Source organism: Podarcis pityusensis (genome assembly GCF_964106645.2).
Source record: "Podarcis pityusensis genome assembly, chromosome: 13".
NCBI classification, from domain to species: domain Eukaryota; kingdom Metazoa; phylum Chordata; class Lepidosauria; order Squamata; family Lacertidae; genus Podarcis; species Podarcis pityusensis.
The window spans coordinates 10,471,307-10,535,566 of record NC_138038.1 but is presented as its reverse complement, the minus strand read 5'-3'; the positions used below and the strand labels follow the sequence as shown (position 1 = coordinate 10,535,566).

Sequence of the window (64,260 nt, the reverse complement as noted above, 5' to 3'; positions counted from 1 at the left end):
AATATTTTTTTTCTTGTTTTCCTCCTCCAAAAACTAGGTGCGTCTTGTGGTCTGGTGCGTCTTATAGAGCGAAAAATACGGTAATTTGCACAATGGTATATTTTCTCCACAGTTTTGCCACTGTTGCCTACTATTGTGAGAGAACCTGTGGTAAACCTTGGCAGAGAGGAAAACAAACAAAAAAAACAACAACCCATGTTTTCAGTGTGAAAGGGTCTTCTTACTGCTTATGCTGGTCACCAGTCCCTGAGACAAGTTTGGGTCTTTAAAAATAGGTTCGGAAGGGAGAACGTGGGACAGTAATTTTCTGCTCCATGCTTGTCTGACTGGAGGATAGAGAAGGGAACATAGGTGCTGGAAATGCAAAGAGGTTGAGGGCACATTCTTTCATATGTGGTGGTCTTGTAAAACGGGGAAAGAGTATTGGGAAATGATACATAATGAATCAGGAAAATGTTCAAAAGTACTCCCCCCCCCCCCAAAAAAAACCCCTGAGTCCTTTCTGTTGGGGATAATCCAGACTGAAATTTCCAGGTGTCAAAAAAGGTTATTTATGTATGCCACTACTGTGGCTCATGTTTTGTTAACCCAAAAAGGGAAATGAGCGAGGTCCCAACCATAGAAGAATGGCAACTTAAGTTGACAGAATATGCGCAGCTTGCGGACTTAACATATAAAATAAGAGAACAAGAAGAACATACTTTTAGAGAAGATTGGAAAACGTTTGTTGAATATATGGGAAATAACTGTGTACAACTGAAAACGCTGGCAGCATTAAGATAAATTCAACAGTGTAAATAAGTTTTGAAGGATGTAATAATGGAATACTGAATGGTATAGTTTTTGTAAAATGTGCAGGGATTTATGATATGCAAAATGAACCATAAAAAGAAGAAGAAGAGAAGTTATTCTACATGTTAAGGATGTGAAAAAATGAGTACTATAAATTGTAAAACAGAAAATTTAATAGAAATTATATATATATATAAAAGAGGAGGGAACATAGGAGCTAACTCCTAGGGGCCGATACTTCAAACATGAAATATTTGAAGGGCCCAACACCCCTCCCAAAAAAGTTAATGGGCAGTGCCATTCAGTTGGTATGTGTGTGCCGTGTCATGTGATTGATTGAGAGGGGCGGGGCTTATCTGCCCCCCATATTTTATTCAAGTTGGCACCCCTGGAAGGGAATGTGTGTAGAAACTAGCCTACAGCAGAAATGCAAAATTTGCATTTATTGCTCCACCCACTTTCCTCTCTGGCTCCACCCACCGCTGGCATGCATCCCTTGGAAAGTTGCTCCGAATCTGAGAGCCCAGGTGGGGTGTCTCCAATAGAGCCTCTCTGCTTCCTCACCGCCACCCCCACCCCTCCAGGGAAAGCTTTGATGGCTACAGTTTTAAACCTTAGATTAGGGATTTCTGGCAGCCCTAAGGAGGAAGAGAGTTAAATCAAGGAGTCAAAGTGACTGATTCCTGTAGCAGGGCTTGCATGCTAATCTACGTTGCAGAAGCACGGGCAGGGCTGCTGCTCTGTAGGTAGGGGAAAATCCCTTTTCCTTGGGTCAGATAATGGCCAGGATTCTGGGAGTGTTCACGCCTCCAAAACTAACAGAGCCACAAGAAATTGCTTTGCTACTTTGAGTAACATACGATGCTACATTGCATAGTACAGTGGTACCTCGGGTTACATACACTTCAGCTTACATATGCTTCAGGTTACAGACTCCACTAACCCAGAAATAGTACCTCGGGTTAAGAACTTTCCTTCAGGATGAGAACAGAAATCGTGCAGTGGCGGCAGCGGGAGGCCCTGTTAGCTAAAGTGGTGCTTCAGGTTAAGAACAGTTTCAGGTTAAGAACGGACCTCCGGAATGAATTAAGTACTTAACCTGAGGTACCACTGTATGAGCATCTTGCTCAGGGGTCAGCAAACTTTTTCATCAGGGGGCCGGTCCACTGTCCCTCAGACCTTGTGGTGGGCCGGACTATATTTTGAAGAGAGAAAGAAATGAACGATTTTCGCCCACCCACAAAGAGGCCTGAAGATGCTTCGCTTTACCTGTCCCAGTTGTCGTCCCAATTGCCGCGGTTGGGCTTCTCCAGTCAGCCAGGCGCTGTGACGGGGTAGGTGATTGCGTTGGCTGGCGAAGACAGAAGCAGCAGCCCCGGCGGAGGACCCACGGAGGGAGGGAGGGGAACCGGGGGGGTCAACAGAGCTTTTACCCACCACCTGCTGCTGCTGCTGCTTCCCGTGAGGCACCGCAGAGAAGAAGACAGAGTATTAAGAAACCAGAGGCCTTTCTTCTTGGAATAATAGGTTTGGAATTGCCCCCCCCAAAATGTTAGATTGTTTTTGTGTGCCACAACTGCAGCTAGAATTTTGTTAGCTAAGAATTGGAAATCACAAGAAGTCCAAACAGTGGAGGAATGGCAGATGAAGATGATGGACTTTTTGGAGCTAGCCGACTTGACTGGAAGAGTCCGTGACCAGAAGGAGGAGGAGGACTACCAGGAGGAATGGATGAAATTCAAAGAATACCGTATTTTTCGCTCTATAAGACGCACCAAACCACAAGACGCACCCAGTTTTTGGAGGAGGAAAACAAGAAAAAAAATATTCTGAATCTCAGAAGCCAGAACAGCAAGAGGGATCGCTGTGCAGTAAAAGCAGCAATCCCTCTTGCTGTTCTGGCTTCTGGGATAGCTGCGCAACCTGCATTCGCTTCATAAGACGCGCACACATTTCCCCTTACTTTTTAGGAGGGAAAAAGTGAGTCTTATAAAGCAAAAATTACGGTATTTACTTAAATATGCTAAGATAACTTAACTGGAAAAACTTGCAAATACCAGATTGGCTTAGGATTTAATTATGTGATGTTAGAGAATAATTTTTTTTTTAAATGATATTTATTAAAATTTCAAAGAATACAAGAATTACACAAAAACAAAAAATAAAAATACAAGAAAATACAAAATACAGAAAAAAGAATAACAAAACCCTTATTAAGGTATAACAAAGAAATGAAAAATAAAAAGAAACATACAAAATGAAAACAGTTAAAAACACATTAATTTTCCATAGCATATCTTCCATACACTTATTTCCCCGGACCTCCTCGTACCTCCCTTTTTTGTATTCCAGTTCAGTTTGTTAGTTCAGCAAATCCTTACCATTAAGCTTTTACCCATTTGTGAACCTTTTTTCGTATCTCTTAAAGCATTACAGCTGGAAACCACTTAGTTTCTATCCAACATCCTTCTAAGATTCATTAATTTTACAATATTTACAATATTTCTGTAAATAGTCTTTAAATTTCTTCCAGTCTTCTTTCACCGACTCTTCTCCCTGGTCTCGGATTCTGCCAGTCATTTCCGTTAATGTGAATAATATGTTTAAAGTCAAAATGAAAACAAAGTAAGATGTTAAGTGATTAAGTTAATTTTATGAGAAAAATGGTTTTGGAAAACTGTTACAATGATATACACTGAAATTCAGCCAGGGGGATTTGAGGAAGTCACTTAAGAATGTTACTAAAACTGGATCAAGTACAGTTAAGATGTATGTTTGTTTGTTTAAAATTTTGGAAAACCAATAATGTTTTTTGAAAAAAAGAGAGAAGACAGAGCCCCCTGCCAACCCGCAAGCCACCACAACAAGCTGCCTGAACGCCATGGGAGGAAGGAAGGAGGCAGGTGGGCGATCTGACTCCCGGCGTCGATGGCACCTGCCGTGGGACAAGATTGCTCCATCCCTGAGGAGCAAAGTGCCGCCGTGTGAGGGAGAGGGAAAGAGCATGCGCGCTGGCGATCCACACGGCGATTCCTGGACCGTTCGCGGGCCAGATCTAGAAGGCAATTGGGCCTGATCCACCCCGCGGACCTTAGTTTGCCGACCCATTATCTTACTGGTGGCAAGTTAGAGGTACTAAATAGCATAGCCTTGGCTACTTGGTGAACACCTAGCTTCATGCTGGGTTGGGGAAAGTTAAGGAATTGCCTTGAAAGGCAACGAGAAGCATGGGTACCGTTAGGGATGGTGGGGTATGTTGATGCCGAGCCTCAGCTAGATGTGAAGCTACAGAGAACCAAGCAGAGGGCCTTCTCGGTAGTGGCGCCCTCCCTGTGGAACGCCCTCCCATCAGATGTCAAGGAGATGAGAAACTAACTTTTAGGAGACATCTGAAGGCAGTCCTGTATATGGAAGCTTTTTAAGGTCTAATGCAGGGGTTAGCAACCTTTTTCAGCCGTGGGTCGGTCCACCGTCCCTCACACCATGTGGTAGGCCGGACTATATTGGGGAGGGGGAGGGGTGAACGAATTCCTGTGCCCCACAAATAACCCAGAGATACATTTTAAATAAAAGCACACATTCTACTCATGTAAAAACACGCTGATTCCCGGACTGTCCATGGGCCGGATTGAGAAGGCAATTGGGCCGCACCCGGCCCCCGGGCCTTAGGTTGCCTACCCCTGGTCTAATGTTTTATGTTTTTATACATTCAGGAAGACGCCCAGAGTAGCTGGGGTGACCGAGTCAGATGCTTAGTAGGATTCCTTCTGCATCTAGATCCAAAAAAATAACGAATGGTTATGTTGTTTGCACGTCTTTCTTGCCAAAGGTCCATCAGAGCCACAACGCCAGCTCCCCTCACCTTAAAAAACCAGTGCCAGGAACCATTTCTGACAAATGTGAAGCAATGATAACAAAGACAGCTTCTGACTATGCCCTTGGACGGTGTAGACAACCCCCCCCCCAAAAAAAATCATGAGATCTATAGCTTACCCCCTCACAGAGCTACAGTTCACAGCACCCTTAACAAACGACAATTCCCAATATTCCTTGGGTGAAAAATGTGATTTACATGTATGATGTGTGTGCAGTCAGTGTCATCTCCCAGCTGCTTTTCCGCTTGGGAACGCTGTTTTCAAATATTTGAGCCGAAGGGCGGAGATTTCAGCCCTAGGCAATATGCCTGGCAGGCAGACTTGAGTCTCAGCACGTTTCTTCTTAGACATTAAGCCCTGGGAAGCAGGGACTGCCTCTACTGAGTGTATGAATTGTCTCACAAACCAGGATCACATTCTAGGGAAAGCCGAATTCCCAGATGGAGCCCTCGCTGCTCATTCTTCTGGGAAGGATGTATTATTCATTATTTTTATTTTATTTTATTAACTGGATTTATGTAGCCACCCCACAGCATAAGCTCTGTGGGCGGCTCACAAAACAAACGCATCAATTAAAATGCAATATAAAACAGTAAACGAATTAAAAGCTGAAAGCACAGGATTGTGTTTGCTTACCCAGGAATGCTCAGAAGCCACAGTAAAAGCCTGCCCGTAAATGTTACGGTCAGGTAGCTGGGGGATAAAGTGGTTGTGCAATTCAGCTGGTAAATTAAATGGCCTCTGGGTTCTTCCAATTCATTTTTCTAGCATTACAGTTTTGAATGTAAAGATCTGTTAATTTGCAAAGCTTTAGTGGAGGAGGAATGGAGCTCCAGGACTTTCTCTCTCTCTCTCTCTCTCTTTTTAAGAGCAGGGGGTAATTGACAGAACCTCCCTGCTCTGGCAAGTAAATGAAGTGATGCTAATGAAGTTTTCAAATTTGTTTGTGACAGATTAGAACAGAGGAAGGCGGAGAATGTGGAACATCGTCTGAGCAAAGTCTCTTTTCCTTTCCTTTGATGGGGCTTCTAATTCTTGATGGTGTGAATAGTAACACATCTTTGCAAGATGGTTAGCATTTCCAATTAAAAGTTAAAGGATGCATTTCAGGCTGCCGTAGATTCATTTGTTAAAAGTTCTCCGCGTTTCACAAGTTGAACCCTTTTAGTCGAAAGTCAGCAGAACGGGATTCAATGATGCTTGCTCCTAGGAAACCATTTAGCGGGTTGCAATCAGGCTGATCCTAATAAATTGGGCATTATGCTGTATATAGCTGCTGTGTGTGCTTGTCAACTCTCCTTGGGGGCATGGCTGTGGGTGTTGTTCCTGATAGCTACTGTCAGGCTACTAGCCGCAATGGATATTGTTGCATGCGCTGTGGTCTAAATCACTGAGGCTCTTGGGCCTACCAATCGGAAGGTTGGCGGTTCGAATCCCCACAACGGAGTGAGCTCCCGTCGCTCCATCCCAGGTCCTGCCAACCTAGCAGTTCGAAAGCACGCCAGTGCAAGTAGATAAATAGGTACCACTGTGGCGGAAAGGTAAACGGTGTTTCCATGCGTTCTGGCTTCCATCTCGGTGTCCCATTGTGCCAGAAGCGGTTTAGTCATGCTGGCCACAAGATCCAAAAAGCTGTCTGTGGACAAACGCCGGCTCCCTCGGCCTGAAAGCGAGATGAGCACCGCAACCCCATAGTTGCCTTTGACTGGACTTAACCACCCAGGGGTCCTTTACCTTTACCACCTCAGTCTCTGAGTGGGGCAAGATTGCAGGGGTTCCAGCTGTGAGATGGGCACCTCAGGCAGTAGACATTGAGGGGCACAGAGCAGTAATTTCTGCCCCCTAAGCTAATCTCAGGTGCTGTGGAGGATACTGCCTCATCATCCATGTTGAAATAAGATTTAACTACTAGTCTGGATAAGGAAATGGAGTCTATGCAGCTCCTTACATACATGGTTTCCCATACATTCAAGCTATACACAATAAGGAACTAGGAAGGTTAAAAACACACACACACAACTACAAATAAACTAAAGTTAATAAAAGGTAAAGGACCCCTGGACGGTTAAGTCCAGTCAAAGGCAACTATGGGATTCCAGCACTCATCTCACTTTCAGGCCGAGGGAGCTGGCATTTGTCCACAGACAGCTTTCCAGGTCATGTGGCCAGCAGGACCGCTTATGGCGCAACGGGACACTGTGATGGAAGGACAGAGCACAGAAACGGCGTTTACCTCCCCGCCACAGCAGTACCTATTTATATACTTGCAATGGCGTGCCTTCGAACTGCTAGGCTGTCAGGAGCTGGGACAGAGCAATGGGAGCTCACCCTGTTGCGGGGATTTGAACTGACAACCTTCTGATCAGCAAGCCCAAGAAGCTCAGTGGTTTAGGTCACAGCTCCACCCACATCTAGGAACTAGGAATAAAGGATGAGTAACCAACTCCTGGGGACGCGGGTGGCACTGTGGGTTAAACCACAGAGCCTACGGCTTGCTGATCAGAATGTTGGCGGTTCAAATCCCCGCGACGGGGTGAGCTCCGGTTGTTCGGTCCTGGCTCCAGCCAACCTAGCAGTTTGAAAGCACGAAGTGCAAGTAGATAAATAGGTACCACTTTGGCAGGAAGGTAAATGGCGTTTCCATGCGCTGCTCTGGTTCGCCAGAAGCAGCTTATTCATGCTGACCACATGACCCGGAAGCTGTACACCGGCTGCCTTGGCCAGTAAAGCGAGATGAACGCCACAACCCCAGAGTTGTCTGTGAATGGACCTAACAGTCAGGGGTCCCTTTACCTTTACCTTTAACCAACTCCTGCCTTATCCTCAAAAGTCATTTGCCAGGAGTGGCAGAAGGGTGTAAAAATAGCTCTACAAAACAGCTTCTAGATTTCCTCTCCACCCCCAACACATGGATAGGTAAGCTGCCTTCTGTCACATTGGGGCTGGCTTTGGTGGCCCACCCAGCCTCTGGGCACTCAGCGTCAGCCAGAGTGCGTGCACCAGACTAGCAGCAAGTAATGAAACAGTCCCATCTCTCCGTGAGTGACAGCCACCTGGGCATCCTGCCCCAGCAGCATGTGCCACGAATAGGGGGTGCGTGGGCAGAAGTGCTCAAGGGGGTACAGATGTACCAGGCTTCCAGCCAGCAGAGGTGGGGCAGAAAGTCTCGAGAATTAGGGAGGGAGGGTGTGTCTGCCCTTCAGCAACTCTCCTTGATTACCCCCCTTTTTTTGCCAACCTGTCAACATGTTTTGTTGGACCAACTTACATTTATCTAAGGGTGGAAGCTTTTGAGTTTTAAAGAACTCTTTATTGCGCAGAGTTCTGTGAAACCTGATGGCATACTCCTTAAACTGGTCTGTTAACAAGACTCCTTTGCATTCCCTGTCACTTCGGTCCAGTACAGTGGTACCTCTGGTTAAGTACTTACCGTATTTTTTGCTCTATAAGACTCACTTTTTCCCTCCTAAAAAGTAAGGGGAAATGGGTGTGCGTCTTATGGAGCGAATGCAGGCTGCGCAGCTATCCCAGAAGCCAGAACAGCAAGAGGGATTGCTGCTTTCACTGCGCAGCGATCCCTCTTGCTGTTCTGGCTTCTGAGATTCAGAATATTTTTTTTCTTGTTTTCCTCCTCCAAAAACTAGGTGCGTCTTGTGGTCTGGTGCGCCTTATAGAGCGCAAAATACGGTAATTCATTCTGGAGGTCCGTTCTTAACCTGAGGTACCACTTTAGCTAATGGGGCCTCCCGCTGCTGCTGCTGCTGCGCCGCCGCACGATTTCTGTTTTCATCCTGAAGCAAAGTTCTTAATCTTAGGTACTATTTCTGGGTTAGCGGAGTCTGTAACCTGAAACGTATGTAACCTGAAGCATAAGTAACCCGGGGTATCACTGTAATAGGTATGGCTGTTACTGGGGACGAGGGTGGCGCTGTGGTCTAAACCACTGAGCCTCTTGGGCTTGCCGATTGGAAGGTCAGCGGTTCGAATCCCCGCAATGGAGTGAGCTCCCATTGCTCTGTCCCAGCTCCTGCCAACCTAGCAGTTCGAAAGTAGATCAATGTGGTGGGAAGGTAAACAGTGTTTCCATGCGCTCTGGTTTCTGTCACCGTGTCCTGTTGCACCAGAAGCGGTTTAGTCATGCTGGCCACATGACTCAGACGGTAACGTTTTGATGGCAAGGTTGTTTGCATTTCTAATCAAAAGTTTAAAGGTTGCATTTTAGCTGGTTGAAGGTGTTTTTGTTGAAGCTCAATGTGTTTTGCAAGCTGGGTCTGAGCGTTTTAACGAAGGTAGGAATTCAGGCCTCCCCAGCCAAACTGCAACATGCAACTGCTACACCACCCATTGGAGATCATATGGGCAGAACTGTCAAGTTCCACTCAGAATCTGCCCAAACTTCTGCATTTGACTCTGAGTATGGTAAGGTTCTGGGATGCGGGTGGCGCTGCGGTCTAAACCACAGAGCCTAGGACTTGCCGGACAGAAGGTCGGTGGTTCGAAGGTCGGTGAGCTCCCGTTTCTCGGTCCCTGCTCCTACCAACCTAGCAGTTCGAAAGCACGTCAAAGTGCAAGTAGATAAGTAGGTACCGCTCCGGCGGGAAGGTAAACGGCGTTTCCGTGCGCTGCTCTGGTTCGCCAGAAGCAGCTTAGTCATGCTGGCCACATGACCCGGAAGCTGTACACCGTCTCCCTTGGCCAATAAAGCGAGATGAGCGCCACAACCCCAGAGCCGGCTGTGACTGGACCTAATGGTCAGGGGTCCCTTTACCTTCACCTTTATGGTAAGGTTCTAGAAAGGCTGTTCTCTTCTCCACAACTCATCTGGGCTTTGCTACGTACACATGGAGCTGTCCATGAATGTTGTGACCGATCCATGCAAGTACTGTGAAATTGTATATATACATTGGAGGAGAATTACGGTAAGTACAATGGTACCTCGGGTTACAATACGCTTCAGGTTACAGACTCCGCTAACCCAGAAATAGTACCTTGGGTTAAGAACTTTGCTTCAGGATGAGAACAGAAATTGTGCTCCAGCGGCGCAGCAGCAGCAGCAGGAGGCCCCATTAGCTAAAGTGGTGCTTCAGGTTAAGAACAGTTTCAGGTTAAGAACGGACCTCCGGAACGAATTAAGTACTTAACCTGAGGTACCACTGTTTTAGCATTATTTTTTCTTGTTAAGAACAGAGGTGCACGTCCCTGCCGCCCCAGGTCCTCACCCAACCCTTTGCTGAGTTGGCCAATGTTTTTTGACTCTCCACTCCTGAGAGCCGGCATGTGCCAGAAGCATGCAATCTCTAACGGACGGTTGCTGTGCCACGGAACGAGCACATTTCCCCTCCTAGGGTGAGTCCGCCTCTGTTTTGGGCCCTCTGGCATTTGGCAGAGCAGCCCATCACAGTGCTGTGTTAAGCAAGCTAAGGAGCAGCTGGCCCTGGGTGAGGTAGTAAGCGACTGGTGTATTAGCCCAGTGGCATGTTAAAAAGAGATGCTTCCTAGCAACTCGGCTGCTCGTTGCTTTTCATGGAAGAACTTCCTTGCACAACAGGAAGAAATCAACAACTGAAGCCTTTGCCACCGCGATATCTCACTGCCTGGGAGCAAGGGGGAGGATGGATGTTCACCTGCTGACACCTGTCTGTACTACTGCTGTTCAAAGTACAGAGCTGCAGCCCTTAAAAATAAGGGCAAGTGACCATTAGAGCTACTTACCCTTAAGTAAAGGTAAAGGACCCCCTGTCTGTTAGGTCCAGTCGTGACCGACTCTGGGGTTGCGGTGCTCATCTCGCTTTATTGGCTGAGGGAGCCGGCGTACAGCTTCCGGGTCATGTGGCCAGCATGACTAAGCCACTTCTGGCAAACCAGAGCAGAACACAGAAACATCGTTTACCTTCCTGCCGGAGTGGTACCTATTTATCTACTTGCACTTTGACATGCTTTTGAACTGCTAGGTTGGCAGGAGCAGGGACCAAGCAACGGGAGCTCACCCCGTTGCGGGGATTCGAACCGCCGGCCATCTGATCGGCAAGTCCTAGGCTCTGTAGTTTAACCCACAGCGCCACCCGTGTCCCACTTACCCTTATTGGAGTCCAGTATCAAGGGTAGGTAGGCACAGGCACCCCAGCCCACATGTTCAGTGTGTCAGATATGATGGGAATTGAGATGTAGTCTAACAACATCTGGACAGCGCCATGTTGGCTATCCCTGATATAAATCAACAGTACCTGGAATCCCACAGCTTTTCCATCCCTGCTCTAGCCCAATTGAAGTTGGCTTTCCAGGGCCTCGTGTTTTGAAGGGTCTGCCCCTGCTTCTCCTTCTAGCCAGAGATGCCAAGGATTGGCACCTTCTGCATCATAGCTGTCAATGTTTTCCTTTTTTTAAGGGAAATTCCCTTATTCTGAAAGGATTCCTCGCAAGAAAAGGGAAAAGTTGACAGCTATTTTCTGCATGTAAGTTGTGTCCTGTGTGTCGTAAGCTATGCCCTGCTTGGGCAGTGTGCTTGAGTGGGCTGTGGCCTGTCAACTCTAGTCACTCTTGAATAAGACTGATTATCTGGACCCACTGCAAGAGAGGTCCAGACGATGGTTTGGCACCAAGACCATTTGGGCCGGCTAGATGGATTATCCGTGAGATAAGAGAAGAACATGGAGAGTGTGGCCCTGTTCATTCTCCTGAGCTTCTATACAGTTTTGGATGCTATCAACCTAAGTAGCTAGATGGGCTGAGTGGCTGTTTTCACCCATATGGTGAAACTATAGTTCAGTATAGTATGGAAATGTTCATAGTATAGAAACTCACGGCTATATTATGGTGGTTCGCAGGGCTGTTTTGTCACCCATGCTATTCAACATATGCATGAAACTGCAGAGGGAGGCTATTCAAGGAGATGAGATGATGTGTAATCAATATGCTGATGGCATCTAGTTCAACTCCTTTTCTTCACATTTAGGTGGCGTGTTGAATGCTTATCTGTGATCAGGGCAGGAGATGATTGGATGAGGGCCCTGAGACTGAAGCTCAGTTCAGACAAGGCAGTTGATGAGTGGTCCATCCACGTTCACTGTCCGGGGCAGTGGCATCCTCATAGATGTGGGTGCCCAACTGGCTTCTGTGGCATTAAGTATTGTTACGAGTTAGCAGGTACCAGACTCCCCTTTGTTATGAGTTTCTGGGTGCCAGACACTGAACCCCTTGATTCAGTTAAAATTTAAGATAGGCCAGTTTCCAGAGGAGGAAATTGCCTGGGTGATGGGCCATTAGGAGAACAAAAGGTAGGTGACAGGCCATTAGGAAAACCAAAGAGATGGGGCTCTGTGCTAGATAAGGGGCCCCTCTCTCAACCCAGAGTTACTTAGAAGACAAAGGCGGAGTTTGAAGGAGAGTTTTAGACCAGGAGTGATGTGAAATGGGGGGAAAAATGGTGGTAGGCTGTTAAAGCCTGCAATCTGGAGAGAGGGTCAGAGCATGATGGTTGATTTCTGTTTGAATCCAAGGCTGCAGCTATGGGAGAAACAAAACCTGCTTGGGATGTTGATGCTGTGAACCCCTCCATCGCAGGTTCAGGTTATATATGTGTGTAAATAAACCATGTATCATAAAGACACCACAGTCTCCATTGTGCCTTGTTTTCAAAAGAAAAAAAGAACCCTCTGCAATCCCACACTGCTCAGAGATCGGGGTGGCATGCAACAGTATATTTCACCAGGTGAGGCTGGTGCATTAAATCCCATCCCTCCTGGACAGGTAGTCTGGTAACACCTTGATTCGATGACATGGGTCTGCCTTTGAAGACTGCTTGCAAGCTTCCGTTTAAAATACAGTGATGACACAAAAGCTAACATCAAGCCAGGGAACCAGGGGCAGAGGGAAGACTGCACCCACTGCCTCCCAGGAAGACCATTACAGCCAGTAGGAGACCACAACCAGAGATGCTTTCCCCTTCCGCTCCTTGCCAGAAAGTACACTCTGTTCCAGATGCCTGTTCTTCCAGGTCTGCAGAACCAAGACGAAGAAAGGACACTCCAGCCCTATCTATCAGTTAGTGAGTGCTGGTTCAAGCAAGAACATTAGCAAAGGAAGGCGATCAGCCCAGCCTGTACTGGATAGCCATCCTTGTAGCTCTCCACTTTGTCCTGGTTGCTCTCCTCTGCCTCTTCCCCACTCCTTGTGTCTCTCTTGTTTTTTTGGTTTGCAAGGACGTGTCTCTGCCTCCCTCAATTGATGTGAGATGCTCTGGGAGCCAATCATGGTCTAGAAAGCAGGATGAAAACACAGCAAGCAAGCAAATATATAAATCCATAGGCTCCCTGAATTGGGGAATTGTTTGGAGTTTATTTTTTATTTCTATTTCTCAAGAGTTCCAGCCTACCCATGCGTCCTCGCTAGTGCTCTGCACGGCATTTTGCACCCAAAGCCATTCCCAGCTTGCGCTTCTGAGGATCTGAAAAGAATGCCTTCTTCATATGCGAAGGCATATTTTGCAGAAGGCATATTTTGTAGGGGGATCCTCCTGCCAGTACGTAGCAGGAAAGCCACGCTGAAGATCAAACACTGGACTAGGCAGGTAATTCAGTAAGGCTCGAGCCCCGGGAAGTCTTGGTCTGTTAAACAAGCACCGAGGCAATTGTCATAATGGTAAAGAGGTTAGATGGAACACCTTGCAGCAGGCTGCGCTCAGAAATGGCTAAGCAGAGTATTCTGCAACGTGCGATGGAGATAGAAGCAATACATTGCGTGGAAATAGCTCAGTGTGTCTTAAGCAGCTGTTGCTGCAGCCGCCGTGCTGTTCCTGCTCTCTCAGCCACAGCTGCTAATGAACTCCGTGCACTAAATAAATGCTCTCGTGCGCACCCTCCCTGGGAAATGTTGGGCTTGCAGCAGTGAAGGTTAGGAAAACGGTGCAATGCAGGCGGCCGTCAGATGCAGGGCCTGGTTATCTGCACTTGTTCCACATTACGTCACCCTTTATACGGCAGCAGAAACCGGCTGAGCGTTTGGGTGGCAAGGCTGTGTGAGGATTTGGGGCCCAACAACGGCAGGATAGACGGGGTGGGTTGCATGAATTGTGTTTCACCCGTGTCATTATGCCAGCCAAACAAATCTGTCACTCGCTTTTACCTCTTGTTCTGTTCTTGCGTCTGTGTTTGTGAGAGAGCTCATCTCTCGGGAGCTTCATCATCAATCAATGGCTTTTATTCATGGCAAGACCACAGAAGTGCTGCGATGCGAGACAGCTGCACCTGTTGAACTTTGTGCTGTCGTGCAGCTGCTGAGCAGCGAGGAGCCTTGCACCAAGGGGGTGGTAAAGGTAAAGGTAAAGGGATCCTTTAAAGGTAAAGGTGCAGTCACAGACGACTCTGGGGTTGCGACGCTCATCTCACTTTACTGGCAGAGGGAGCCGGCGTACAACTTCAGGGTCATGTGGCCAGCATGACTAAGCCACTTCTGGCGAACCAGAGCAGCGCACGGAAATGCTGTTTACCTTCCCACTGGTGTGGTACCTATTTATCTACTTGCACTTCGTGCTTTCGAACTGCTAGGTTGGCAGGAGCAGGGACTGAGCAATGGGAGCTCAACCCGTCACGGGGATTCAAACCGCCAACCTTCTGATCGGCAAGCCCTAGGCTCTGTGGTTTAACCCACAGCACCACCCGCGTCCCTGTAAGGGGTGGTTAAGCTACAGTAAATGGCAGGCACTTTCAGTACAAGTCTTGTCAACTGGCCAGACAACCTGCTCTGATGAGTCATCACAAACTAGAAAGAGATCGTCTTTAATTTCAGCTCTTGTGCTTGGAATGGAAATCATATTGATAGCTAAGTGTTGTGGAATTAGCTACAATTCAGGTAGATCTTTTTATATAGTTCGTTAAGGTGACCGTATTGAGCTTGGAAGCAAAGAGGTGGGGGGGGAGAGCTCAATATACAACTTTAAAAGTTTAAAAACTATTATGAGAAATACATACTTTTAAAAATCAGATTAAAAAATCTGCTGTGATCGAGAAACACAGTGTTTGCAGAGTTTTGGGGATTTGTTGTCATAATTCGGTAATTACAAAAATATTTGCAATTTGTAATTTTTTTGTAGATGCAGGGCCTGACGGATGCAAAACTCACAGAACATTAAACTTTCCCTCCCCCCTCTTTGCTTCCTGCTCCTCCTTTCCATTTGCCAGGTTACCCCCACCTTTTTCTATACTGAACACATTAACTTGTCCTCGGTCAGACTTAGTCCATCTTTTTCAGCCTTGCCTACTGTGCCTGGAAGCTGATCTCCATTGTCTCCTGAAACATGACACCACTTTCTGTCAGAGGTGGGGAACACATGGTCCTCCAGATGTTGCTGAAACACAACTCCCATCATTATGCTTTTCTAAAAAAAGGACACCTGCCCTCCCTGATCTGCATAACCTTGCTTGCTTAGCTGAGAAACACCTGCAGCGAAGGCCGGTACCTTGGAAAGGCTATAAAGGAAGCTCTGGGCATTTGCAGTGCTTTGCAGGACTGGGCCTATTGAACCAAACCAAACCAAATAAGTCCAACTAACAGTGCAGCAGGGGTACAACCTGGGGTCACCAGGAGGAGGGCATTAGCACAGACTCTCCATGTGTTCCTTTTTTCCAGGGACAGGCCCAGATTTACAGAAGCCATCCCAGGTTCTGATTTGATCCTGGAAGATCCTGCTTTTCCTTGGAATGCAGGTGGCGCTGTTCCTTAGGACGTCCCTATTTTCATCAGAGAAATGTTGGAGGCTATGGGGTTATGTGAAACCCTGAGCTGAGGAGATAAGTAACTACCGTATTTTTCGCTCTATAAGACACACTTTTTCCCTTCTAAAAATCAAGGGGAAATGTGTGTGCGTCTTATGGAGCGAATGCAGGCTCCTTGGCTTCAGCGATAGCAACGCAAAGCCTCCGAAGCGCAGAGGGAGCGCTCCCTCCGTACTCCGGAGGCTTCGTGTTGCTTTTGCTGAAGCCTGGAGAGTGAGAGGCGTCAGTGTGCACCGACCCCTCTTGCTCTCCAGGCTTCAAGGATAGCTGCCTAAAGCCTCCGGAGGGCAGCGGGAAGTTCCGCTGCGCTCCAGAGGCTGCGGGTTGCCTTCACTGAAGCCTGGAGAGTGAGAGGGGTCGGTGCTCACCGATCCCTCTTGCTCTCCTGGCTTCGCTTTGCTGGAGAGGCGCTGCACACCTTTCCCTCTCTGCGCAGCGCCCCTTCAGCCAAGCGGGAAGAGAAATGGAAGGGGCTCCGTTTCTCCTGCCACTTTGCTGAAGGGGCGCAGAGCATAGAGGGGGAGAATTTTCTTTGCTTGTTCTCCCCCTCTAAAACAAGGTGCGTCCTATGGTCGGGTGCGTCCTATAGAGCGAAAAATACAGTATACAATCTTTGAAGGCATCTGAAGGCAGCCCTGTATAGGGAAGTTTTTTTATTGTATGTTTTGTTATGTTTTTATATACAGTGGTACCTCTGGTTACGAACTTAATTCGTTCCGGAGGTCCATTCTTAACTTGAAACTGTTCTTAACCTGAGGTACTACTTTAGCTAATGGGGCCTCCTGTTGCCGTCGTGCCATCACCAGCACACAATTTCTGTTCTCATCCTGAGGTAAAGTTCTTAACTCGAGGTATTACTTCTGTGTTAGCGGAGTCTGTAACCCGAAGTGTTTGCAACTTGAGGTGTTTGTAACCTGAGGTACCACTGTATGTTGGAAGCCACCGAGAGTTGCTGGGGTAACCCAGGGCAGGATATAAATAATACTATTATTATTATTATTATTATTATTATTATTATTATTATTATTGAAAAGGGAGACCCTATTTTCATCGGATAAATGTTGGAGGGTGTGTTGGCAGAGGCAGAACAGAAGTTGTTTCACACTTCAGGGTGCAAGCCTGCTGTCATGGATCAGGGTCCCCCACCCCACTCCCAGGTGGGAGACAGGAGAAAGGTGGCTGTTGCATGCCAGGTTTGTAAAATCCTTTTCTTCTTCTTTTTCCTCCAGGCTCTGGTTAATGAGTATTTTCTCTATGGAGTGGTTGCTGGCAGAGGGAAAGCTCTCTGGTTTCTGCTCCAGGGTCAGAGCACATTAGTGGAACCTGTAACACCCCGTTAAAAACACACACACAACAACAGCAACAGCCAGGTGAGAGATAGAGGTGGCTAGACCTCTCAATTGCCCCAGAACACCTGAAGCAACAAAAAGAATGATAGATTATATTTAGACCAGTGGTGGCCAAACTTGGCCTTCCAGCTATTCTGGGACTACAACTCCCATCATCCCTAGCTAACAGGACCAGTGGTCAGGGATGATGGGAATTGTAGTCCCAAAACAGCGGGCAGGCCAAATTTGGCCACCACTGATATAGACAGTGTCCCTTTGCACTTGAAGGTTTCTGCCTGTGCCTGTTTACCACTGGCGCCAACTCCAGCAGGCCCTGGGTGCTTGGGCACCCACAAATGTTTTACTGTAAGTCTGGGTGTTTAGTATCCATATTTTCGTTGGTTTAACATGGGTGAGCTCACCAAAAGGCAGGGCTCGTGCTATTGGGACTTGGTTTTTACTTGGCTCTTGGCCGGATACTGCTAACCTCGGTAGCCTCGCCAAACAAAGAGTTTACACTTTTCTTCTGGAGGTATTCTTGAAAAGAGTTAGTGGCAGAAATGAACCCCATACTAGCTACGGAGACTTTGGAAGTGGGGAAGATCCATTTCAGTCCTTTATTCTGCCAGCATGCGTTTGCATGTGGAGCGGCAATACTTTTAAGCATCTGCTACAAACTTTCTGCCACCACCTTAAGAAGGAAGAAGTCTACAAATATTCCTCCCTGTTTTTGTGTCCGTCTGCGCCTCAGAAACTTGCAAACCTGCATTTTGAGTGCAAATTGGACCCTAGTTTTGTTTCTTAATCTGTTTTAGTAACAGTATGTAATGAGGACGCCATTGTTTTGTCCAAAACCACCGTGACTGAGGTCTTGAGGATTTACTAAATTGGGAGTGGGGGACGACAACTTCTTGCAGAACTGCACCAGCCTTCCTCAGCAAGGAGCATTTACTGTTGCCTCCATGCGACGGATTAACTGCCTGGGCAAATTCCAGAGGCAGTTTATAAAACATACAGATGGCATCCACAGCTGCTACTTTCCATTCTTACTCCATCCCTGCTCCTGTTTTCAAATATGCCGGCAAGGGCTCGCCTCTGCTTTCCTCCCCTCTTTCTTAAAAAGACACCACCTGACCCTCAACTTCCAAGTCCTTTCGTCCTGCTATGGTATTTTGTAGGTGTTGCAGTACATCAAGAAGGAAAAGACATTGTAGGCTTTTTTGGGGAGGGGGGCCCTCTCTTTAATCCCATCCCCCACTGCTCATGGGACCTAAATTAGGTGCCCCATTTGAGCTGTTGGCCAAAGGTTCTCTTAAAACCTTTCAGTCTTACAATGATACGTTTTGGTTGGAGTTGCTACCGTCCAAAGCACACAAGCACTGCTTTTGACACCAGGTGGCACTTTGGACCAATCTGGCTCAGAGCTCAGTCTTTCATAGGCCATCATTCCAGAGCATCCATTGGAAAAAGGCTGGCGCAAGCCTGACAAACATGTGGGGCTCTCTGCTTTTATTTAGATAAAACTGCTTCAGTCGGGAACACACAGGCCGTGTTTGTTTCCTTTCACAGCACAAAGCATTTGGGGTGGGGAGGGAGGGAAAGGGGTGTCTGTAGCTCCTATTTCATGCTGGCTGGGACAAGGCGTGGTTTGAGCATCTTAAGAAAGATGCTTTGCTTTGGACATCACTGGACACTCTCTCTTGGCTATGTCTGCCAGGAGTGGATGCGCACCCATAGAATGTACTGAAGTTCTCACCCTGGACCAGCAGGGGGATACTGTAGATAGTTTTCACTCAGGTCCACATATGCAAATAAGGAATTGAAAGTGATGTTCAGTGATTGGATAGTTACAGAAAGTTGTTACTGTTGCATTGTAGTGGAGCTCTATATAAGCAGGCTGGCTGAACCCTTCAGTTCAGTTCTGTTCTGGCCTGTGAATAAACAAGAGCTGTTTGAAGAATCGCTGTGTCGTCTGATAAGTTCACCCGCAACTTAACACAAGGCAAAAAGGTAAAGGACCTCTGAACAGTTATGTCCAGTCAAAGGCAACTATGGGATTCCGGCACTCATCTCGCTTTCAGGCTGAGGGAGCCGGTCTTTGTCCTCAGACAGCTTTCCGGGTCATGTGGCTAGCATGACTAAACCGCTTCTGGCGCAACGGGACACTGTGATGGAAGCCACAGTGCACAGAAATGCCGTTTACCTTCCCTCCGCAGCCATACCTATTTATCTACTTGCACTGGCATGCTTTCGAAATGCTAGGTTGGCAGGAGCTGGGACAGAGCAACGGGAGCTCACATTGTCGTGGGGATTCGAACCGCTGACTTTCTGATCGGCAAGCCCAAGAGGCTCAGAGTTTAGACCCTTATGGAGTATCCACATGTGCCTGTCTACATACATCTGCTAAACCAGCAGGTAGCTACCATGGTTGTCCTTCAGATGTTGATGGACTCCCACATCCTATCACCTCCACCCAGTAAGGCCAACGGTCAGCGATGGTTGGAAACGGGAGCACAGCCAAGATCCTGTGTTAAATAATATACAGTTGGCATGTTTGTCTGCAGCCACAGCCTTTGATAGAAGGCTCTGCCGACAGTGAATCATGTCTGTTGAGAGGTTTGGTTGGGAATGGTACTGCTCTGCTACATCCCCAAAGGTTATGGAATGTCCTGCAGGAACCCAGGAGAAAGGGGACTTTCTGACCATAAATTCTCATTTCCTGTGGCTCCCAGAAGGTGTTCTGTTCTGCTCACCACTATGCCCTCTCGCAAACCATTATTAACTTCTCCCTAGGTCCTGATACCCAAATGGGATGGAGAGCAGGGCCGAACGGTGTCTGGTTTTCAACATTGTGATATATCACTAGCTAAACATCGTGATATACCAATATATATATATCACAATGTCTGAAATGCGGAGGTGAACAGAGTAATGTCCTGGCAACTGCTACTCCTTAGAAGTCTTTCATTTTGGGTTCTTTGGTTCCCAGAAGAAAATGGCAGCCACAGCTTGTGACAGCCACAAGTTTCTGCTTTGGTCGAACTCTTCCGAAGAGCTGGCTGTTAATGCTGTGAATCACCAGCTTAAGAAATTTTTGCAAAGGGAGAAGCAAATTTTGTTGGGCATGGTCCAACCTCCACCAATACCGACACTCCAAGTATCCTTATTTTCCAGGCACAGTCCCAGATGCACAGAGGCCATCCCACTTTCAGATTTGATCCCGGAATGCCCCAATTTTCCTATTTTATTGCAGAAAAGGTGGAGGGTATGGAGTTATGTGACTCCCAAGCTAAGGAGATAAATAGCTAGACAACCTTTAGAAGACATCTGAAAGCAGCCCTGTATAGGGAAGTTTTTAAAAAAATGTTTAATGTTTTATTATGTTTTTATATATATTTGAAGATGCCCAGAGTGGCTGGGGCAACCCAGTCAGATGGGCAGGGTATAAATAATAAAATTATAATTATTGAATAGGTAAAGGTAAAGGGACCCCTGACCATTAGGTCCAGTCGTGACTGACTCTGGGGTTGCGGCGCTCATCTCGCTTTATTGGCCGAGGGAGCCGGCGTACAGCTTCCGGGTCATGTGGCCAGCATGACTAAGCCGCTTCTGGCGAACCAGAGCAGCGCATGGAAACGCCGTTTACCTTCCCGCCGGAGTGGTGCCTATTTATCTACTTGCACTTTGACATGTTTTCGAACTGCTAGGTTGGCAGGAGCAGGGACCGAACAACGGGAGCTCACCCCATCTGATCAGCAAGTCCTAGGCTCTGTGGTTTAACCCACAGCTCCACCTGCCACCCAATTATTGAATAGGATGTCCCTATTTTCATCGGAGAGATGTTCTAAGGTGTGCCAATAGGCAGCGAATGAGGACAGCCTTCCTTCTGATGCTTTAACCCCAACCTGCAAAAAGCCTGCTCAGCTTTCCCTGCAGCTGCAAAGGTAGAAAGTCCACTTGGGAATTATGTCAACAGCTTGTTTTTGTCTAGATAAGCAATAAGCCACGTGAATAAGAAAACTGCTGGAGATATCAGCATTTTTAAGAAGAGGATCCCTACTCTCGACTTGTAGCACACGGCTTCCGGCTTTTGTGGACGAGCCTATGTGGGTGTTAAGTCCTGGAAAGAAGAGCCTTTGGGTCTCTCTTCCAGTTCCATAAACCTGATCCCCAAACACTTCTCTGTTAGGGATTATAGAACAGGGTTGAAGGAAGCCACCTAAGCCCCAGCCAACTCCTTCTGCTCCTCGGGGCAATGCCTAGCAACGACAGGCAGATAAAACTCGTGAGCGGAGCGTTATGTATCATTCAAGTAGCAACACACCCCGAGAAAGCAAAAGCTCATAAACAAGATCTATTCGTTCTCCAACTCTGGAAGCAGGGCTCCTGACTGGACCTTGCAATGTTGCTTGGAGAGAAGGACACTGAACCTGAGCATAGCTGTCAACTGTCCCTTATTTGGCGGGAAAGCCCCTTATCCCAGCGCCGTGTCCCGCTGCTGTCCCTTATTGATGATGTCCCTTAAATTTCCCGGGTTTCAAAGGAAGCAACTCCTCTCCCTCCTTCCCTGCCGGCCAGGGAAGGGGAGGCTCCAACTGGGTTGCTTGGCTGCGTTGCTCACCCAATAAGGAGTCTAAGAACGAATGGGGGGTGGAGCTTGCATGCCTTGTGCTGATCAAATCGGCCGCGTTGCCTGGGGACTCGCCTTTGCTCAGCGCTTCCCAGCGGAGAGGTGACGGTGGTTTCCCTTGCTGCATCCCCTTTGCCGGGTTGCTGCGCTGTGGGAACCACCGCTTGAGGCTTCGTTTGGCTGCTGGCTGGGCTTTCTGCCTTTGGCTCGGAGGGGCTCAGAAATTGAACATACCTGTGCTTGGAAAATCCCTTATTTTGGCTGCAGATCCCTTATTTTTGAGTCTGCTGGTCCCTTATTTTCAAATCTGTAAGTTGACAGCAATGAACCTGAGTGGGTTTCCCTTCACTACCAAGTAGTTACAACCACACACTTGAGGGTTGCCACCAAGGCAGCCATAGCGTCATGGCAAGTAGACTTCAAGCCCACCACTACTTAGAATCATAGAATTGTAGAGTTGGAAGGGACCCCGAGGGTCATCCAGTCCAACCCCCTGCAATGCAGGAATCTCAACTGAAGCATCCATGACAGATAGCCATCTAATCTCTGCTTAAAAACCTCCAATGAAAGAGAGTCCACCACCTCATGTGGGAGTCTGTTCCACTGTCTCACTGCTCTTCCTGTCAGAAAGTTCTTCCTGATGTTTAATCGGAATCCTCTTTCTTGTAACTTGAAGCCCTTGGTTCGAGTCCTACCCTCCAGAGCAGGAGAAAACAAGCTTGTTCCCTCTACCATGGAACAGCCCTTGAGATATCTGAAGATGGCTATCGTATCTCCTCTCAGTCACCTCTTTTACAAGATAAGCATACCCAGCTCCTTCAACTGTTCCTCATAAGGCTTCGTTTCCAGGCCCTTGGTCATTTTGGACACGTTCCAGGAACATCTTCAGGAATTAAAAACATGTCCACTTCAGAGATGAAGACAAGCTCTTCCTTCCCACCCACCAGACTCCATTGACTCTCGCTGGCTTTACAAACCAGGTGGAAGTGAGGTAAACATAGAAGCAGAGTCCAGGGTAGACTATTCTGAGGAAGGTGGCCCCAGATTTTGGCCCTCCAGGTGTTGCTGAATTAAAGCCACAACAAGCCAACGGCCAGGGATTATGGGAGTTGTAGTCCAGGAACATTTGGAGAGTCATAGGCTACCTATAATGTTCAAACACATTTCGGGATAATCCCTGAGGTAGATTACCATCAAAGATGGCTGAATCTCCTTTCAATGACTTCAAATGCCTTGCCTGTCTTCCCAGCTTTCACAATTTTAGCACCAAAATGTTGGGGGTTTTGTTTGCAAAAAGGAGCCTTTGAATTTCAACCCATGCCCAGGGCCCCACTGCTAGTTAATTTGGGCGTTTATGAAGCTTTTATCAAGCAGCTTACTGAGAGGATGCTATTTAATGATTAATAAAGACCTCGAAAATTTGCTTTAGTGAGGTTCATTTATGGTCAGAACTATTATGCTAAAAATAGGATTAATAAATTATGAAGGCTCCCATTCCTGACAGGAAAAATCACTGCAGCAATGTATTACTCTTAACTTCCAAGGTGCCCATCACTTAATAGTTCATTATCAGCCATGGGCAAGGAGAAGAAAGGCAGCCATTATTATTTTATTCAGGACAGGAACCTTCCAGAACCCCTAGCACACAATCATAGGTACATTTGCCCATGCTCAGAGGCACTCCGGCTTCTTAAAGGGCCCTTGTGCCAAGGCCTTGCATTACAAAACACAGCTGAACACACCAGACAAAGGAATGGCATCCAGTAATCTAGTGACAAAAAACAACAACCCCGAATATTTGGCAAACGTCTCCTTCAGCATCCATGCCTCCCAGTGCAGACCAAATATGGGGCAGCAAAAGGAGCTATTGAGGAGAGGAGGAAAAACACAACTCTGTGAGGAAGAATTGTTCTCTTAATAAGGTTTTCATCTCATCAGGGGAGGCAATTTATGTATTAGAAGCCTAATAATAATCATACGCTGACGGCAAAATACCCAAGCTCCAAGGAATTATTTGGCTTAGCGGGCAGGTCATGCTAAGCGAGTGACCGACTTTCGTCCCTCACGCAAAACAAAACTTGCTAACTGCCAAATTAGCCCAAACATTTTGCATTTGGGGATGCAGGAGTGAGCGGGGGGTCGGGGAGGAGGAAGAGAAACGGAATTAAACACCTCAGCCCTAAAATTTATTCTTATTATTTTTCTAGCAAATTCAAAATCTTTCGGTGATTGTTGTGGTTTCCTTCCTTCTGTAGATTCTCGATTCTGGCAAAATATATGGGGATAAAAGGTTCCATATCTTCCATCCGGATACCCTCCCCTCTCTTGTGTATACACACGCATGCACTTTTTACCAATGAAGCCCTGGATGTGTGGGGTTTGGGTCTCTCCATGGCAGCCTCATGGACGACCGTGGCCTGAGATAACCCCATGTCGAAATCCCAGACCAAGCAGAGGCTGGAAGGGAGATTCTGGAACACCAGCTGCTGCCCAGCCAGGACAATGGAGCCGCTGTCCTCAAACCCAGCGCAGTTAACAATTGTGCCTTTTTTATTTCATTTTGGCAGAGAGGATGAACGGGCAGCCTCGGCTAATCCTGCCTGTGAATAGATCCCTCGGTGCCAGAGCAACTGCGGCACACAGCCCGCTAACTCGAAAGGGAGAAGCCACCGAGAAGAGTTGGCTACCAAGAGTAGAAAGCAGCCGCTGCAATCTCAAGAGTCCTGAAGTCATGATGTGTGTGTGTGGACAAGGCACTGGCTGCTCAGAGGAGAGGTAGAAAATGGAGACCCCCTTCTTTGTCATATGCAGAGAGACACCCAAGACCTAGCTCAAACCAAGACCTATAAGCAGGGTTGGCAAGTTTGTGGCCTGCATTCTGCCAGGTGCCCAAAAAATCTGGAGGGTTATAGGTTAGCCACACCCTGATCTCAGTGGGTGCTGCCATGGTAGATCACAGACCCTCTAAATGCCCCCATTTTCCAGGGATTTACAGAAGCTGTCCCGGTTTCTGATTTGATCCCAGAATGTCCCACTTTTCTTTAGAACATCCTCGTTTTCACCGGAGAAATGTTGGAGGGTATGGAGTTGTGCGACCCCAAAGCCAAGGAGATAAGTAACTAGGCAAACTTTAGAAGACATCTGAAGGCAGCCCTGTACAGGGAAGTTTTTTTAAAAAAATGTTCAGTGTTTCCCCTAATTTCATCAGAGAAATGTTGGAGAGTATGAGATCAGCCTACAAGACATTTGCTCAACTCGGGGGGGCTCTGTCCCCAAAATCCCTTTGCTCCCCTTAGTTAGAAGCACATGACCGCTCCAGATTTTGTTTTATTTTTTCTTAGTCCTAGAACACCTGACCATATGCAGAGGTGGTTTCCCACACAACCAAATCACACTTTGCAGGCAGGCTTGGACCTCAGAGCCACCACATCCCCTTAGAGTTTTGCATGCATTTGATCCAGAGAAAAGTCCTTCGATGGCACCAGAGGGTGGAAAAAGTTAATGGTGGCGGTGAAAATTAAATTGGTTTGTGTTTTAGGAAGAACGAGCTTTACACCCATCAAGAACCTAAAACGGTACCCAACCCCAGTGCTGGATTCCCAGATATATTAGGGAGCATGGAGTTATTATTTTGATTTGCAAGAAGAAGTTGCTTGACACACACAGCCACCTCTGTTCCCTTCTCTGGTCCAGGGCCCAAAGTCAGCAGCTTTCTCCCTCTCCTCCTCCTCCTCCTCCAATCATTGCAGATTTGTCCATTGGCAACAATCCGTGGCTCGACCTCACTCTCTGCCAGGGCCCTTAATGAATGCTAATGCGACAATACTTCCTGGCCTCTTGACACACACGTACGCTGCGCTCCTGTCTATCAAGCCCATTTCTCCAAATCCTCTCAAGAGGGAATTTGCATGGCGGCATTTCCATACCTCCCGATAAACGTGCTGCCCCAAAGCAGCATCGTCCAGATACAACGTGGGAAGGAGAGATTTCAGACACAAATGTGCTTTGAGGGAAAACGAAAGAATGACTTCTCTTTGGCGCAAACCAAAACCACGCAGCGCCGCGGAACTGGAAGCCAACAGCAGCAATAAATTGCCAAAACAATGTCCTGTTTAATTTACTACCCGTGGCACAGAAGTGGAGCTGTCCTTCCTTCTCCTCCCCTCCTTTTTCCCCAGGGAAAAGATATGAGGAAAAAACTCCCACCCAAACTCTGTTTTGGCATCAGCCTCAATGCAGTGGTCAAAAGCATTTCAAGCAACAAGAGAGTGGTGAAGGCACGGCAACGGGGGGGGGGGGGGGGAAATGGCCTCCTTCCGTGACGCTGGAGTGGCTCTGAGAGGTTCAGTTGTCCCTCTCCCATCTCTTGAATCATACGAAGCAAATGAGAGAGGCACGGATGTCCTGCAATTGAAGGCACTAGAGGGTGTGACCGAGAGGATGCTGTGAGGAAAAGATGGCTCCCGACGACACAGCTCCTGACCTCTCCAACTGTCCTGCCAGCCACCTACCTGGCCGTGCCTCACCTGTTCAGTAGTGAAGCTACCCCATGGTCCAAGGCCTTAAATGCACTTCTGTTTACCATTCCTCTACAAAGCGTTTCAGCCCCCCCAGCCTCCGCTACCATCTTTCTCCCGCCTTTCCCAAACCGACGCGCACCCTACCCACACCCGCCGCCATTTTGTCTTCTCAAATGACCACCTTTTTTTCTGCCGACCCATCCGCAGCTCTTTATTCCGCGACCGGACCCGTGCGGGAGCGCTAGCCCCGCACTTCGCCTTGCGCATACAATTCACAAACACGCACGCACACACATGTACACATGCTAAAGGCATGGCTTGACTGCCCCACGCCATGGCTGTACAAAGAGGCCAGTGGCCCGGGCAACCTACAACATCGTACGCTAGCTCCAAAATAATTGCTCTGAAGAGAATAAGAAGATTTCTGCCCACCCGCCCACCCCCGATATCTGTGCCTCACGCAGTGATGCGCTCCTTTTCCTTGGAGGTCATCCGCTACCTGAGCATTTTCTGTGTCCTGTGCAATACTAGCCCCACATCCAGACGTTGTCAATGTATGCATAGCATTTCGCGGCTTCAGGCAGAAACGTTTTTTTTCTGGGGGAAGGCTGCCTGTTTTCCCTCGGGCCTACATCCCGGGGAACGGCGCAGAGACCTCCCCCTGACCAAATACTGTACAAAGAGATATGAACAAGACAGGCAGTGCTCTGCTTCAGCCCCTGGGGGGGTCTCCTCCGTCTCCTCTCACATCACCGAGCAGCTCTTGGCCCGGTCTTTGCGGATCTCGGGGTCAGTCAACAAGTCCGTCCGAGCGGGCAACTGCGCCGCCCGCTTCAGCCCTCGCTTTGAGTTGCTGCGCTTGAGGTGCTTGTGGATGTGGTTGACGGACGCCAGGGTGGTCACGTGGAAAACGTCCCGCACGCTGTTCTCCGAAACCTTGGAAGAGCATTCCACGTACGCCACGGCACCCAACTGCCTGGCCAAAATGCTGCCCTGTGCAGGGGGGGGGGGGAAGAAAAGCACCAAAACATTACGCCAGAATTTGGCCCCCATATTTATTCTTCTGCTTTTTCCCTCTCTCTCTCTCTCTCACCTTGGTTTCATAAGCCTCCCCCTTGATTTTGCCAAGACCTGCTCCCTTCCATCCTCTAAACCCCCCCCCCACAGTATTCGTACTCCTAGCACTAATCCGGAGCCCCCACCAGATGCTTTCAGCTCACCACCTTCCCTAGACGCTGCTAACTCCATGTGTTTCTATAACATCACAGCTAGCAGTTAATTTTAGTTTTTTCCCTAGAAGGTAGAAAGAGAGCAAAGTGCTTCTTTTAAAAAAAATATATATATATAACAAAACGAGCAAGGGAGGAAGGGCTGGTGTGTAAAACTAGCGACGGGTGAGAAAAAGGCTGGGCTTTGTGAGTGCCGGAGTGCAAAGCAATGTTAAGCACTTGCCTTGTTGGGTTGGCACGCAGAGACTAACGCTCTCAGTTGCCATTCGGCTCCCCTCTGTCCCCTGCCCCCCCACCCCGGGGAAAAGTGCAAAAGGAGCATCGCAGAGTGCGCTGCCTCTGGCACTTTGTCCCTTCCTGCCTGGTACTTCAGATGCACTTGCCTCTGAACATACAGGGTTGGGGTTTTATTCACCTTGGTTTCCGTCCTGCTCATTTCATTGGCCACAGGGTGGACTGCAGCACAGAGAGGATAGAGAGGAATTCTTTACAAACGTGACCATATATGGGTTGGGAAAGCATTCCCCCCCCCCCATTTTGATGATTAATTAGCAGCCCTGAGAACATGGGCTGGCTCGTTAGCTCGCATCACCTGCAATTACCTGCCCTGCGGTCCTTTTTTTTTTTTTTTTTGCTGCCTTCCACTCATTTCCTGCCAGAAAACACTTCTGGGGGTAGGGAGTTCACACACACACACACACACACACGCACACAAGTGCATAAACCAGAGAAGATAAACGTAGCTTACATGCACTGGGTGCTTGTAGTCAACTGGGGCAATACATACGTTTGGCTCCTGCACAAGTCAGGTGCAAGAATCTATACATCCTTCAGACTTCTGAACCCTAAGTTTTTAATGTTTGCTGTCTTTTTTTTTTTTTATAAGATATTTATTAAAATTTTCAAAATATTACAAAATAAAAATAGAAAAAAGAAAAATACAAAATAAAAATAGTTAAAAACAACTCAATCTTTCCATTACTTATTTTTCATTAGCTTGTTTCCCGGACCTCCTCGCGCCTCCCTTTTTTGTATTCCAATTCAGTTTGTTGGTTCAGCAAATCCTCCCCCTCTTTGTTAATCCTAATCCTTAATCTTAAAGTATTGTAACATTAAATTTTTACCTGTTAGTAATCCATCTTTCATATTCCCTTATAGTATTGCAGCTAAAAACCACTTAATTTCTATCCAACATCATTCTAACATTCATTAATTTTACAATATTTCTGTAAATAGTCTTTAAATTTCTTCCAATCTTCTTCCACCGACTCTTCTCCCTGGTCTCGGATTCTGCCAGTCATTTCCGTTAATGTTTGCTGTCTTAAAGGTAAAGGGACCCCTGACCATTAGGTCCAGTCGTGATCAACTCTAGACCTAATGGTCAGGGGTCCCTTTACCTTCCCTAGATGCTGCTAACTCCATGTGTTTCTTTAACACCACAGCTAGCAACTCTGGGGTTGTGGCGCTCATCTCGCTTTACTGGCCAAGGGAGCCGGCGTACAGCTTCTGGGTCATGTGGCCAGCAGGACTAAGCCGCTTCTGGCGAAACAGAGCAGCGTACGGAAACGCCATTTACCTTCCCGCCGGAGCGGTACCTATTTATCTACTTGCACTTTGACGTGCTTTCGAACTGCTAGGTGGGCAGGAGCAACGGGAGCTCACCCCGTTGCGGGGATTCGAACCGCTGACCTTCTGATCGGCAAGTCCTAGGCTCTGTGGTTTAACCCACAGTGCCACCTGCGTCCCTTGTACTATCTTACTGTGTTTTAATTTACTGGAAGCCACCCAGAGTGGCTGGGGTAACCCAGTCAGATGGGCGGCATATTATTATTATTATTATTATTATTATTATTATTATTATTATTATCTCAAGGCCAATGATCAGTTTTTAAAAGCGGAGGGGCTACAGGGGGTGGGCAGGCTCAAGCCTGCCTCACACCCACTTACCTGAAATACACTTTTTGCCTGCTCAGAGCCAGTCTCCGTTTTTATTAACGTATCTTGAAACTGAGGCCTAACACTGAGTTACGCACGGTGAGCCCAGGCTCTAAGGAAAACAACAATGACGACGACAACATACCTGCTCATGTGTGACGGGGATAAGGCGCTGTTTGGAAAGTTCCCGTAAAGTGTTCAGGTCAGTGCGCATGTCCAGTTTGCAGCCCACCAGAACCACCTTGGCGCTGGGGCAGAACTCCTGCGTCTCCCCCTGCCACTGTGAGGGAACAAAATCGGGAAATAAAGTACAGTGAGGTTAGAAAAACTGGCTCAGTCACCTGCTGTCAGGGCTGGAGTCAGACACAGGTCAGCATGAGAGACGCAAGGCTCCGTTGTCAATAAAGTTAACTCTTTATTCAAGGAATCGGCATACAGCTCAGCAACACTTCTCAGCAGGTCTTGCCCCTATGGAGCAGTTGCCAGGACTGAAAGGCCCTGCCTTCCACCCCGTCTAAGGCTCCTTCTCTCCCGGATGTTTCCCAAGCAGTCTCAAACTGCGTCTGCCACCTCTGGCCTCTGTTCTGCTCTCTTCATTATCTTGCTCATTCTTGGAGACCAGCAGGGAGGGGAGCTTGTCGCAGCTGAAGAGGGAGACTCCCTGGATTCTTCAGCAGCCTCTTGAACCCCCCTCCTCTGCTTCATCCTTTGAGTCTGAACTGCTCCCTGTCACCGGCTCTTCCTGCTCACTAAACCCTGTTGCCCCTTCAGCATCCAATTCTCCCTCTGACCTCCCCTCAGTGCCCCACCACCAATCCCCGGCCTCTGATCCTTCCTCCTCTGGGATTTCCCTTGGGGCTCCCACTACTCCTCTTCGGTCCAGCCAGTCCCCGACACCTCTCACCTCCATTATGCTTCTTGCCTTTTGCCATTTTTTAAAAGCGCTCTCCGCCGCAACACTTGTTGCTATTTAGACGAGCAGCAAAATACAACCGGTAATGTTTTTTCATGCGATGCCACATTCCATAAATCAGCAACAATACTGAAAACCAGCGTTCCAGGAAAGGAAAGGGCGTTGCTTGCTGATATTCAGCACATAAAAATGATACACTACCCCTTTGCAAAATTTAAATTACAAGCTGAAGATTTCTATTGTAAAGCTTTCAGGTTGCGACATGTTCTCTTTCAACAGTTTTTGCACAATGCCTGGCTGCTTGGGCATCTAAATAATATATTGGTAGAGTCTGCCTTATTTTGCTCAGTGATGGTGGCTCTGCTCTCTGCATATACTACAAGGCTTCCTTTTCTTTTCGCTGCTGTGCCCGTTCCATGACTTCATTGTCGCACCACCCCAGGAACAGAAATTGGTATTGGCCAACGTACTTCAGTATTCCAAGAATCTCTGCTTCAAACATCAGCTATAAAAGCAAGTTTCTAGCCCGTGAGGCTGAAAACACTTCAAAGTATGGGAAAGTCTCCAGTGTTATGGGGCTGGGCTGAGAAGGGTTCCGTCAGTGATGGGGACTGCTACACAGCCTTGAATAAATCTTTGGAGGGGGTTTTTCCTACCAGCAAATAACAGAAGCACAAATGGGAAAATTCAGGATTATTTGCATTGTTCATACAGATTTCTGGCACTGAATTTGGGTCACCTTGGTGTCTCCACCGAGCCTCAGTTCAGTAGAAATCAAGTCTCTACAAAGTTGTTTATTCAAAGAGCGTCAAATGGCTTCCCTTCCCCTCTGGCCTTACAAGCTGTGAGGAGCCAAAGCTCAGTGGGAAATCAAAAGCCGGTTCCTATTTTGCAGCCAACTTCAGTTTTGCACCCAACGGGCAGCAATTCCGAGGGCTCCCCACCCCTCCCCGACGCATTCACATTTCAGCCTGGGGGCACAACACTCCGCTTTCAAAACCTCCCATATTTATATCAGTATCAAAAAGCTACACCCCCTGATTTCTGCTTCGCAGCACCTGAGGAACAATTTCTGCCACACAAGCCTGTACAGTGTTCACTGGAGGGAAGCAGAAAGCTGTTCGGAAAAGAAGTCCTATGGGACACCCATTTGTTTTAAGCTTCAAAAAACCCTCAACACGTTCCTCTCAAAGCCTCTGGGAGGGTTGCTGCAGAGACAGACCGAATGTGAGCAGTGAAGGGTATAGATGGGAACAGGAACAATTTGCCAGAACGCGCAGAGATAGCCCATTTCAAAACCCTCTTAGTTTTTCCCCCACCCAGAAGTTCAGAACTCAAGGTCACTGAGCATGCAGTTGGGACTAGGTGGGTTCCAAGTCCTGCGGCATCGACTTCTGGGAACTTTTAACTAAAATAATATAAAGTTAAAGCCTCGCCCACAGTGTCACGTAACAGAAACAGCTCTTGGCTCCAGCCGTTCTGATTTAAAGAAAGAAGAAGCTAAATATGCAATGTTGCCAGGCACATTTGGGGCTTTCGGTTATGCTGGCCATAATCCACAGCTGGCACAGAATATTCCGCAAATAGATGTGAGAAGAACAGCATGCAAGAACAGCATCGCTGTTCCATTTGCAGTCTCCTGTTTTCGCACGTGGACAGCGCTCCCTGGATAGCAGCGTTTGCCGGCAAGTTGTCAGAGATATTCTAGGCATGAGGACTAGAGTCTTTCCCCTGGAGTCCCATCCCCAAATTCCCAGAACGCAAGCTCCGGAAGGGAAACTATGTCAGAAACCAAAGCTTAGAGCCTTCTCTTCTTCTTTGGCGATCCCTCGTAGCCGAGTAAGATTGTCTTCCATAAACACGGTTTTAACAACAAGTCTGTAAGTGACTGTGGAGACCAATTCTGGATCCACACGTCCTTCCACAGTGGGGACATTGGTTTCCGGGCGGGAATTGATCACGGTGTGGATTTGCCAAGCATGCCTTCCTCTTAGCATGTTTCTCCCTTGCATCCTGAGTTCGAGTGTCTTCAAATCCTGCTTTGAGCCTGTAGCACAACTGTGATTCTGGAGTTCCGCTGTACAGTGGTGCCTCGCAAGACGAAAAGAATCCGTTCCGCGAGTCTCTTCGTCTTGCGGTTTTTTCGTCTTGCGAAGCAAGCCCATTAGCAGTTTAGCGGATTAGCGCTATTAGCGGCTTAGCGGGCTTAGCGGATCAGCTGATAAGCGGCTTAGTGGCTTAACGGATCAGCTGTTAAGCGGCTTAGCGGATCAGCTGATAAGCGGCTTAGCGGCTTAGCAGATCAGCTGATAAGCGGCTTAGCGGCTTGGGAAAAAGGGGGGGGAGGAGGAAAAAAACCCCCGCAGGAACTCGCAAGACATTTTCGTCTTGCGAAGCAAGCCCATAGGAAATTCGTTTTGTGAAGCACCTCCAAAACGGAAAGCCCTTTCGTCTAGCGGGTTTTCCGTCTTGCGAGGCATTCGTCTTGCGGGGCACCACTGTATCTTCCAAGATGTCAGCTCTCCCCAAACTGAAAGATCATCCCCTGCCCCATCCCAAACTCCCCATTATAGTCTAGCTGGCTCACCTTTTTAAGGACGCTGTCCAAGGTCTCTGGGCGGCTAATGTCAAAGCAGATGAGAACAGCATCCGAGTCAGGATAGGCAAGGGGGCGCACATTGTCATAGTATGTTGAGCCTGTGTAAGAAACACACATAACATTAGCTTGTTCGTATTGAGATTATACATAGCATTCGGCCTTTTAACTTAGAGGGCTTATCCCTTAACAGCTGAAACAGAATTCCACACAGAGCCGACACGTTTTTTGAAATTAAAATCTGGAAATTTCAAATTTGCAGGACTGAATGATAAATGGTTTCCAGTAGATGGTAAGTGACCCATGCACAACTCCACACACCCTGGTTTTATATTACGGTTGTTTTAAAGCTCCTCAACTCATAATTAAGAAACCGTTTAAAAGAGTGTCTATCAGATTTGGGAAACATGTGCATTTAAGTCCTTTTGTATGCGGTTTCGTCAAGCATTCACCCTCCCGGTTCATTTCAACTTTCCTGGGGTGCGTGCACACCTGAATGCCCTCCTAATTTAGATTTATTTAATTAATTTGTATACCACCTTTCATTCGTAGATTTCAGGGAGATTCCCAACATGAAAAATACAAGATACAAAAAACATTCTATCCAGTTTGGAGGCCCAGAAAGTTCTCAACCTGCAAAATGAGGCAACACCTTTTTTTTAAAAAAAAATAGACAGAACTACACACAGTTTCTAAAAAACCACATTTGCAGAAGTAACGTGCGTGCAGAAGGCTTAACCCCTTTACTTGCCAAAGTGTTTTCCAAAGGTTGCTTTCCCTCCAGCTAGAATTGCTTCAAGTTTCACAGCCCAGCAGAGGAGGAATCCAGGAGACGGAAATAAAAAAGCATTGTTGACCCCAGAACTTAGGAAAAGATTGAGGGTCTAGCAACTGGCGTTTGACCACCAAAGCAGACCAAGGGTAATAAGGTAAGGATCGCCACGCAACAAAACTATCCCTCTCCCTGTCTAAGAGTCTCCAAAGTCCTGATAGACAGTTGGCTTTCCTGAATATCTATTTCCAAGTCCCAATTCCGTCATCGTTTCCCATTGGGTGTCCACGGGCAAATTATAGCTTCCCAGTTCCCCTCTGTAAAATGGAAACAACAACTGGTCTTAGAGGGCTGTGAGCAGTGTTCAAAATTAGCCAGGTGCCAGGCACATTTGACACCTGGCTATTGGCTACTAACAACCAAGTCAAGATGCCTGGGCTCCAGGATGGTGCCTGACATCTGGGGATCATTGGATCAGGACTGTTTTCACACACGAATACCCCACCCTGTAGAATTCTATCAGTTATATTTTATCTGCTCAATCAGAATGGATTTCTGGAACCAAAATGCTTTTTCTGTGCAGCCTGAGCAGGAGCAGTCAATAACATTCTAGTAAACTGTAGTAGTTCGTCTTCACTTAACCCACCCCACTGCCCTGCACACAGTTCTGAAGAATATTCCTATGTTATGAATGGTCCAGGTCACTATTAAGAAAAAGAGGTCGGAATAAGGTACCCCTGCCCGTACGGGCCAGTCGTGTCCGACTCTAGGGTTGTGCGCCCATCTCACTTAAGAGGCCGGGGGCCAGCGCTGTCCGGAGACACTTCCGGGTCACGTGGCCAGCGTGACGAAGCTGCTCTGGCGAGCCAGCACCAGCGCAGCACACGGAAACGCCGTTTACCTTCCCGCTATAAAGCGGTACCTATTTATCTACTTGCACTTTAGGGGTGCTTTCGAACTGCTAGGTGGGCAGGAGCTGGGACCGAAAGACGGGAACTCACCCCACCGCGGGGATTCGAACCGCCGACCATGCGATTGGCAAGTCCTAGGCACTGAGGTTTTACCCACAGCGCCACCCACGTAATAGGTCGGAATAGGCCTATATATACGTGTGTGTGGACTGTCCCTGGACCAAGTCACTTTTCCTCCTTAAGTTCTCAAAGTTCCTAACCCAGCTCAAGGTTATCATTTGAACCAGCCAGTTGTTTAACTGAGAATCAACCACAGTCAGCCCATCATTTGAAAAATAAGACTTGCCCCAAACGGCAACTAGACATTCCATTTTGTAACCTGGGTTTAAGGAGCCATTTGGCACCTAGGTTCTATATCAAACATTGGCTGTGGTGGCAATTATAAACAGATGCTGTATATTGCTTTGTACTTTCAAAGTGCCATGCAGGAAATTCCTTGGGACCGTGGACTGGAAGCCAGGGAACTAACATCCCTTCTGTTTAGAATAGGTAGCCTGAAGCAAATTCCCCCACCTTGTAGAAGTGGTGCCAGGATACCAGCGCTGCAGAGGCCATAAATTAAAGGTAAAGGGACCCCTGACTGTTAAGTCCAGTTACAGACGACCATGGGGTTGCGGCGCTCATCTCGCTTTACTGGCCGAGCTTTCCAGGTCATATGGCCAGCATGACTAAGCCACTTCTGGCGAACCAGAGCAGCACACGGAAACGCCATTTACCTTCCCGCTAGAGCAGTACCTATTTATCTACTTGCACTGGCGTGCTTTCAAACTGCTAGTACCGAGCAACGGGAGGTCACCCCGTTGCAGGGATTCGAACCGCTGACCTTCCGATCGGCAAGCCCTAGGCCAGGGGTCAGCAACCTTTTTCAGCCATGGGCTGCTCCACCGTCCCTCAGACCATGTGGTGGGCCAGACTATATTTTTTTGGGGGGGGGATGAACGAATTCCTATGCCCCACAAATAACCCAGAGATGCATTTTAAATAAAAGGACACATTCTACTCATGTAAAAACACACTGATTCCTGGATCGTCCGCGGGCTGGATTGAGATGTCGATTGGGCCGCATCCAGTCCCCGGGCCTTAGGCTGCCTACCCCTGCCCTAGGCTCTGTGGTTTAGACCACAGCGCCACCCGAGTCCCAGGCCATAAATAATGCTGCAATTATATATTCTGCCAAAGCCAAATCCACAACAGCACATGTCCCTCCAAAACGCAAATGGGAGCAAACGTTTTGATTTGAGGCACAAATTGCCAATGCCTCACTAGACAGCAATGAGTTTGTGGCATGACATTTTCGGAGGTTTCGGTTCAGCTGCGTGAGCAGAGTCCAGCTTCTTGGGAGGGAAGAAGGAACAGGTGCTTGCTTATAATGGACAAAAGGAGGAAGGGACAAACCAATGGGCGATACCTCACCGCCCAGACTGGACCCATTCTGAACCTCCCCTTACGTTAGCAAGAAATGTCCTCTTCCAGATTAGTCCTTAGGGACGGGAGCACTTGCTACTTCACAGCTGAGGAACTGCCCCTCCTGGATAGCAGCTACTACTACCAGCAAGAAATGACCAGTCCTTCATTTCCAAAGGAAGAGGCTGGGGAGGAAGCTAGCTGGATGTGATCTCTGACCTGCAATCTCAATTAAATCGCGAAAGACTGTGCTGACTCGGTGGCGAGGGAGAGGCATGCTCCAAGCGCTGAGATGCACTCTATTACTATTTCCAGTGCTGGAGCACCGAGCCCTTCTTCCCACACCAGAACAAAGTGTGCAGGGTGAAGCAAGGTGTCATGAGATGCGTGTGGCTGCCGCCAAGAAACCAGCAGCTACGTGCCTAGCTCTCATCTCCCCTTCGATGTCGTGGACCGGCTGGATGCAAGTGAATGGTGGGAGGCTCTCCCGGGAAGAAGGCTCAGAGCCTGGGAAGCTGAAGAGGTAACAGGGTTTAGTGAGCAGGAAGAGGTTGTGGCAGAGAGCAGTCCAAAATCAGAGGCAGAAGCTGAAGCAGAAGAGGAGGGAGGCCAAGAGGCAGAGCTGAGTCAGGCTGGTGAAAAAGCCAGGGTGTCTCCCCCTTCTGCTGTGAAAAGCTCCCCTTCGCCCTGTTCTCCCAGGACCAGGAAAGGTGTGAAGTGAGAGGAGCAGAGACAGGTGTGCTGGCGGAGTCTCATATTGCTTGGGAAGGACCCAGGAGAGCAGGAGTCTTAGGCAGCTATGGGAAGGCAGGGACCTTTCGTCTCCACAACTGCTTCACGAGGGGAAAACCTACCAGGAAAAGTTGTTGTGCTCCTTAGGCCTGGCACTCCTGAGCTGGCCTTGTATCTGCTAATAAAGAGTTAATGCCACTTACTCCGTGTGATTTATTGCTGGCTCGTTCCTGACATTCTCTAACACAGGGGTAGTGAACCTTTTTATACCTACCCCCACTAATGCATTTTTCTTGATGGTAAAATCTCCTTACCACCCACCAGTGCTGCAGTAACATGTGGCGTAGAACCCCCTACCGCCCACCTGGAATCCACTAGCAGGCAGTAGGGACCAGGTTGACTCTCCCTGCTCTAACGTCTAGTACAACATCCATGACCACCTAGGTTTTTGCAGATCCCCATCTCAGCCGGCGACCACTGAGAGGGGTGAGGTGGGGTTAATGTGGAATGGTGTGGCACTAAGGAATGGGACACAGCTGTACTTCATGCCACAGGCAGGGAAAGGGGTGAAGTCAAAAGGCAGCGGCTGTTTTCGGGAGCAGCTGCGAGTGTATCTCGTAATGTCTAGTTCCACCCTCACCCGGGGAGCCGGTTACAAAAGCCAGGCAGAGCTGCCTGCAAAGTCCCAACTCATCCAAGTTGCTGCTCTCTTGCCACGCCAAGGACTGCAACGAACAGCTGCACTCAGCACCCAGAACGGAGCCAATCCATCATCTGCTCTGGGAGATAGTGACATTCGTTGCTCCGGTTCAGAAGCAGTGATGCCCACTTTTGCTCTTGGCATCTTGTAGCTCTACACTGTGCCAAGACCTGATCATGGCAGCCAAAGTGCCAGAATATCAGAGAGAGAGTTTGATTGCGCACACTGAGCCAAATCGACAAAATCCAAGCATTGCAAAGGTGGGTGGGACGCAAGAGCTCATCTCTCCCAATTCCCCTGTTGCATGATAGGACTAGCCCCGGACATATCTACCCAGAGCACAACGTGCCACTATCAGGAGGGCTGGGTGCTCTGCACATGAGCTCCCGAAGGCACAGCCCCGTTCGCTGTAGCTGCTTTTAAAAGACGGGCTGTGGGTTAAACCACAGAGCCTAGGGCTTGCCAATCAGAAGGTCAGCGGTTCGAATCCCCACGACGGGGTGAGCTCCTGTTGTTCGGTCCCTGCTCCTGCCAACCTAGCAGTTCGAAAGCATGTCAAAGTGCAAGTAGATAAAGAGGTACCGCTCCGGCGGTAAGGTAAACGGCATTTCTGTGAGCTGCTCTGGTTTGCCAGAAGCGGCTTAGTCCTGCTGGCCACATGACCCGGAAGATGTACGCCGGCTCCCTCGGCCAGTAAAGCGAGATGAGCGCCGCAACCCCAGAGTCGGCCGCGACTGGATCTAATATTCAGGGGTCCCTTTACCCTTTACCTAATGTTCAAATCCAAGTCCGGGAAAAGCCCAAGGCTGGGGATGGGGAAACAGGAGCAAGGGAAAGATTCTGCTGCGTCTTCCAAGCAAGCAGGGCAATGCTGCAGAGAAGAGATCTAGACGCACAGTGCCAGTCTGACACAAAGAGGGAGCCCTAATTGCTTTTGCAATGAGTCACCTCTGAAGCACAGCACACAATGACAGGAGCATTAACAACAAGCAATATTCTTCACACAGCACCATATGTCTCCCGCGTCTTAAGGAGACCAACAAGTGGTATCAGACCCACAAGCAGTGTCAGAAACTCAGATATATAATCTAATCAAATGGCCTAGGTCATTATTTATTTATTTATTTATTTATTTATTCCCTGCCCATCTGGCTGAGTTTCCCCAGCCACTCTGGGCGGCTCCCAATCAAATGTTAAAAACAGTACAGCATTAAATATTAAAAACTTCCCTGAACAGGGCTGCCTTCAGATGTCTTTTAAAGATAGGATAGCTGTCTATTTCCTTCACATCTGAAGGGAGGGTGTTCCACAGGGTGGGCGCCACTACTGAGAAGGCCCTCTGTCTGGTTCCCTGTAAGCTCACTTCTCGCAATGAGGGAACCGCCAGAAGGCCCTCAGTGCTGGACCTCAGTGTCCGGGCTGAACGATGTGGGTGGAGACGCTCCTTCAGGTATACTGGACCGAGGCCATTTAGGGCTTTAAAGGTCAGCACCAACACTTTGAATTGTGCTCGGAAACGTACTGGGAGCCAATGCAGATCTCTCAGGACTGGTGTTATGTGGTCCCGCCGGCCAGTCCCAGTCACCAGTCTAGCTGCCACATTCTGGATTAATTGCAGTTTCCGGGTCACCTTCAAAGGTAGCCCCACGTAGAGCGCATTGCAGTAGTCCAAGCGGGAGATAACCAGAGCATGCACCACTCTGGTGAGACAGTCCGCAGGCAGGTAGGGTCTCAGTCTGTGTACCAGGTGGAGCTGGTAGACAGCCGCCCTGGACACAGAATTAACCTGTGCCTCCATGGACAGCTGTGAGTCCAGAATGACTCCCAGGCTGCGCACCTGGTCCTTCAGGGGCACAGTTACCCCATCCAGGACCAGGGAATCCCCCCCACCCCCATGGAATATCTTGGCACTTTTTTGTGATGAGGGTGATTCATTTCATTAATATACCATTTTATATTCCAAGGAACAAATCTTAAGGTCTACAATACATTAAAACATCAAACAAAACAATCCAGGAAAAAAACCCAAAATTCAAACTTCAAGGGAAACATTTTAGATCCTTCTGTTCAGTGACATTTTGCTTCTCCCAGTCTGGCATGCAGAGATCTCCGCACCGTCGCAATTGGAACTGCACCGGCGGCAAAACGCGCCTGGCGCCTGGCTAATTTCTAACACTGCCGGGTGGAACTGCAGCTTCTCCTGGTGAAAGTTGAACTGGAAAGCTGCGGGAAATGTTGGCATGGAAGCTCAAACAACAGAGCTGTGAAAAGGCTGTGGTTCTCTGGTTCCAAAAGGCCTCCCAAAGGCCCCGATCCCTCTGGAAAGGAGCAGCATCTTCGTATTTTCTCCCTACGTATATCGGACGTCTTTCGTTTTCCTGGTGCAAGGAAAACATAGTCCTTTCCCTTAAGGCGGGTCCAGAAGCTGCAACTGATAAGGAATGCTGCAGCAAGGTTGCTGACGGCAGGCTTGGGGTTGGGTTTCCTTTATAACATGCAACACCATTGCTGAAAGAACCGCACGGGCTGCTAATATGCTACCAGAACAAGTTTAAGATCCTGCTTTCAGCAGACAAAGCCCTGAGCAACTTGGGATCTGATTATCTTCAGGATCACCTAACCTTACATACCCCTGCCTGGTCGCTGCATACCTTGAAACAGGCACTGCTAGCGGTGTCACAAGCTCCTTGCATCTACAAAGAAAACTCCCCAGGGCTTTTAGTGTTGTGGCACCTGCCCTTTGGAATGTTCTCCCGGTAAATTATCAGGCAGGCGTCAACACCACTGGAATTTAAGCACCTGCTTAAAACAGGTTTGTTCAGCTAGCCTTACTCCAGTAAAGTTTATTTGATTCGTTGATTTGTTATTCTATGTGTTGCTATTCTTAAAAAGCAGAGATATCCCCTTGCCGACAAAGGTCCATATAGTTAAAGCTATGGTTTTCCCCGTAGTGATGTATGGAAGTGAGAGCTGGACCATAAAGAAGGCTGATTGCCGAAGAATTGATGCTTTCTAATTATGGTGCTGGAGGAGACTCTTGAGAGTCCCATGGATTGCAAGAAGATCAAACCTATCCATTCTGAAGGAAATCAGCCCTGAGTGCTCACTGGAAGGACAGATCCTGAAGCTGAGGCTCCAGTACTTTGGTCACCTCATGAGAAGAGAAGACTCCCTGGAAAAGACCCTGATGTTGGGAAAGATGGAGGGCACAAGGAGAAGGGGATGACAGAGGATGAGATGGTTGGACAGTGTTCTCGAAGCTACCAGCATGAGTTTGACCAAACTGCAGGAGGCAGTGGAAGACAGGAGTGCCTGGCGTGCTCTGGCCCATGGGGTCACGAAGAGTCGGACACGACTAAACAACATGTGTGGTTTTTTTAACTGGTGTAAATTTACTGGCAGTTTTTACGATGCTCATGGTCTTGATATCTTTAAAAGCATTTCGTGGTATAAAAATATTTATTCCCCCCCCCCCCCAAAGTACTTTGCGGGTAAAGAGAAGCTGTTGCAAATTAGAGAAAAGCCAAGCAGCCTGCCTCCTTGCACTGGCGCAACTCTATCCGTCACAAAATAGTCCAGGAGGAATAAGAGGGCTTGGATGGCGCCCAAAGGTGCATTTTCAAAGCTGCTCTAATAATGTGAGGAATCGGTTCCTCCAGATGAAAGCCGTATAATCTGTCAAAACCAAGGTGACACCGTGCTGATCAAACCTCAAACACCTGGGCACTGAATATACGTTGCTGCCTCTGAAGAATTGGATTCTTTTCCTCCGGCCTTTATGTCCATTACCAGCAATCGCTCTCATTTCAACCACACATTTTAGCTACTGAATGGTTTTCACATTCTGCCTCCACTGCGAGATCGCCAGGCTGCTGCAGAACAACTCGCTCACAGCCACTCTGCATGAGCTACGCAAGTGGCTTGGGATCTGAGCCCAGGCGTCACTTAATGTCCTAGAGGGGAAAGAGGGACTCACGCCTGCTTCAAAACTGTGCTCAGTCTCTGCCTCTGAAGTTCTTTCCCCCCTGTTAGAAACTCAAATATGTAAGCTAGGGGCCAAATGGCTCCTTAAACCAAGGTTACAGTCGCCAAAACGGAATGTCCAGTTGCTGTCTGGGGGCAAGACAGCTCTAAAGCCTTATTTTTCAAATGATGGACTGACTGATTGCTTCAAATGACAACCTTGAGGAACTTTGAGAACTTAAGGAAGAAAAGTCACTTGATCCAGGGACAATCCACATATACCCGTATTTTTCGCTCTATAAGACGCACCAGACCATAAGACGCACCAAGTTTTTGGAGGAGGAAAACAAGAAAAAAAATATTCTGAATCTCAGAAGCCAGAACAGCAAGAGGGATTGCTGTGCAGTGAAAGCAGCGATCCCTCTTGCTGTTCTGGCTTCTGGGATAGCTGCGCAGCCTGCATTCGCTCCATAAGACACACACACATTTTCCCTTCCTTTTTAGGAGGGAAAAAGTGAGTCTTATAGAGCAAAAAATACGGTATATTGGTCTATTCTGACCTCTTTTTCTGCTCCTGCTGACTGCTCCTGCTCAGAAAAAGCATTTTGGTTCCAGAAATCCATTCTGATTGTGCAGATAAAATATAATCGATAGATTTCTACTGGGTGGGGTATTACATGTGTCAAAATAGTCCCGATCCAATGATCCCCAGATGGTGGAGATGTCAGGCACTATCCTGGGGCCCAGGCATCTTCACTTGGTCGCAAGTGGCTGATAGCCAGGTGCAAAATGCGCCTGGCTAATTTTGAACACTACCCTCCATTCCAGATTGGGGTGGGGTAGGGAGAGAGCCTACTTCGTCTCTGGCCGAGGGAAAGCAATGTACTGAACCCGATGTCCCTATAAAAATCCAGTGCAACTGAAGAACGATTGTGCAGTTTCTTTTCCCAGTAGTGATGTACGGAAGTGAGAGCTGGACCATAAAGAAGGCTGATCGCCGAAGAATTGATGCTTTTGAATTATGGTGCTGGAGGAGACTCTTGAGAGTCCCATGGACTGCAGGAAGATCAGACCTATCAGGAAATCAGCCCTGAGTGCTCACTGGAAGGACAGATCCTGAAGCTGAGGCTCCAAGACTTTGGCCACCTCATGAGAAGAGAAGACTCCCTGGAAGAGACCCTGATGTTGGGGAAGATGGAGGGCACAAGGAGAAGGGGACGGCAGAGGACGAGATGGTTGAACAGTGTTCTTGAAGCTACAAACATGAGTCTGACCAAACTGCGGGAGGCAGTGAAAGACCGGAGTGCCTGGCGTGCTCTGGTCCATGGGGTCACGAAGAGTTGGACACAACTAAATGACTAAACAACAACACCCAAACACTTTTTCGGTCCAAATCCCCTTCCCCAGCCTTGAACACCCCACCACCAAGCGGAAAGGGATGTACCAAGCTTATCCCCCACTCCCAAAAATACAAAACTGCACGAGAAATAGCCGATCAATTGTCCCCATGCCAGGGCCTGCCAAAGAAAAAGCAGAACCAGCAGGCTTTGGGTCAACAGAATCTAGACTGGTCCCCAGGCTCAAGCCAGAGAAATCCACCACCCCATTATCTAAGAAATGCAGTCAGCCTGGATTTACCAGAAGTGGCCTGGAGTGCGAACACCTCCAAAAGCCAATTAAAATAGCTGTGAAGGTCTGGCCAGTTCACTAAGGAGCAGCAGCTAAAACCTTGCCAGAGAGAGAGCGAGAGCACTGCAGAATGAAAGCATCTCTCTTCCAAATCACTCTCTTTTAGCCTGGATTACTCAGTCTGTATACTAATAAGCAACATGCGGTTAGGGCACTAATTTGAGTCCTCCTACATACCCCCTGTGATCCAGCTTCGGGTGGAAAGGGGAGAGGAAGCAATTGTGCATGTTTTCTAAGTGCAGTGTTTCGAAAACAAAAAAATGACCACAGATGCGCAAACAGCCATGACCAGACCCCAGAACATGACGATGGAAGAGGCTGGTACAGAGACAGACATTCATCACGTGTTCCACCATCCTAGTCCGACCATAGTTCTCAGGGGTGAAGCAAATCTGGGGCAGAAAGGCAAGCAAGTTGGGAATGATCAGGAACGCAGAGTGAGATTTCCGCACACCCCTTGTTTGCAGGCATCGCTTACCCAGACTAACCTGATCCAGCCAGCAAGGTTTCCGCTCAGTCACTAACAGCAGCAGCATTCAAACCAGCTTTTAACAGTGGCTGCAAGTGAAGCCACAACACAGTTGCATCCCATAGAACCAAATGGAGCAAACCATGACTCCTGCGGCCAGGCAGCGCATGTTTCGGATTTGGGTTTGTCTGCAAAAGCTGCACGTCTGCCAGTGGGCTATGAATCAGCAGGCAACCAAGCCAAAAGCTTAGAGAAAGGAGACCCAATAAGCAAATGGCACGATCGCTCCACGGGAGTCTGCTTGGGAGCTTGCAACAAAGTCAGTGCCAGGTGACTCTTCGTAGCTCACAAGGTTCAGAATGCCTCCAAGGCTCTTCTTTGTGCATGGGAACACCAAGAAGCGAGGAATGTGCAAAAACCGCATCAGGCTGCGCATGCAAATGTCATGGAAGGGAGCATGCACAAAAATGGAATTTCACGCAAATCCCAAGTGTCTATGATTTGGGGATTTTCTCCTTTTGCTTCTCAACAGACAGAGGTCCATTCACCCACCCAGAAAGAAAACAGAATGGACCACTGGTTCTGTCGAGCTCAGTAATGTCTTCTACAGCTCTCCTGTGCTTTAAGTTAGGGACTCTCTCCCAGCGCTACCCAGAGATGCTGGGGGACTGAACCTGGGAACTTTTGCATGCAAAGGAGGCAATCTGCACTTGTGCTAAGGCATCCCTCTCTCCCGACAGATGCTGTCTTCACAAGAGCTTTTGGAGCTGCTTCATTACAGAGCAGCCACAAAACCCGCAGTAACAGTTCCCTAATGATCTGGAATTGCTCATCATTTCAGCAGAAGCAAAGTCCTCCATGAATGTATTCAGATAGTTTTCCCCCACTGGACCAACTTGCTCCCCTCTGTTTTCACCAAGAGCCCTGCCATGCATGGGAAGTATAAAATCAGACCGACAGAAACACCTACTCCTGGGAGAATAAAGCCACGAAATGAACAGCTCATCAACTCCCAACGATTCCTTCCCAATTCCTTCCACAAGGCTGGAATTGGTTTCCAATGATTTCTCTTGGTGCTGGTCAAATGCGCTCTGGGCGACCCAAAATGGCACACCTGCTCCTTGCAACACACCTTTTCATGCCTGGCCCAATACCTCATTTTATCCTTTTTCTTTTCTTTCTTTTGTGTGTGTGCAAAAGTCACTATCAGTTATACTGTCCCCATAAGGAACGAGGGCTGTGCGCCACAACATAAAATGTGGGGTACCTCAAATCCACATTAAGGGTAGGCTGCCTCTTCAGAGACACCCTAGCAGGGAGATTCTCTCAAACGCTTAAGGTACAGAGTTTTTCACCTTGCCATGGAAATTTCACTTGATCAGGCAATAAGCACCCTAGTAACTAATGCGGGTGTCGCTGTGGATTAGGGCTTGCCGATCAGAAGGTCGGAGGTTCGAATCCCCGTGACGGGGTGAGCTCCCGTTGCTTGGTCCCTGCTCCTGCCAACCTAGCAGTTTGAAAGCACGTCAAAGTGCAAGTAGATAAATAGGTATTGCTCTGGCGGGAAGATAAAGGGCGTTTCTGTGTGCTGCTCTGGTTCACCAGAAGCGGCTTAGTCATTCTGGCCACATGACCCAGAAGCTGTCTGCAGACAAACGCCGGTACGCTTGGCCTATAGAGCGAGATGAGCGCCCAACCCCAGAGTCGTTCGAGACTGAACCTAACGATCAGGGGTACCTTTACCTCTACCTAGTAATAACAAGTGAAAAAGTATCTAAATTCTGCACCATGACAACACTATTCTACAACCTGAGTAAGTTAATCAAATCAAGTACATTTCTTCCATAATTTATTCTTCTTCTGCCCCTGCTCCAAAGACCAGTTGGAGCCATTTCCATTGCTTCCCTCCCATCTTGAAGCATTTTCACAAGACTTTGCCCAGATGCCCCCTACCCTGCAGCCATAAAGGTAAAGGTAAAGGGACCCCTGACCATTAGGTTCAGTCGTGGCCGACTCTGGGGTTGCAGCGCTCATCTTACTTTACTGGCCGAGGGAGCCGGAGTACAGCTTCCGGGTCATGTGGCCAGCATGACTAAGTCGCTTCTGGCGAACCAGAACAGCGCACGGAAACCCCGTTTACCTTCCCGCTGGAGTGGAAGCTATTTATCTACTTGCACTTTGACGTGCTTTCGAACTGCTAGGTTGGCAGGAGCAGGGACCGAGCAACGGGAGCTCACCCCATCGCGGGGATTCGAACCGCCGACCTCTGATCAGCAAGTCCTAGGTTCTGTGGTTTAACCCACAGCGCCACCCGCGTCCCTGCAGCCATAAGGGCTAGTAATTTAACATACTCAAAAAATGCAAGGCATTGCATTCCTAGGGTGCTGAATGTTCCCTTATAAAGCGAGATCCTTGAGATCTGGCTGTCAGCAAAGGGCAGGAGAGAGAAACCTTTTGCAGAATCAGGCTTGACTGAGCAGCTACTTAGCTCCTACATTGCCAGGTACCCTCAAAAGGGGAACGAAGAACCAGAAGGATTAGGGAGCATTTAAGCAGCAAGGTCTTCCTAAAGATGACTGTTAAACAATAAATAAGTGCAGAAACAGATCAGGAGCCTCCGACAACTGCTTAACAGGGCAGAAATCGGAAGGCAAGATTTCCCTAGCATGGAAGCACAGTGGGGTGAGGTGGGGTGAAACTTCACCGGTTGGGTTTCTGCCTGTCATACAATTGTTCGAGCCCCGACTGGGGGGGGGGGGAGAGTTGAGAATCCTTCCAGACTCTCCCCCACCCTGCCAAACAGAATGGGAACTGGGGGTGTACTTAAGAGCCCCGGTACGCTCCACAGAGGAAGCATTGTGGCAGAGTCGATCGCTTTCAGACAAGCTACCATTCACTTGGTTGTGCTCCAGCAGCCATTTCAGGATTCCCCATGTGATGTCATGGCAACGCCACATGCAAATTTCAAATTGCTGGGGGTGGGGAGCGAAGACTTCCATTTATCTTCTGAGCAGGCAAGCAAGAGCAGCCCCCGCTGAGACACGGACAAACTCTGCAACCGCCAACGACATTCTGGAGCCCAGTTTGCCCTCCGCCATGGCACCAGCATCCTCGCAGAAACGGGCCCCGAGAAGGGGGGAAAAGCCCTTCTGCAAAAGGGTGCACTGTCTTCCCGCCCTTGTCATGTTTTTATCGCGCGCCTTGATATGCTTCACGAAAGAGTATCTCCTTCTTGCGCCAACCAGCAAGGAATGTCACCGACCGTGCAAAGCCACAGCAGATTTGACACCCCAGTTTCCACTCATCGGAGGAGGGAGGGGAAATGAAAAAGCAATGCAAGTAAACAAGAACTCAAGGAATCCTTGGGACAGGTATGCAAACACCTGGTTCCTTCCATTAGTCTGCAAATAGTAGGAATGGAAGGTCCAGAATTCGAAATATGGCCCACTCTCCAAGCAGGGTGCAGCCACCTTTACGTTTCTTTGCAGCCCCTGGTGTGCTAGCAACATACCATCCAGCGCCTCTTCTCCATCACAATAAGACAGCAAATGTAGTCTGGTGCCATTTCTAAGCCCCAAAGTGCAGAGTTCAAATTTAACCACCCCTGTTTTGAATCTGAGGCTGTGAATTCGTGATCATCACAGAACTGGAAGGCGCCCCAAGTTTCATCTTGTCAAACCCCCTGCAATGCCTATTTTGAGAACAGAAGAGGTATAAGTAGGTTGTTAGTTCTTTAGCAGGAACTCGGGGAACCTTGTCCAGGGGAGCCCCAAAATCCACCTAGATCTGTAATCAATAAAATTGTGGCCATCTCTCATCCAGATCATCGTCTGCTCGAGTTTATTAATCACATCTTACATTTAAACCACAGAGCCTAGGGCTTGCCGATCAGAAGGTCGGCGGTTCGAATCCCCGTAACGGGGTGAGCTCCCGTTGCCCAGTCCCTGCTCCTGCCAGCCTAGCAGTTCAAAAGCACGTCAAAGTGCAAGTAGATAAAGAGGTATCGCTCCGGCGGGAACGTAAATGGCGTTTCCGTTCGCTGCTCTGGTTCGCCAGAAGCGGCTTAGTCATGCTGGCCACATGACCCGGAAGCTGTACACCGGCTCCCTCAGCCAGTAAAGCGAGATGAGCGCCGCAACCCCAGAGTCGGCCATGACTGGACCTAATGGTCAGGGGTCCCTTTACCTTTTTACATTTAACCGCTGCCCATGTGTGGCACTATGACTGGGCCCGCAATAAACAATCAGACTTCGTGGTGAGTTCCCCTGCCGCACACTGGAGAATGGCGAGAGAGAAAAGCAACTTTTCCCTCAGAAAAAAAGCAATTGGGTATATGATTCTCTGTTAACACCACCCCTGTTTTGAAGTGATGTGGTACTCCTGACACCCCACTCTCTAGTCCTTAGCTGTGCAGTGAGGAGTGAGCAACACAGAGGGGTACCCTCCTTCTCTCCTGCCCCCCACCACCCTTCCCAACTCTCCAGCTGCCTATTTGTCTCCTTAATCTCATCAACATTCCTCCACATTCTTTATGTCCCCCCTTCCGCAAAGCGGGGGATCTTTATCAGGAGCCGCAGGTTCCCACACTCCTCTCTGAGCTAAATGCTCGCTGGATGGATGGTGGGAGGTCCCGGCTGCACAGGAGAATTCCACAGCCAAAGTCTTTTCTCCATGTTTGGAGTTTTTCAAAAAAGGATGCAAGATGCCTTTCTAAATAAAGATGCTGTTGGCAGCGCTCAGTTTCCTTGAGAAAGGTGCTGGGGTTCAAGCCTGCCTGAGAAACAGGATTTTGACCTGCCATCACCCAATCCCACATGAGATGTTTGGTAAGGGAAAAGCACAGTCTTCTTGCTACTTCCCATATTCCAACACCAAAGTGTCACATCCAACGCACAGACACTCCAGAGTCTCGAGCGAAGGGAAGCCCGGCTCAAACTAAACAAGCCCCGTCTTGATCCAAATGAAAGCTTCCAAAACTGAAATACAGTGGTACCTCAGGTTACGTACTTAATTCGTTCCGGAGGTCTGTTATTAATCTGAAACTGTTCTTAACCTGAGGTACCACTTTAGCTAATGGGGCCTCCTGCTGAAGCCACGCGATTTCTGTTCTCATCCTGAAGCAAAGTTCTTAACCCGAGGTACTATTTCTGGGTTAGCGGAGTCTGTAACCTGAACCGTCTGTAACCTGAAGCGTATGTAACCCGAGGTACCACTGTACAGTGGTACCTCAGGTTACAGAGGTTACACAGTGGCAGCGGGAGGCCCCATTAGCTAAAGTGGTACCTCAGGTTAAGAACAGTTGCAGGTTAAGAATGGACCTCCGGTAAAATGTGAAGTTTTTTTATGGTTAAAGTAAGTGGGGGGGGGGGAGATGGTTAGAAATTATGATATATGTAAACTGCTAAAGATGAAGTAAAATGAAAATCAGATAGGTGGGACTTGGGGAAGCCCACTTAACAATGTTTAGAAAAATAAGGATATGACAAGAATTTGTTTGTATTGTTTGTCTTTTCTGTTTGTGTATTTTATTTGTGTTATAAAATGAGTAAAAAATTTTGGGGGGAAAAAGAAAGAATGGACCTCCGGAACGAATTAAGTTCTTAACCCGAGGTACCACTGTATACACCCACTGACTGCTGTGTGTTCTTGGGCAAAGGCAAAGTTTTAGCATCCTCAGTCAGTCATGTATTGAGCGCCAGGACTCAGCTCAGCCAGGGTAGCATCCTGGCTCACAGATTGCACTATGGCCAGAGAGACCCAGGTTCAAGGCACTACTCTCACCTTGCGCCGGTCACACTTTCTGTGCACAACCAACCTCACGAGTAGGTAAACTCAGTGCGCAAGCCTGAGCACCACTGAGGAAGCGCTGGAGAAAAAATTGTAATGAATGAACTGAACCCACCACAGCTCACTCAGTAGAAACTCTTAATCACAGTGTCATGGGTTCAAGTCCCATGCTGGGCAAAAGATTACTACATTTCAGGGGGCTGGACTAGAAGACCCTCAGGGTCCCTTCCAACTCTGATTCTAAGTAATGACTGAGCACATCAGACCATGTGCCAAGTGTTTTTTTGCTCACTGCTAAGTAGCCCAGGAAGCCTTTTATGGCTCACTCAGCTCATGCAAGCTTTCATTTCATTTAACCCACAACTCTCCAAAAGGCATTAGGCTTCTTTCTCTAGACAATTTTATTTCATTACCCCACTGGGCCAGCAACTGATTTCTGAAAGGTTATGAAGTCTTACCTAAGGATAACATTCATCCAGTGCTTTACCAACTGCACTGACTCCCAGTGGAGTACAGGGTCAGGTTTAAGGTGCTGGTTTTGACCTTTAAAGCCCTATGTGGCCTAGGACCCTTGTACCTACAGCACCGCCTCTCCTGGTATGCCCCACGGAGGACCTTAAGGTCCACAAATGACAACATTTCAGAGGTCCCAGGTCGCAAGGTGGTTAGATTGGTCTCAACTAGGGCCAGGGCCTTTTCAGTACTGGCCCCGACGTGGTGGAATGCGCTGTCTCAAGAGACTAGAGCCCTGCGGGACTTGACATCTTTCCGCAGGGCCTGCAAGACAGAGCTGTTCCTCCTGGCCTTTGGTTTGGACTCAGTCTGACCCTTATGTTTCCCTCCCCTTATGCTCTTGATTTATCGGCTATTTTAAAATGAGGCTGCATATTAAATTGCATTTTAACCTGTATTTTGAATGTGTGTGTTTTTCTCTTTCCCCCCTATTATGTTATTACTGTGATTTTATTGGTGTTAGCCGCCCTGAGCCCAGCTTTGGCTGGGGAGGGTGAGGTATAAATAAAAATTATTATTATTATTATTATTATTATTATTAATTGCCCTTGGGAGCTAGCTGTTGGTCTCTGGTACTTAGAGGTTGGCACTCTGCACATCCTCAGAGACGTTCTCCTCTATGATCTTCAAATATTATCTTCAAATTCTAAAGATGGGAGATGGAGCAAGCTTGTTTTTTCTTGCTCTGGAGGGCCGGAACCGAACCAATAGATTCAGGGTACAAGAAAAATGAGATTCCAACTAAACACCAGGAAGAACTTTCTGGCGGGAAGAGCTGTTCGACAGTGGAACGGATTCCCTCAGAAGGTTGTGGACTCTCCTTCCTTGAAAGTTTTTAAGCAGAGGTTGGGTGGCTATCCATCATGGATGCTTTAGCTCAGATTCCTCCATTGCAGGGGGTTGGACTAGATAACTCTCAGGGTATTTCACATATTCACAGCCTCAGATTCAAAACAGGGGCGCACTTAGAAATTTGCTATCTCCTTGTGACGCTTCCCTCACCAGTCCTGTCCCTGTGAAAGTCATTTTCAGGATCACTGCATCGCCCAAGACGAACGGCACCTCCCCCCTCCCCTCTGCTCTCCACACACCAAGATTTGCATCCATCCATCAGCACAGACCTTATCCAAGCAATTTCAGCAGCCGCGCACATTCTCTGGGGAAAGAGGAAGAGAAAAATCGATAAGCCGTTTCCCTCGCTTCGGGTTCTTCACCAATCTCTGAAGAGCACCAAGGAAAACAGAGACCAGCAAGTGCTTTATCTCTCGCCGAGCCGGCAGCTCGCACAGTGCTTTTTTTAAAAAAAGAAAAGAAAATAGAAATTTGGGGTCAAATCTGCTGGGGTCCAAGGGAACGGGTGTTCGTTGACTCTGCAAAACAGAGCGCAGAAGCAGCAGCCCAGGAAAAGATGCAAAGGTTAGCTCTACTTTTCCTCCAGCACTTTCCACAAACTAGGGAAAGAAACCAGAACCATGGAAGTAGAATTATCTATTCATGCCCGAGGAAGTGTTTTTTTTATAACTTGAAAGCTTGCATAATCGTATACCAAGCTATGTTGTTCCAGTAAAAAGCATCTTTTACCCACTTTGTATTGTATTTCCAGTGCTTTGGGGCAAATGACAATAAAACACAAACACAGAGGGCCAGACTAGACAAGCTAAAGGTGTGAGCGTTTAATATGCCCAGTTCCCACCCCCACCCCCTTCTAAATTAAAGCTGTTGAGAAAATAAGAGGATATTGAAAGGTACACTGGAGTGCAATGGAGTCGGGCAAGGGTTCAGCTTCCTTCGGAAACTTCCCTCTAGAGACAAGTGGCACCTTAGAGGGGCAGGATGGAAAAACCCCTCCCCACACCCCACATTTCCCAACTTCCCCCCTGTGGCTGTTATTCTGGGGAAAAAACAACACTGGAGACAGTGAAGTGAAACCACCTGGCTGCCTTCAAGATCTCACCCAGTTTGGTCCTCTGTCATCCTCCACATCCCCCCCGAAACTCAACCACAATGTGCTTTTCACTTAAACCCTTAGCTCCCCAAAACAATCCCCGACCAAACCCAACAGTGATGCAGCTACAACATCTGTCGTTCTGCCCAGACACTGAGGTCCAGCGCCGAGGGCCTTCTGGCGGTTCCCTCGCTGTGAGAAGCCAAGTTATAGGGAACCAGGCAGAGGGCCTTCTCGGTAGTGGCGCCCGCCCTGTGGAACACCCTCCCACCAGGTGTCAAAGAGAAAAATAACTACCAAACTTTTAGAAGACATCTAAAGGCAGCCCTGTTTAGGGAAGCTTTTAATGTTTAATAGGTTATTGTATGTTAGTGTTTTATTGGAAGCTGCCCAGAGTGGCTGGGGGGACCCAGCCAGATGGGCGGGGTATAAATTAATAATAATAATAATAATAATAATAATAATAATAATAATAATTGTTATTATTATTATTATTATTGTCTCCATTCGTGAAGTTTGTGATCTCTTTCAGCTTCTGCCTTCTGGAAGAAGGTACAGGGTTATAAAGACTAGGACTAGCTGCCTGAGAAACAGTTTCTATCCAAATGCGATTTTGGTTTTAAACGCAGTCTCTATGGGAGTATATTGTATTTAATTATGGGGTATCAGAGTTTTTAGGGGGCTAACCAGGCTGCGATAGCTGGGATAGCAGGCTTGTTGGTTTTTGAATGTCTGATGTAGATTTTTTCCAATTTCGTTGTTCTGTATGGGACAATGACAATAAAGATTATCGTATCGTATTATCGTTTTGTAAGTGGGGTGGGTGGAGAAACTGGGGTCCTGATCATTATGTTTGGGGCTGATGGGAGGGGGAGTCCGACCTGGTCTGGAGGGCCTCAGGTTTCCCACTCCTGCCATAAAGCATCGCATAGTGAGATGGAGGCAAATAAACAGCAATGACAAACTGAAACACACTTTCCCATCGTTCCCATGAAATCCAGCTATGGAACAGAAACACTCATCACACGGAAAACCTGTAGCAACTCAACTCTTTAAGTGGGTCTCTTATAGTGGAATTGGGTTTTGGTTAAAAACCACCACCACAACAAATGAAATAGGCTTTTACATTCTAGACCAGGGTTTCCCAAACTTGAGTCTCCCGCTGTTTTTGGACTACAACTCCCATCTTCTCTAGCCAGCAGGACAAGTGGTCAGGGATGATGGGAACTGTAGTTGGAGACCCACGTTTGGGGAAACCCATACAGCGGTACCTCCGGTTATGAACTTTATTCGTTCCGGAGGTCCGTTCTCAACCTGAAACCACTCATAACATGAGGCGCACTTTCACTAATGGCGCCTCCCGCTGCTGCCATGCTGCCGCCATTCGACTTCCGCTCGCATCCTGGGGCAAAGTTCGCAACCCAGAGCATCTATTTCTGGGTTAGCGGAGCTCATAACCCGCAGCATTCGCAAGGGGGGTGGTATGTAACACGAGGTACCACTGTATAGGAAAATGCCCACACCCCCAATCTCCACCCCATTTGTAGCTGATGGATTGGTTTTGGCTCCTTTTTGGGGGTGGGTGGGAATGCTCATCACAATGGCTTCCTTCCACCCCCTTCCTCTTTTGGATTTTAAAACGGCTGCCTGCTGTGATATCCGAAGCGCTGCCTTTCACTGCTTAAAAGGAGGCTGCTGCCAGAGGCAGCGGTGGCAGCTGGAGGAGAGCCTCGTTCCTGGAGGGACGCATTTGTCAGCGCGCTTGCGAGGAGAAGAAATAAATGGCAGGGGACATCGCAAGTGACTTGCACAAAATGAAGCTCTGGGCCAGACATGATGCCAAGGCATCTGGGAGAAGCTTGCATGATTCAGGACAGCCCAAAGCCTGTTTCGAGGGGGGAGAGACACCAATCCTTTATTCGTTTATAGGCATACTGGGAACTGTCAGCAGATGAGCAGCATAGCTGGCAGGAACCTGGGCAAAACCAAAGCACTGGTCTGGACGTGACGCTGGGTAGCCTTGCGGGAAGCAGTACAGTCATACCTCGGGTTAAATATGCTTCAGGTTGAGTGTTTTCCGCTTGCGCTCTGCGTCGACCCAGAAGTAACAGAACACATTAGTTCTGTGTTTCGCAGCTCGCACATGCGCAGACGCTCAAAATGATGTCATGCGCAGAAGCGGCAAATCGCGACCCGCGCATACGCAGTTGCAGATTGCGTTCTACTCAGGATGCGAACGGGGCTCCGGAATGGATCCCGTTCGCATCCAGATGTACCACTGTATTTTGGAGGGAGGGATGTCTAATTTTGGGTGGGCCAAGACTTTATTTCAAGGTGCAAACATTCCCTTTTCCTCAGTGTGGCCTAGGGGCATGATGCATTTGAGAAACATGCTTCAATGCAGTCCTTTAGGACAGTGTGTGTGTGTGTGTGTGCATGCGCGCGCACACACACACGTGTTAGGGCTGGTTGATATATCAATATATCGTCCAAAACCAGTTTGAAGTTCATATTGTGATATCAGTTTCGTAATTTTTGACCGGGCAATATATCGCGAATCACGGTGCATGTTAGGGCTGGGCGATATATCATCCAAAACTGGTTCATATCGTGATAATCTGTTTCATAATTTTTGACCTGGCAATATATCGCGAATCATGGTATACAATATGTACGCTATGCAAAAATCACAATGTGGGGGAAACCGTGAAGCAAGCCAGTGCTTCTCTCGATTCCTGCAGCCCCTGTTAACTCTGCAGCGAATCACAAGAGCAGGCACCGGCAAAAATCACGATGCAGGAAAAACTGTGAAGCCAGCCGATGCCTGTCTACATAGCTCCATCCTTATTTCAGACACTGTGATATAGCAGTACATTGCATTTTTTAGCTGGTGATATATTACGATGCTGAAAACCAGATATCGCCCAGCCCTAGGGTGTGCGTATCAAAGGGTTCTGATTCCCAGTCGTGGAGGGTGCATGATATGGGGTGGTCTTAAGCTTATTTTGGGGTGCAGGGGTATGCGAACATCAGTCCCTTATTCAGGCTGGTGAGCTGAATAAGGAACCAGGAACCAACCTTCGCCTCACATACAGCAGCTCATGAGACCCAAGCTAGACCGAAAGAGGTGCAAGAGTGGTTGCACTGGTACAAGACAACCCACTTAAGACTCTGAAACCATTTGTAGTCCCACCAGCGCTGTCATTCCTGCCCCCAGCGTCCCCCAAAGGACTACTGCTCACCAGAGTCTCTAGAGAAGGATAGCTGTAAAGGAGGAAGAGAACAAACGGAACAGAACAACAGTACAGATGGCATTCCTCCTTTGCGAGGAAGGAAAAACCATGGGTACCTATTCAAAGCTACTCATCAGTTCTTTATATGGTCAGGGATTTGGGTGGGGGAGAAAACCTCTGCAAGCCACTTCCCAGAAGACCAAGCCTTGGGAGAGATAACACACCACCAGGAGTTGGAGGGATTTTAATTAGGAAGTGACCAATGGCTTCCACCACCTGCAATTACGGACAGGTGGATCGGTCTAGTTTGCACGAGTTCATCCTGGATGCCTGTTCCATCCTGTTTCCACTTCAATGTTAACATTTTAAAACTGGTGCCAAGAAAACCCCACCGTATTTAAATTCATCTTTTATCTCAAAGCACACATTTCTAAATGCATTTTATCCTAAAATACACTTCTCGGCTGAAAAAAGGGGCCAATAAAGAAATAAAATTCAGAGAAGCTCAGAAGTGGGAGAATAATTATGTTCCGATCAGTGGATTTTAGCCTGGGAGACACGAATTAGGTGGGCTTGCTTAAAAATGCAGACCAAACAAAATCCACCCTCATCCCTATCTGTAATGCAGTGAGATAACACACACACACACACACACACACACACAAACAAACAAACAAACAAACACATAAAGGATGTCAAATTACATATTGCCAGGGAAGGAAGAAGGCAATCAAAGTTTCCTTATGGAAATAGTGAGAGTTGTGGTGGTGTTGTTTATAAAGGCTGGGAGAGGGCTTTTGTGGAGACCCAAGCCCAGAAGGGCTTCACGTGAGGTAGGCTATTCCCGGTCCTCAGCTTTGCCTCTGGAACAAGATTTTCAGAAGGAACGAATAGGGAGGCTTAAGGTGAGCCATGAAACCTGACTGCAGTTGCCACGACTCGACACGGAAATAACCTAAGCATTAACAAAAGAGTGAGCCCCTAGGCAGCAGCAATTGACCCCTGCGTTATTGGGGATTATGGATTCGCTGCAACTTCCAAACAGACCGGAGCTTCTCGCTTCGAAATAAAAACACAGCACATTTCCCAAAGGAAGCATTTGGGAATGAAGAGTTGAAAAACTAACACCAAGAGGGGCAGGATTTGAATGGTTACACTTGTTTCCTCCTCGCTTTTAGCTTTAAAATAGTTTCAGGATAAAAGCAGCGATGTAACTGAAAACCCTGCTTTTTAAAAAAAGCTAACAAGAGGCAGTGGCAGAGAATTAGAACAGGGGTCAGCAAACTTTTTCAGCAGGGGGCCGGTCCACTGTCCCTCAGACCTTGGGGGGGTGCACTATATTTTTTTGGGGGGGGGATGAACGAATTCCTATGCCCCACAAATAACTCAGAGATGCATTTTAAATAAAAGGACACATTCTACTCATGTAAAAACACGCTGATTCCCAGACTGTCCATGGGCCGGATTTAGAAGGCTGGATTGGGCCGGATCCCGGCCCCGGGCCTTAGTTTGCCCACCCATGAATTAGAACATCCACTGCTGTTCCTATCAGGAAGGCTTAACGTTCCTTTACATTCTCGCCACCCTCCCTCCAGACTTGCAGCACTTGCAATGCAATAAATTAAGCAGCTGTAACTCCTATTCTCCCTTGCAGACAGTTTCTGTGCTCAGAAATGTTCCTAATCAATTACTTTGGGCATGTGAGCACCACCACCCAAGTGCTCAAATCTCGGAGGGTTTCTGCTCCAAGCCAGCCAAGGGCAGGCACATCCTTCCAAGAGCATTCAAAGCTGCTTTGCCGGACAAGACTGAAAAGCCACCCATTCTGGAGCAGGATTTCAGGGGCTGTAGAACGAATGTCTGAGCCCTGGGTGGAACGAGAGGCTTCATTTATCCCACCAGTAGCATAACCCTTTCCTTGCTGCATGGCAAAGCGCATATGAAACAGGACGGCTAATTTCTAAGTCCTTTGGGATGTGGCAAACCAACAACATTTCTCTGATGAAAATAGGGGCATCCTATTCCATGATTGGGACGCGGGTGGCTCTGTGGTCTACACCACAAGCCTAGGGCTTGCCGATCAGAAGGTTGGTGGTTCGAATCCCCACAATGGGGTGAGCTCATTAAACATTGAAAAACTTCCTTATACAGGCCTGCCTTCAGATGTCTTCTAAAGGTTGTATAGTTCCTTATCTCCTTGGCTCAGGGGTCGCCTAACTCCATACCCTCCTACATTTCTCCAATGAAAATAGGGACATCTTAAGGAAAAGTGGGACATTCCAGGATCTAATCAGAAACCGAGCCAGCTTCTGTAAATCCGGGACTGTCCCTGGAAAATAGGGATACTTGGAGGGTCTGGGGTCAGAGGCAAAAATCCCTCTACAGAAGTAAGGTAAAGGACCCCTGGACAGTTAAGTCCAGTCAAAGGCGACTCTGGGGTTGTGGCGCTCATCTCACTTTCAGGCCGAGAGAGCTGGCGTTTGTCCACAGACAGCTTTCCAGGTCATGTGGCCAGCATGACTAAACCACTTCTGGCACAACGGGACACAGTGACGGAAACCAGAGTGCGCGGAAACGCTGTTTACCTTTCCGCTGGAACGGCACCTATTTATCTCCTTGCACTGGTGTGCTTTCGAACTGTTAGGTTGGCAGGAGCTGGGACAGAGCAACAGGAGCTCACTCTGCTGCGGGGATTCAAACTGCTGACCTTCTGATCAGCAAGTCCAAGAGGCTCAGTGTTTTGGACCACATCGCCACCCCTCCTGTGACATTGAGAAGCCCTTTCTATCCTGGCTTATTTCTGAAGGATGGGGAACCTGGGGCCAGCCACATGTTGCTAGGAGCAACATCCCAGCCTACCGGCTAGGAAGTGGAAATCTATCGATGTCCGGTGTGCCACAGGTAGCCCACACCTTTCCAAACCGATGGTGGACACCATCCCTAAAAGCCTCTCATCTCCAAGTGCAGTTTTCGGTCATTAGCACACACGGCTTAATAAGACACCTATAGACCAACCCTCTGCCAATTTGCCATGAGCCTAGCTGATCCGTTACGAAGCATTTCTGCGACTCTCCTCCCTTGGCCAGACTGCAGAGTCTGTGGCTGCAGCTCGCTCGCCTGTTAGCCACGGAACGTTTGCCAGCTCCAAACAACGCTCGCGTCTCTGCGCCGTTAGCTTTGTGATCGTTTTGTGCACCGCGCTCCGGCCTCCCACAGCAGGAGGATTGTTTGCTCGCTTCCTCCTCCCACAGCCCAAGGAAGAGACGCTCTTTTCTCTACCCAGACAGAAGAGCCTTTCTGCAGTCCTCCCGAGAAGCCACCGGCAATTTTGCCACAGCTGCACTGCACACAGGAGAGCCCTTTACGCAACTCGACAAAAGCAGGCGAGAGGTGCCGTGCCAAGGCAAGGCTCTGGCCGTGCCAATCGCGAGGCTGCGAAGTTAATAAATGCAAAAGCTGGAGTCGAGGCAGAGGAAAGAAGAAGCCCCGGTAGTTTGGGTGATCCTTCTCTCTCAAAACAATACAAAAATGGGGACATTTATCCTACACATCATGGCCAAAGCATTGCATCTTCTTCTGTTCCTCCTCTGTAGCATCAAGCCTGAAGCACAACATCGCCCCTTCTCTCACATATGGAAAACCACAAAGAAATGGGGGTGTTTTGGGGGGGAGGGGTTACAAATAAAAGGCAAAAGGCATAAAAGGCAGCCAGGCTGAGCCAGACAACCCCCAGAATTGCTTCCAGGACCCAGCTGCTTCTAAAATGCTGGCAAGAACTCAACGTTCCCTCTTTGCAGGCAAAGAAAGTACGAAAACGGGCCCTTCTCCCCTTACATTCCTTCCAGGGGCGAGGTCTGCCCTCGGATCCGGAGCTTTTCGTGCCTCATTCATTCTTGGCCTCACCCTGAATCTCAGAATTCATTCTGTACCTTCTCACAGGTACTCCTAGGCAGGTGCTACCAGGAAACAGGACACCAAAAATAAAGAGGCCACAGAGTGGACAGGAAGGAAGTACCGTATTTTTTGCACCATAACACTCACTTTTTTCCTCCTAAAAAGTAAGGGGAAATGTCTGTGCATGTTATGGAGGGAATGCCTACGGGTGGCATGCCTACGGATTTTCCTCCTCTAAAAACTACGTGCGTGTTATGGTCGGGTGCGTGTTATAGAGCGAAAAATACGGTACTTTAATTACTGCAGGTGGGGGCGGGGGTGTGTGTGTGGAAGAGGCAGGGAGGGGTCCTTAAATGAAATTGGAAAGCTCCAGCATCATGATTTCCACCCCCACCCAATTTTAGCCGGATCATGTTATCCCCCTATAACCTTTTCAAAAAAGTAGGTAAAGCAGGCCAGCCCCACATAATCCAGAGAGGGTTGTGAGCGGTGTTATAGTTGAGGGGGGAAATTTTATATAAGGGATATCCGAGATGGGATTTGAAGCAGGTCTCAGCAGCAGAACCACCTTGTAATGCTGTTGCCCAGCTCTGGGAGAAGCAAACTCTGAGCATATACAAAGAGTCTTTCTGTCACCACCAGTTCATCACAACTGCTCCCCCCAACAAAGGGCTTGATGTGTAACTAGGTTTTACTAGACCAGGATCCAAGTACCAGTGCTTAGCTGAAACATATGAAGTCATACGAAAGAGAACTTTTCCCCTTACCGCATTTGAGATTAAGGGAAAGGGTTTTCCAGAGAACAGCACAGGCTAGAGCCTTGGGGTAAAATTATAATAATCCCAAGAACGCATGGAAGGAGAATGCTGGAAAACACTGGACGAGTGTTAACGGCAATTTCTGGAGCCAAGAGAAAAAGGGAAACTGATAATCCTTTGTGGAAGTCAGTGGGAGAAATTTAAAGCCTGATGGTGGTTTAACTCCGAGTGTTTCCCAAACTTGGGTGTCCAGCTGTTTTTGGACTACAACTCCCATCATCCCTAGATAGCAAGGATGATGGGAGTTGTAGTCCAAAAAACAGCAGGAGACCTAAGTTTGGGAAACACTGGTTAAACTAATGCTCCAAGTTAAAACTATAAGGGAGGAAAGTATCCACCCAAACACATGCGAAGCACAAAACTTCCAAACCAGGCAGCTGCAGCCAGGAAAGAAAGATCTTCCAAGCAAGGTTAGGAATGGTCAAGGAAAACAAGGAAACAAACAAATAAACTGTCCCTTGTACGGCAGTGGTGCTAAAACTCCTGGAGTCACTCAGAGGGCACATTCATTTGGGTAAACAGGAATATGTCGCAAAAACCCTCAACTGGGACAGGCAAAATTCACCCCAGTTACCAGTTCCAGAGCACTCCCTGCCCCCAACCCAAATTTCAACCCAGGCTTTCCCAAGCGCAAATCCCTCCCTCCTGCTCCACACTCACCTGAAGTGTCCCACATGTTGAGTTCGATGCGCTGCTTTTCGATCTCAAAACTGGCCGTGTAGTTCTCAAACACCGTGGGGACATAGTTCTGCAAGGGAGGGGCGGCAGAGACAACAGAACGCATGAAACCACAGAATCGGGGGCCATGTCGCCGACTGGGAGAAACATCCCCCCCCTGCAAGCACCCCCAACCCAGATTTTGCACGCCTGGGTCCCTGACACACTCACGGCCGGACCCCAAAACGCTCCGTTTCTGAAAGCAAACATTTACGGTGCACGCCTCTGCCTCTGGAAGACCTTTCGTCCGAATTTGTGGTTCGTGTGGGATCCTGGCCATGTTCCAGTAAAAGCAAAAGAGAGGTCCTCCCTGGTTGCTTAGAGGAAGTTCTGTCTCAGGACTCAGCCAAGGCACTGAGAAGAGGCTCTAGGTCTTTTATTGAGTTCTGCAACCCTCAGTCCCAAGAGAGGCCGGTTTTATGCAAGGACAAAATTTGGTGCCCCCCGCAAAAAAGAATATTTCTTATTTTCACAACAATTCCTTTTGGTAGAGTTGCTTTCTTACGTAGCTTCTTAGTAGCTACCATTATTATTATTATTATTATTATTATTATTATTATGGCCCTCAGCTAGAGGGAACTAGATGCTGTGCCCTAAATCCAGCTGCCCCACAAAGGCAGGCAGGCAGGTTGTTCCGGGTTTCTGACATTCCGCCTGATGTTCCAGCGGTTCCTCAGTTCCATAGTTTCCCTACAGAACCCTAAATCTCCCTCCCAGCTTGCCCTGAACCAGACTCCTCACTTGAACCTCCTCCATCTCCTTCACCCCTCTCAAAATTGTCCCCCACCCAGACACCCAAACTCTCTTTCTAACCTAACCTGCTAAGTCAGTCTAACCGAAAAAGAGGATTTTTGTGGCACCTTGGAAGATGAAGGAATCGATTATGGCAGAAGCGGGGAAGCGCCTTGAACCGCCCCCTGTGCGGAGAATCCCTTCCAGGTCCCTTCAGCCCCCCAAAAAACCTATTTTACACCCCACATGACACACACAACCCCTTGCATTTTGCCCCTCCACTTCCAGAGTATTTCAGTTCTGTGTGTTTGCCTCTTCCTGCTCCCATCTTGCCCCTGGCTCTCCCAACAGGTGACACAAGCCGTATCCCTTCCTAAGACCCCCCAAATCCCGCAGTCTCCGGCCACATCCGAGGGAACACCCTACCCAGTGGGCACCGTCTAAAAACACGGGCTCTCCGCCCTCTCGGGACGACGCTGCCGTCGGGGATCCAAGACCTGGGACCTCCCGGAAGCGCAAAGCGGGCGCTAACCCCACCGAGCTGCGGTTCTTCGACGTCCTGAGACCGGCCGGCCGCCCCCTCGGAGGAACCGGAGACCCCGCTGGCCAACCGGCAGCCCTGCTCGCCTTGCCTGGACGCCCCTCTCCGGCTGCATCTCCCGAACCCCCCACCCACCAATACCCACCCACCGCGACCGTCGGGGGTCCCTTCCGTCCCCTCCGGCATCCCCGCCCCGTCGGATGTGGCTCCCTCTGCGGGAGGCTGCCTGCCCCCCCCCCCTGCGCCCCGTACCTCGGGGTAGGTGTCCTTGGCGAAGACGTGGAGCAGCGCCGTCTTGCCGCACTGGCTGTCGCCCACCACCACGATCTTGCAGCGGGCCAGCTGGCTCTCCATGGCGCCTTCCCAGGCAGGCAGGCAAGACGGCGCGGGCCGCCGCTCAGTCCCCGCGCCGGGAAAAGAGCAGGAGCAACATCGCCGCCGCCTCCGCCCGCCTCTCCGCGCTGGCAGACAGGCTCCTGCCGCGGCTCCCCGGCTCCCGATGCCGCACCCCCTGCTCCGCCCTCCCGAGCCCCCGTCTCGCCGCCGGCCCCCTCGCGGCGCTCCTACCCTCCCGTCGCCAGCAGGCGGCGCCCTGGAGCAGGCGTCCCCCCCCCCCCAGGACCAGACCAGACCAGCCTCGCCGGCGCGTCCGGAGGGTCCCTTTTGCTGATGCGCAACCGGGGGAGCGGGTTTAGCTCTCTCCCCCCCACCCCGGGGATGCCAATATTTTATTCCAATATTTTATTATTGGAATAAAATATTGGGGGTGGCGGACCCCAAGCAATTGATCACAAAACGCACTTTGAATGGCAATGTCCATCAATGGGGGACCCCAAGCAATTGATCACAAAACGCACTGTTTTGAATGGCAATGTCCATCAATGGGGGGAGGCGGACCCTCAAATATTTTATGGGGTGCGCTGATGAGTTGCTCCTATCTCTCCGCGCGACCCCCCCAAAAAAACTCCATCCGCCTCGATGCATCTCGGATAACGAGGCTTCTTCGACAGCCCCCCCTTTAGGAATTATCCCGCAGAGGCTTCCGTCCATGGTGCAGAACCGCGACACACACACCCCGCAAAAAAAATCGCCATGCCCCCCTCTTTTAAAAAAAAGTCCCCCCGCTTGATCATGGAAAGAAGAAGGGGGGAAACTTGCAGGGTCCTTTCCTTTCCGTCTTTTTGCCCCCAGGATCTCCCTCTTCGGGGCCACCACGTGGGGAAAAGAAAAAATGCAATTGCTTTGACGGGCAAACGCAGATCAGTTTCTTGCTCCCCAGCATTTGTGGGGATTTATTGCTAAATCCCACTTTAAAAAAAATAAATCCTGTTGTTTTACCGCCCCCCCCCATAAGTGTTCTCTCTCTCAACGTGCTTCCTTTCTCCCCCTGAAATGAGAAATTAAGATGCAAAGTAGATTTTTTTTTTTCCTTTTCCCTAGCACCGAATTTGGGTGGAGTGTTTAAAGGAAAAAAGGAAGGGGGAGATGCCACTCCCAAGACAGAGATGCCGTAGTGATGCAGAGAGAGAGAGAGAGAGAGAGAGAAATTCTCAAAACATTTGCAGAAATAAAAGAGCAGCACACGCGCTTGCCTCCCGGTCGGCGGCGTCATCGTTTGTTTCCTTCTTTGGCCACCGGGGGGCGCCGTTCTTCCCCCAAGCGTTGAGCGAAGGAGGAGGGGGAGGAAACGGTTCTAATTAACGCAACTAATCATGAGAGCTGGGCGAGCCTAAAAATATTTAATTATCCTATATATTGTGCTCGCTCTGCAGGCCCTCCGCCCCCGCAGAAAATGTTACCCTTCTTTTCTGATTGGGATTAATTTAGAGCATTATCAGAAAATTCACAACCCCTTTTGCTGCCATTAGCACTCAAGACTGCTGTTGGTGAGAAAAACAAGACACTGCCTAGACAGCATCTTAAAAAGCAGAGACATCACCTTGCCAACAAAGGTTCCTTATAGTTAAAGCTATGGTTTTCCCAGTAGTGATGTATGGAAGTGAGAGCTGGACCATTAAGAAGGCTGATCGCCGAAGAATTGATGCTTTTGAATTACGGTGCTGGAGGAGACTCTTGAGAGACCCATGGACTGCGAGAAGATCAAACCAATCCATTCTGAAGGAAATCAGCCCTGAGTGCTCACTGGAAGGATGGATCCTGAAGCTGAGACTCCAATACTTTGGCCACCTCATAAGTAGAGAAGACTCCCTGGAAAAGACCCTGATGTTGGGAAAGATGGAGGGCGCAAGGAGAAGGAGACAACAGAGGACGAGATGGTTGGACAGTGTCCTCGAAGCTACCAGCATGAGTTTGACCAAACTGCGGGAGGCAGTGGAAGACAGGAGTGCCTGGCGTGCTCTGGTCCAGGGGGTCACGAAGAGTCGGACACGACTAAACGACTAAACAACAACAATAGGTATAGGAAACATGATGGTGCTCTGCTCTCCAATCGCTCTGCTTCAAATGGTTATGGTAGGCTGCCGAGGGCATCTGTACCTCAGAGGAGGCTGCCCGCTGTGTCTCTGCATGAGTCGCTGCTCTGGTTGTGCCTCTTCCTCTCCTGCCAGGTGGAGGTGGTAGTTTTATTGCGTCACTCATGACTCTGGGCATGGTCAAAGAACACAGTGCAGAATCGCCAGCCCTCAAAAGAAACTGCCCGGTGCCTCTCTGAACGAGTAACTGTTCTAGCATTGGTTGGGTTGGGGATTCTGCCTCGGCTGTCAGAAAGGTGGGGGAAACAGCTGGCAGGAGGAGAGATCTTTAAAAATGGCTACTGATATCTTGGTAGTACTC

At 48.5% G+C, this 64,260-nt stretch overlaps 1 protein-coding gene and 1 long non-coding RNA gene across 2 annotated transcripts; one reads left to right on the top strand and one right to left on the bottom strand.

Moving 5' to 3' along the window:
* The first annotated feature begins 18,509 nt into the window (after window positions 1-18,509).
* On the top strand, window positions 18,510-23,153 carry LOC308460695. Its single transcript, XR_013978731.1, has 2 exons — window positions 18,510-20,238; window positions 20,580-23,153. It is a non-coding gene; the product is annotated as an uncharacterized lncRNA (long non-coding RNA).
* On the bottom strand, window positions 22,984-61,966 carry RND2 (Rho family GTPase 2). The gene is made up of 5 exons (XM_080977104.1): window positions 61,720-61,966; window positions 60,138-60,225; window positions 32,579-32,688; window positions 29,224-29,358; window positions 22,984-26,907 (listed from the first exon to the last, which is right to left on the bottom strand). Exons 1-5 carry the CDS (start codon window positions 61,819-61,821, stop codon window positions 26,659-26,661), a joined length of 684 nt encoding a protein of 227 aa, XP_080833230.1. The 5' UTR covers window positions 61,822-61,966; the 3' UTR covers window positions 22,984-26,658.
* Window positions 61,967-64,260: the final 2,294 nt, after the last annotated feature.

Bases quoted from the DNA above. Each gene is read 5' to 3' on its own strand.
- RND2 (XM_080977104.1), bottom strand. From the start codon at position 61,821: ATGGAGAGCCAGCTGGCCCGCTGCAAGATCGTGGTGGTGGGCGACAGC. The intron at 32,689-60,137 runs GTGAGTGTGGAG...TTTCTTACACAG, and splicing joins CAACATGTGGGACACTTCAG to GCTCAACATACTATGACAAT. The intron at 26,908-29,223 runs GTATGTTGTCGT...CCCCCTGCACAG, and splicing joins TCCCCGTCACACATGAGCAG to GGCAGCATTTTGGCCAGGCA.